The sequence below is a fragment of the Lithobates pipiens genome, unplaced genomic scaffold, assembly GCF_037356315.1.
Source record: "Lithobates pipiens isolate NorthernLeopardFrog02 unplaced genomic scaffold, aLitPip1_a1.2 Scaffold_1, whole genome shotgun sequence".
In the NCBI taxonomy this organism is placed as follows: Eukaryota; Metazoa; Chordata; class Amphibia; order Anura; family Ranidae; genus Lithobates; species Lithobates pipiens.
The window spans coordinates 77,292,813-77,364,901 of NW_027507685.1; the positions used below are offsets into that span (position 1 = coordinate 77,292,813).

Below are 72,089 nucleotides of genomic sequence, written 5' to 3' on the forward strand. Positions count from 1 at the left end.
CTGTCCACCTGCCCCCCCCCAGTGCTGTCCACCTGCCCCCCCCCAGTGCTGTCCACCTGCCCCCCCCCAGTGCTGTCCACCTGCCCCCCCCCAGTGCTGTCCACCTGCCCCCCCCCCAGTGCTGTCCACCTGCCCCCCCCCCCAGTGCTGTCCACCTGCCCCCCCCCCCCAGTGCTGTCCACCTGCCCCCCCCCCCCCAGTGCTGTCCACCTGCCCCCCCCCCCCCAGTGCTGTCCACCTGCCCCCCCCCCCAGTGCTGTCCACCTGCCCCCCCCCCCCCAGTGCTGTCCACCCCCCCCCCAGTGCTGTCCACCCCCCCCCAGTGCTGTCCACCCCCCCCCCAGTGCTGTCCACCCCCCCCACAGTGCTGTCCACCCCCCCCACAGTGCTGTCCACCCCCCCCACAGTGCTGTCCACCCCCCCCACAGTGCTGTCCACCCCCCCCACAGTGCTGTCCACCCTCCCACAGTGCTGTCCACCCTCCCACAGTGCTGTCCACCCTCCCACAGTGCTGTCCACCCTCCCACAGTGCTGTCCACCCTCCCACAGTGCTGTCCACCCTCCCACAGTGCTCTCTAGCCCCCACAGTGCTCTCCAACCCCCCAGCCCCCCACAGTGCTCTCCACCCTGCCACAGTGCTCTCCACAGTGAGGCTGCATTTGATGGGCACAGTGAGGCTGCATTTGATGGGCACAGTGAGGCTGCATTTGATGGGCACAGTGAGGCTGCATTTGATGGGCACAGTGAGGCTGCATTTGATGGGCACAGTGAGGCTGCATTTGATGGGCACAGTGAGGCTGCATTTGATGGGCACTGGTGAGGCTGCGTTGAGCTCTTGTATCATGTCTGCAGTCTCTAACCATCTCCGGTATTATGTCTGCAGTCTCTGACCATCTCCTGTATCATGTCTGTAGTCTCTGAGGGAGTCTGGAGAGGAGTCAGGATGGGGGTCATGGGTAGGGTTGCCACCTTTTCTTCAAGTCAAACCCGAACACTTTAGCGGCATTTTTTTTTATAGTATAAACTATAAATATATTTTGCTATTAAATAACATTTCTAATCATATGAAGTTAAGAACAAGAGTCCCCCTTTACATCTGAACTTGCAGAGTTCCCTTTCACTGTAAGGCGGGACTCTGCAGACTCTGATGTAAGGGAGAACTCTGGGGACTCTGACCTAAGGGTACTCGGATGTACAGAAAAGACTCTGATGTAAGGGGAAACACTGTGGCCTCTAGTGTAAAGGGGAACTCTGATGTAAGGGGTGCTCTGAGAACACGGATTTACCTTAGTGTACTCACTCAGAGGCAGGAGAGAGAAGGGGGAGAGTTCAGTCACAGATAGGGATGGATGGTGAGCTCACTCACCCCTTGGCAGTCAGCACCTCTCATTCAGATGTAGCTGAGACTGCTGGATTTCACATTTCCGGCCCCAACTTACTTTCCTATTCTAAGGCACATCCCTGGCGATTGGAGTGTGGGCAGACACAGAGGGGTAGGGGTGGGAGGGAAGAGGAGCAGATCGAGCCCTCTCTTGTCTCCTGTCTGTGTGTGTTTGGGGGGGTTGTTAGTGCTGGCTTTGGGCAGTGTGAAAGAGAGTGTAGCAGACACTCTCAGCTTAGACAACTGCAGCCAGCAACTCTGCTGGAAAGCCATAGTCCAGTCTAAATAATGTGTCCGGGTTTCAGGTGGTCTGAAACCCGGACGCATGATTGCAAACCCGAACTATCCGGGTGAATCCCGGACAGGTGGCAACCCTCTTCATGGGAGAAGTCATACTCGCGTGGACTGTGAAGAGGAGACTATAGGATAAAACCAAAGCCAACCAAGCTGGAGCCGACTGACTGAGCCCTGCACGGTGCACCTGAGAGGTCGTCAGTGACAGCACCACCAGGCCAGTCTTAAGGGGGGGTCACTGATGTAAGGGGGGAGTGAATACGATAATGGCACTGATATAAAGGGTTTCCCCCTTATATCAGTAACCCACCCCCCCTTACCTTAGTGTATTTTTTTTGCGGAAGGTGGTCCCCCCCCCCCCCCACGTTCTGAGTGCCTGGGGCCCCCCTTGATGATTGACCACTCTTAACTGGAATTTGCTTTTATATATATATATATATATATATATATATATATATATATATATATATATATATATATATATATATATATATATATGACATATAAATCCCTATGTGATTTCATATCTGTCTTATCTATATATAATACACTCTTCAAATGTGCTTAAAAAATGTGTGGTTTTCCCTTTTATGAACAAGAAAATAATGACGTTATGCTGGTTTAATAATGCTGTGGGGCTAGTATGAAATTTTTTCCAAGGCTGGATTTTATTCCCAGTCCTGCCCTGCGTGCATGCCCTGTGTGAATGGAACGAGAGCCCCACTGTCATATGATGGTGGGCTGATGGCAACAGGTTAAATGGATGAAGGCTGCAGATAAACACAGACACAACTCATGTAGGAGGAATTGTTCAATCTCTGTGTATCACCTGAGAGTAGGGTTGCCACTTTTTCTTCAAGCCAAACCTGAACACTTTAGCGACGCACAGCAAAAATATATATTTTTTTAGCATACACTATAGTTATAGGATTGTAACAGACCCGGGACACCTTTGGGCGCTCCAAAGAGAATAGTAATGTGGCGTGCATAGTGCCCCCTCACCCTCCTATTGGGCCCTGTTCTGAGCCACATTCCTGTCTGAATATTGTGTCCGGGTCTCAGGTGGGCTGAAACCCGAACACATGATTCAAAACCCGAACTGTCCGTGTGCATCCCGGACAGGTGGCAACCCTACCTGAGAGCAATCACTTCACTGGGTATATGTAAGGGTTTACAGCCACTTTAATGTAAAAATGTCTTTCCATAGGCAGTGGTAACTGAATTCCTTAACAAACTAACCGCACAGGATTGTAATGATAATATTCATTAAGGATGAGCTCAGGCGTGTTCGCATGAGCCCGCCAAGAAGTCGGCACAGCGCTGTGCTAATCACAGGCAGTGAGACATTGCCCCGATGTGCGGCTGCAGAGATCGGGTATTGTCTCACTGCCTGTGATTAGCGCAGCGCTGCGTTGACTTCCTGGCACGCTTTGCACGTGGACCATGTGAACGCACCTGAGCTCATCCCTGATATTCATATGTGTCATTGGCAGGACACAATTTCACAGGAGACAAATCTTAACCTCACCCCTTCAAAGTATACTACAACCATCATCAATTAAAATGGAATTACGGTTTGACTGCTAAATAATCAGATAGCTAGATCACAGAAATGTATTTATTTTATTTCTAGGATAATATAAACAGCAAAACGTTCTAAATAAACAAGTAGAGCTTATTGATTATACGCAATCAAGTAATGTGTGATAATAAAAAAAGTAAAAAATCAGAGTCTGTCATATTAACCATAATTAAACCAAAGTGTAGGATGGGATACTTCTCAGGAATATAAAAGGCTGTGATAACCAGCAGATAAGAGGAGGCGCTATCATTTAAAAAAAAGTGTCTGAAGGAACCAGATCAGATTTTCAGTTTATTCTCCATACTGGGGGGATAGTTTTGGAAGTTTGGCTTCTGTGGATATAAAGAGTCTTCATTTAAACAGTCTGATATACAAGTAACAAATGCTGTTAGATGTCTTCCGGGTAAATATATATACAAAAAGAAAAAAAAAACACCCTTTAGATCACACATACATTGCTTTAAAAAACAAGTAATATTGTTTGTATTCAGCTACTGCTATTGTCAAATATCTGTGTTTATGATGAAAAGCTGAAAGCCGGCTTACAGTGGGAGGGCCTGCTCTGTGAGCTAGAGGGTAGAAGGGGGAAGGTATAGGTAGACTTAGAGAAGGGTGGGTGTCGCCTTAGTGGTGATGATCACTAGTAATCCAATGAGAAGGCAGTAGATGTAGAAGTCTACAGAACTGAATAGGATGATGTCATGAGATGATGTCATCAATGTGTTCCTTACTGCTCACTGTTCCCTCTTGGGGTGGGGAGGAAACCTGTAAGTGAAAGTGAAACTGCTTCAAGGACACATCAGTTCCCCTCTCCTGCTTGATGAGATTTTAAATGTTTCATACTTGAGAGGGAAGATGTAATGATGTGTAGGCTCTAAGTTATAGTTCAGGTTCCATTGTTATGCCTAGTTCCTTTTGCATGTTAGGAAACAGTTAACAGTTTTAGTCATGTGATCTGGGGGAGGGGTTAGTTGTAAGATGGATGCTGCTGAATAAACACCAGGCTCATTCTCATGCTCCTTGCTGTCTGCCTATCTTTGGTGTTAAAACATCACATGTGCAAATCTAAGTACTGAATGGACACACATGCATTTAGTAGGTAACATAGCACCTATCTAGTAATTATCTGTGAATTTAGCTGTTTATTTGGGGTCCAGGCTTTAAACATGCCTATTACCAGAATACAGAATTGTCTATCTGATTTACATCCGTGATGTCATGAAAGTCGCATGACTCCCATTGTTCCTGTAAACGTCTCCGTTCTCATTAAGGTTTAACCAACTGAGTTTTCATTCTGTTAATAATTACACTCAGTAATGACTAACTTAGCAAATGTTTACATGTTAGCTGAGATAAAGGCTAATTAACAAAAAAAAAAAAAAAAATTACATGAGATTGTCATTGTTGGCCTCCATCTGAAAATGCTAGCTTCCTGGCTGTAATGCTGATCCCAGAGGATTTCACCATCTTCTAAATCACGACCTTTAAACAATGCAGCATATGAAGATAGAACTCGTGATTTAAAGGCTTGTTCTGGGCCGAAGAACTTAAGACATGGCAGCCAGGAAACTATCATTTTCAGAAGTATTAAACAGCAATGACAGCCTCCATATTTCTCAGGGCATGTTTCATTTAGCCTCTATATTGCCAAAGCTGTAAAGGGTCTTGCTGCTGCATAGTGAAGCCCGCTAAAGGCAGGAGGCAAAGATGCCAGTAAATCATGTATTGTTCTGTGACACAGACACCCACAAAGACTTAAATTCCAATTTAAGTTTTACACCTTCTCATTATTATTTTTTTATTTTGTTTCTGTGTGAAAATGCTGCTTTATGCTTTCAACTGCAATGCTCAGAGCTGAGTAACAGCCACACCCTTCATCACAAGATTCCTCACGCATATCTGTATTGCAGAGGTAGAGAGGGGGTCGTGTCAGACTGCGTCTGCTATTGAGTGCATTGTAGGTCGACCGCCGATGCCTATAATACGCCATGCACACTGGAGCTCATAAACAGCCATTTTTTGGACTTTGAGTGTGTTTTTTTAACAGCCCATAAACTCCACTCTGTTATCCTTTGTGTCCATGCACACATGGAAGTTTTTTAGCTTTTATCAGCAGTGGAGTTTATGGGCTGTTCAGCTGAAGTAGAAAGCAAAGGGCTTATGGGACTTTAAATGAGGTGCATAATTATATGCACCTGCACCTCCATCCCTAAATCAGAAATAAGAAAGGGATTTTTGGTACTTTGAGTGAAGCACTAGACACATGGTAGGAGAAATTATAAAATTGTTTAATTGGCATAAAAACAAAGCATACCTCATAACATGTGATACATGGTTGAACATAAGTAGTTTTATCTGTATACAAGGCGATGGCAGTTCAGCTAAAGTGCACCCGTTCCCCAAATTATTTTCTGTGTTCTAGTGCAGTGTTTCTCAACTCCAGTCCTCAAGGTGCCCCAACAGGTCATGTTTTCAGGATTTCCCTCAGATAAAACAGCTGTGGTAAATATTAAGGCAGTGAAACTGATCAAATCACCTGTGAAAAATAATGGAAAGCCTAAAAACAGATCTGTTGGGGTGCCTTAAGTACAGCAGTTGAGAAACACTGATCTAGTGTAGCCCATTGGATTCCTGGCCAAGGCGTTATGCAAAGCTGGAAAGCCTAAGGGTCTTTTCACATGGATGATCCGTTCAGGTCTGCCTGTCAGTTTTTCAGGTGGACCTGAACGGATGCTCCATAGAGCTCTATGGATCGCTGGATGTCAGCGGTGACATGTCCGCTGACATCCGAGCCGCTCCGATCCGGAAAAGTGTGATGGAGCAAAAAGCTATTTTTCAATCCGTTATCGGATCGGGTGAGGATGGACACTGCGGTCCGTCGTCACCCGATCTCCCATAAGGGATAGCGGCGCTGTGACAGGTCTGTCCTCTGCTGTGCAAGCGGATATCCACGTGGTGGATCATCACTGATCCACCCTGTGTGAAAGGAGCCTTAGACCCCTTTCACACCAAGGGCGTTTTGCAGGCGCTATAGCGTTAGAAATAGCGCTGGCAATCCACCCTCAAACTGCTGCTCGTTTGTCTCCAGTGTGAAAGCTCCGAGGGCTTTCACACCGGCGCGGTGCTCTGGCAGGACGTCAGGAAACGTCTTGACAGCAGCTTCTTTGGAGCGGTGAAGGAGCACCACAGAGGCCTACATGTCAGCAGTATGTGTAGATTAAAATTACACTATATTCTTATTCTCCCAAAAAATCCAAACTGGGATAGTGGGACTATAATGGCTTGGACACTGCCTTTATTTTAAATATCTTTGGCTCTGAAAATACCCTCAAATATTTGTTTTATCCATAAATGCTAAAATTAAAATAAGAAAAACCTAAAAACCTATGAAAGCAAATGTATTTATTACCACCACTTAGCTATGGATGATAGAGCTTGGTGTTCTGTGCAAGATACTCACAGGTACACTGTAAACTGCACTAGTCACATCCACTAAAGGGCTAAACTATTAGTGAGCAATGACATCACTTAGGCTGTGTCAATTCTAAAAAAATAAATAAAAACCTATGAAAGCAAATTTATTTATTACCACCACTTAGCTATGGATGATGGAGCTAGGTGTTCTGTGCAAGATACTGACAGGTACACTGTAAACTGCACTAGTCACATCCACTAAAGGGCTAAACTATTAGGGAGCAATGACATCACTTAGGCTGTGTCAATTCCAAAAAAAACCCTATGGTTAGGTTTACACACTCTGCTGTCACTGAAGCACCTCGAAAAAGTTGGGTCATTTTTCAGAGGCTTTTTTTTTATTTTTTATAGGAGGTGACATGTTCGTTCTTTTCTGCCCGTTTTAACCCTTTAAATGCTGCTCCGCCACACCTCACCCGAGTACATTAAGTTGTGGGGTGCTTCAGCTCAGCTCCATTCAATTGAACGGGTTAAATTCGGTTGTGGCACTACCCACCAAAGGCGACGGAGGAAATAACATCTGTTGTAGCCACAGAATGTGTAAGCCCCTATCCATTGCTTTCTCAGGCTAATATGGGGTGGTTGGGGGTGGACGGTAAAGACATGGCTCAACTGTTAAGATTATAGTAAGGCTTCCCATTGAAATGCCAGGTTTCTTGGCAAAGCCAAAACAGTTATTATGCGCCATCTTGGGGCTGATTAGTTACTGTGGGCAACAAGATATATATATAAACCTCTATTGGGCAATTCAGTGGCATTACTGTATGTCTGAAAATAGGTATGTCATGTTTAATTCGGTTTGCAAAATGGTTCTCTTTAACGTATGTATCAGTTAAAAAAAAAATCAGCTTTGTAACAGATTTATGTGAGGTGAGAAGAGATGAGTAGGAGGGAGCTTAGAAGAGCCTTGTTGCCCACGAGGTCACAAGGACAGCAATGACAGTTGCAAAGGAGGCCGAGGTTGTAGCAGCTGAATTGCAAAGATCAGTAATGCAGCACTCAGCCTTGGTTTTCACTTTAACGGAATTCATATAGGTTTCTTCAGACTCTCCAGTACACTGTGTGAGCGATGAACAGGTCTTCTTCTTTAAATATAGGGCACCTGCATCAAAATACACAGGAGATCAACAAAGCGTATCATTGTACATATAAACTCATTAAGGTGTATGTATGGCCTTAAGTTTCAGATAATCTAATCAAGGATTAAATCAAAACCTCTATCAGTATTTTTTGTTTAGTTTTTTGGTCTGTATGTGTCCTTCCTTCCATGGAAGACACTACAGGAAATAAAAGATCTTTAGTGTGAGTGGAAATCCCCTGTTAGACAGTTGCAACGAAAACAAGCATCTTCAATTAAATATTTCCTTCTGTTCTGGTGACAAGCAAAACTTTTTGAATCTTCCATCACTTATTATCCCTCTGCCAAAGGTCCCCAAGACAAACGGAGAGGGTGATTCTCTCCAGAAAGCACATACAATTAAGCAATGAGGAAAAAACAGGGAAGGGGAGAACCTGAGTGTAGTGTTAAAATGGTGACTTTAATGAGATAAGATTAAAAACACAAGATGATAGAAAATGCATGCTGTGTGGAGCTGCTTGCTTCCTTTGCTCCTGGAGAAACACTGTGATCCATTCCAGCCAGCTTTTCAATCCTTTTCAGCTATCCAGAACAGCGGTGGGACCCACAGAGCCATGTGGAAGACCAGGACTGCACTTTACTTTGACAAGCATGCATCTTCTATCATCTTGTAAGTGTTTTTAATCTTATCCTATTAAAGTCACCATTTTAATACTACACTCAGGTCGGCGCCTCCCCCTCCCTGTTTTTTTCCTTACATGTCTTGTAGAGTTCTGGACACACTCTGAAGGATGGCTGCCTTCCTTTTTAACTCTTAATACCACTTTCTATGGATACATCACCGTCAAGCTATTATAGCACTGACTATACCCCTAAGGATTACTCCATCTGGAGTGCCAGATAAACACTCACTATACTGCTAATTAGGGGGAGCGAAGACGAGTATTAGTGCGGAAAAGGGTTGGGTTATCAAAAAAGTGTCACCTTTCCCATCCCTGAATGGGCAAAGGGAGAGATTTTCCATTAACCTGTTTACAACAACAATATGTATACATGTGTCAGAAGGATGGGTCAGCATTAACACGAAGCCTGTGTCACTGTCTTGCCCTGGGGTGTGTACCCCCCCCCCCCCCCGGCTGTGCCTGAACTGTCATGGACAGCCCAGAGTCAACCACCAACACCATGGGGAGCCCGCCTCTCAATGATGTCATCACGGTTCACCCATTAACAGTGCTGCACAACCTATTTATTGCAACTGCGCCCAGCATTATAAGGGGGTTAATGTATATGTAAAGCCAAAACTTTTTTTTTTGTTTATTTTGGATTAAAGCGGAGCTAAAATCTCTCGATTAATATTGAAGTAGAAATACAGGCAAGTATTATTTAAGCTTAAAGTGATTGTAAACCCACATGAAAAAACAAAACAAAAAAAGCATACTAGCGTAGCATACTAGCTCATTATGTAATACTCGCCTGAGATCGAAGACCCCAAAGCGGTGCCCGTACAGAGCACCAGGCGGAGACATTTCTCCCCGGAGTTACTTCTGCGCTGTGATTGGCCGGAGCCGCGATGACATCACTCCCGCGCAACGGCACTCTTGCACCATTGCTTCAGTGAACATGTGCCGATGACGTCGGTACATACAGATACAGGGGAGGTTTAGGAGCTATCAGGGATAGCTTCGGGTAAACCTTATTATTGGCTTACCTGTAGCAAAAAGTGGATTGTAAGGGTTTACAACCACTTTAAAGTGTTACAGTAAAATCAGTCTATATATGCAGTAAAGCATGCTTGTTATATTTATTGCGGAACCAACAGGTTAATCCTGCAGATTGTTTAAAAAGGCTGTTTGATCCTGTCTTCTCCAATACTTCCCCTTTTAGCATTAGGAATAGAGTAAGAGAGGGTTATAACCCATGTCAGATTGTTTTTTGACATCTGTGTTCCAGTGGAGAGATTTGCCAATATTTCCTGTCCATAGCCAAAACAGGAAGTGATAAAAATCTCTGCAAATTAAGGGACTTCTTTGGGGGCCCCCAGGCCACCAAAAATATTGTCCCCACTTGACAACTTACCCTCTATTACTTTTCTGGGGACAACCCAAACTTTGGGGTTTCTTTTCATTTCATTTTTGATGTTAATAGTAAACAGGACAAATGGAGAGGGGGAATCTCACTAACTGGAGGTGTTCTAATCCATCTCCACTCTATCCAAAACTAAAAAAAAAGTTTTGCCTTTAGTTATACTTTAAACCTACTCCCACCCCCATTCTAAGCTCTATACTAACTATCCTGTAAAGATAAGATAAGATGTGTATACTTACCTAATCTAAGGGCGCACTGGTCCTCTCTTCAGTGGAGAAGAGGGACAGTGGACAATGGAAACCCCATAGTAAGCCTATGGGTGGCATTACTGCCCAAGCACTGCAGCTGTTGTTGCTGCTCCCTCCTCTCCACTAAGGCCTCATGCACACGAGACGCAGTTAAACGCGCGTTCAGATGCAGTTGGACAGTTTTTTCAACTGCCCCTGAACTCATTCAATGTTATCCTATGTGTCCATGCACACAGTCTCGTTTTTTTCCGTTTTTATGCAGTTGCGTTTAGGCTAGGTTCACACTATTGCGATGCGGGAACGCCGCGAATCCGCGGCGTTTTCCCGCATCGCTCACCTCCCGCCGGCAGTTCACACTGCCCTATGCGGACGGCTGGGGGTGTCAATGTTATGTTAATGACACCCCCAGATCCGTCGGCATATCGCAGTGCGATCTGCCGACTCGCACAGGAATCGGATCGCATGGTGTGAACCCCCATGCGATCCGATTCCGTTGCGGACCCAAAAAAGGGTCCTGTGCGAGTTTGCTGCGGGACAGCTGCGAGTTCAGCCATACTATCTGTATGGCTGAACTCGCAGTGCTACGGAGATCGGATGTGATTTGCTGTGCGAATCACATCCGGTTCTCCCCCCGCAGCGGTGTGAACCCAGCCTTAATCTCGTTTTTCCAGAAGCAAAAAAATGCGTTCAGAAGCAAAAATTTCCACGCTTCAGACGCAAAACGCGGCAAAACGCGGTAAAACGCGGCAAAACGCCGCTACCGCGTTTAGCCGCGTTTGCGTTTATATGCGTTTTTAAAGGTGACCTTTTTTTTTACATTAAAAATCTCAAAAATGATTGCAAATGATGAAAAACCATTAGAAAAATATTTTAAACAATCCCAATTGCAAGTGGACAATCCACAACTTGTGGCAAGTGACGTGGCAAGTGGACAATCCACAACTTGTGGCAAGTGACATGGCAGGTGGCAAGTGATGTGGCAAGTGGACAATCCACAACTTGTGGCAAGTGACGTGGCAGGTGAAGTGGCAAGTGACGTGGAAAGTGGACAATCCACAACTTGTGGCAGGTGACGTGGCAAGTGACCTGGCAGGTGATGCGGCAAGTGACCTGGCAGGTGACGTGGCAAGTGGAAAATCAACAACTTGTGGCAGGTGACTGGCATGTGACGTGGCAAGTGGACAATCCATAACTTGTGGCAGGTGACGTGGCAGGTGACGTGGCAAGTGGACAATCCACTTGTGGCAGGGGACGTGGCAAGTGGACAATCCACTTGTGGCAGGGGATGTGGCAAGTGACGTGGCGAGTGGACAATCCACAACTTGTGTCAGGTGACGTGGCAAGTGGACAATCCACAACTTGTGGCAGGTGATGTGGCAAGTGATGTGGCAAGTGATGTGGCAAGTGGACAATCCACTTGTGGCAGGGCACGTGGCAAGGGACGTGGCAAGTGGACAATCCACAACTTGTGGCAGGTGACGTGGCAGGTGACGTGGGAAGTGATGTGGCAAGTGGACAATCCACAACTTGTGGCAGGTGATGTGGCTGGTGACGTGGCAAGTGGACAATCCACATCTTGTGGCAGGTGACGTGGAAAGTGGTGTGGCAAGTGGAAAATCCACAACTTGTGGCAGGTGATGTGGCAAGTGACGTGGCAAGTGGACAATCCACAACTTGTGGCAGGTGACGTGGCAGGTGATGTGACAAGTGGACAATCTACATCTTGTGGCAAGTGACGTGGCAGCTGACGTGGCAAGTGACGTGGCAAGTGGACAATCCAAAACTTGTGGCAGGTGACGTGGCAAGTGATGTGGCAGGTGACGTGGCAAGTGACGTGGCAAGTGGACAATCCACATCTCGTGGCAAGTGACGTGGCAAGTGATGTGGCAAGTGACGTGGCAAGTGGATAATCCACAACTTGTGGCAGGTGACGTGGCAGGTGATGTGGCAAGTGATGTGGCAGGTGATGTGACAAGTGGACAATCCACATCTTGTGGCAAGTGACGTGGCAAGTGACGTGGCAAGTGGACAATCCAAAACTTGTGGCAGGTGACGTGGCAAGTGACGTGGCAGGTGACGTGGCAAGTGACGTGGCAAGTGGACAATCCACATCTCGTGGCAAGTGACGTGGCAGGTGATGTGGCAAGTGACGTGGCAAGTGGACAATCCACAACTTGTGGCAGGTGACGTGGCAGGTGATGTGGCAAGTGATGTGGCAGGTGATGTGACAAGTGGACAATCCACATCTTGTGGCAAGTGACGTGGCAGCTGACGTGGCAAGTGACGTGGCAAGTGGACAATCCAAAACTTGTGGCAGGTGACGTGGCAAGTGACGTGGCAGGTGACGTGGCAAGTGACGTGGCAAGTGGACAATCCACATCTCGTGGCAAGTGACGTGGCAGGTGATGTGGCAAGTGACGTGGCAAGTGGACAATCCACAACTTGTGGCAGGTGATGTGGCAGGTGATGTGGCAAGTGATGTGGCAGGTGATGTGACAAGTGGACAATCCACATCTTGTGGCAAGTGACGTGGCAGCTGACGTGGCAAGTGATGTGGCAAGTGGACAATCCAAAACTTGTGGCAGGTGACGTGGCAGGTGACGTGGCAAGTGACGTGGCAAGTGGACAATCCACAGCTTGTGGCAAGTGACATGGCAGGTGGCAAGTGATGTGGCAAGTGGACAATCCACAACTTGTGGCAGGTGATGTGGCAAGTGATGTGGCAGGTGATGTGACAAGTGGACAATCCACATCTTGTGGCAAGTGACGTGGCAAGTGGACAATCCAAAACTTGTGGCAGGTGACGTGGCAAGTGACGTGGCAAGTGGACAATCCACATCTCGTGGCAGGTGATGTGGCAAGTGACGTGGCAAGTGACGTGGCAAGTGGACAATCCACAACTTGTGGCAGGTGATGTGGCAGGTGATGTGGCAAGTGATGTGGCAGGTGATGTGACAAGTGGACAATCCACATCTTGTGGCAAGTGACATGGCAGCTGACGTGGCAAGTGATGTGGCAAGTGGACAATCCAAAACTTGTGGCAGGTGACGTGGCAAGTGACGTGGCAGGTGACGTGGCAAGTGACGTGGCAAGTGGACAATCCACAGCTTGTGGCAAGTGACATGGCAGGTGGCAAGTGATGTGGCAAGTGGACAATCCACAACTTGTGACAGGTGACGTGGCAGGTGATGTGGCAAGTGGACAATCCCCAACTTGTGGCAAGTGACGTGGCAAGTGACGTGGCAAGTGGACAATCCAAAACTTGTGGCAGGTGACGTGGCAAGTGACGTGGCAGGTGATGTGGCAAGTCACGTGGCAAGTGGACAATCCACAACTTGTGGCAGGTGACGTGGCAGTTGGACAATCCACAACTTGTGGCAGATGACATGGCAAGTGACGTGGCAGGTGATGTGGCAAGTGACGTGGCAAGTGGACAATCCACAACTTGTGGCAGGTGACGTGGCAGGTGATGTGGCAAGTGATGTGGCAGGTGATGTGACAAGTGGACAATCCACATCTTGTGGCAAGTGACGTGGCAGCTGACGTGGCAAGTGACGTGGCAAGTGGACAATCCAAAACTTGTGGCAGGTGACGTGGCAAGTGATGTGGCAGGTGACGTGGCAAGTGACGTGGCAAGTGGACAATCCACATCTCGTGGCAAGTGACGTGGCAGGTGATGTGGCAAGTGACGTGGCAAGTGGACAATCCACAACTTGTGGCAGGTGACGTGGCAAGTGATGTGGCAGGTGATGTGACAAGTGGACAATCCACATCTTGTGGCAAGTGACGTGGCAGCTGACGTGGCAAGTGATGTGGCAAGTGGACAATCCAAAACTTGTGGCAGGTGACGTGGCAAGTGACGTGGCAAGTGGACAATCCACAGCTTGTGGCAAGTGATGTGGCAAGTGGACAATCCACAACTTGTGACAGGTGATGTGGCAGGTTATGTGGCAAGTGGACAATCCCCAACTTGTGGCAAGTGACGTGGCAAGTGACGTGGCAAGTGGACAATCCAAAACTTGTGGCAGGTGACGTGGCAAGTGACGTGGCAGGTGATGTGGCAAGTCACGTGGCAAGTGGACAATCCACAACTTGTGGCAGGTGACGTGGCAGTTGGACAATCCACAACTTGTGGCAGATGACATGGCAAGTGACGTGGCAGGTGATGTGGCAAGTCACGTGGCAAGTGGACAATCCACAACTTGTGGCAGGTGCTGTGGCAAGTGACACGCTAAATACAAGTACACTGCAGCTCTCACAGCTGCTGCTACTCACTCTGGTCTCACAAAATTGCTGAAATAGTTAATTTTTGAGCTGGGGAGGGTCTATAATGTTAGCTTAACTAAACGCTTCTAGACGCAAACGCGGTAAAACGCGGTAAAACGCCGCTAAATCGCGGTAAAAATCGCGGCAAAACGCGCGTTTCTAAACGCCGGTTTCAACATGTGTCCAGCAGCGTTTGCATCTGCGTCTCGTGTGCATGAAGCCTAAAGCCTAAAGCCAGCCACAGGGGAGATCACGTGACTTTACTGGAGCATCCTTAGTATAGACATCTTGTCTTTACAGGATAGTTAGTATAGGGCTTAGAATGGGACTATGAGTAGGTTTAAGCTGTGATAGTATTAGCCCAGATTTCTAAATTAACTCTTTTTAATCCTAATGCTGCTAGCATTAGTAAACAGATAGGAAGGTATATTATATTTAACCTTTTTTTTTTTACATTTCTTTAGTTGCTTCCAGGTTTATGGCCTAAGCAAATAATGTCATACATCCCAGCCATCTTCTTGGGAATTTTATTTTTCATCTGGAGGAAAGGTTTTCTCTAAGCAAAACGCTAAGCAAACTCTCCTGTCTGTACGAGTGAGCTAAGGGCAGATGGATTCCAGGTAGTAACTTTTACATGAATCATCTGCCCTTACTGAAGATAGCTACAGCTAGAGATGCTAGTGGGATGTTTTTCAAAATGTTTTCTTGACACAATTAAAAAAGAAGACACGGATAGATGAGATGGCTTTATATATTCATAAGGGGTTTCAGTTGGTGGTGCTTGGATACTATTGAATTCAACTTTAAGTATAAAACTACTGTCAGGTTTTTTTATTAGAATATATGTCCCATTCCAATCATTTCATTTTGTCTTCTGTAGACACCACAGGAAGTATAGGGGGAAATCTCTCCACAATGATGTAAATCCTCCAAATCCACAGACGCTATGTGAGCTTGAACATGACTGGTGTTTGCTATCGCTGAATCTAAAGTAACATACCTAAACTTGCTGTCTCCGTCTTGCACACTTGAAGTAGGTCACAGGTTGATTTTGAAGGCACTGAGCAGAGGCCAAATGGGCAAGTGTAACAATCCAGCGCGCCGCCTGTTGAAATAAACAAAATACCATGTTGAGAAGACAAAATGGGTACAAAACACTATGCCAGAGTCAGTCCCCTATCTGACACATATACAGGTGCAAATAGAAGAATATATATTTTTATCTCTCTATGATGGTGGCAGCGTTTATGTCCTTGAGTCAGAAATCATCGGTGCTAGCTGATCTTGCATAGTGACTCTTCCCAGACTTGATTGAGTACATACCCATACACTAGGAGTGCAGCCTCATTCAAGTCAATGGGGACTTGCTGTGGCGGCACTGCCAGCTTTGTAGAAGGTTTCCGGCTAGAGGATGGAAACAATGTAAGAGAATTCCTCCTTCAAAAAGATTTAATGCGTTTTGTTACCCCAACATTTCATATTACTGATATGTGCCTGCTGTACCATGTATTTATATGAGAAAGCATCCCAATATCTTTATGTTGCTTCCTTTATATGAAATCCCAGGTATTCCTGCTAGTCCCCTTGATTTCCTATTTAAAACTGACCACACTAAGCAGAAAAACACACCATGGCCAGTTCTTTAGCTGTGCATCACATACTAGCCCATTATGTGCCACTTCCCTGCAAACAAAGCCCACGCTGTCCCCGCTGGTGGCCACATCCATCTTCGCTCCTCTTCCTTTCAGGGCAGCCAACTTCAGCTCTGTGACTGGCCAGAGTCACGTGATGTCACTCGACCAGTCACGGCACTTGCTAGTGAGGGCCGTTTCTTAACAGTGCATGTGCCAATGACATCATCAGCACACTATAAGGTAAATGTCACCTAAACGGCGCATGTTTAGGAGATATTTACAGTGCCTATAGGTAAGCCTTATTACAGGCTTACATATAGGTACAACTTCTGCATTGGGGGTATACAACCACTATAATACCTAACTAAATTGTACCTAAAGGCAAACTTTTTTTTTTTTTTTTTTCATTTGACAGACTGGAGGGGGTTTAGAGCACCAGTCAGGTTTTTATTACCAAATTAACTTTAGTATGTTTTTTTTACAGACATATTGCATTTTCCAAATCGTTGCTGACAAAAAAAATTAGAGCTACCACTATTTTATTGTCTAGGGTGCCTGCTTTCAGAAAATGCATAATGTTCCATGTTTTATGGACTCCTCCGGCTTAAAAAATTTTTTTTAACATGTAAAAAGGCTCAGGCAGAGAGGGGGTTAAATTGAATAATCTTACGTTGAGAAGCCAGGAAGCATCCTGCTGTTTGCCAGAGAATGAAATCAAATAATACCTCCTGTCTCATGCGGAAGTTCGTCCCCTCTCCTCTTTCCCCCGCTGCCAGGCCATTCTCAAATGCGCAGTAGGGAACCGACTTTGAAGCCGCAAGGCTTCACTGCCAGTTTCCATCACCCCAGATGGCAGCGGCAGCACCCGAGAGCCGATTGAAAATATTAGGACACCTACACCACTGGATTTGTGGACAGGTAGGTGTCCTAATATTAAAAGCCAGCACCTACAGTATTTGTAGCTGTTGACGTAATTTTTTTTCTGAAGGAGCCTAGAGCTCTGCTTTAACTTTGTAACAAATCACAAGGTTGGAGGTTGCAGCAGGGGCTGATCTGTCACACATTTGTGAAAACAGTCAAAAACTGCTCACACACCAGGATTTTTATAACTATGTCATCTCTGAGATGGCATGTTAATCCAAGGTGAAGAAAGAAAAGAAAGCTCCATTCCTCAGCAGATAAAGACATTCTTGGGGGAGTATTGTTAATAGCTGATAACAGAAGCTAAACATATCTGTAGATGCCCATTTACATGAGCCCTATGCATCTGTGATCTGTATAGGGTCATGCAGATACATGGTAGACTAGAGGATGTATGGGTCTCCATGTCTGAACACACAAAAAGCACAGTAGTGCATTCTTAAAACAGAAAGTACTTAGCCATCTCACTTCCATCAGAAACCTCAATATGAAGGGATTTATTCCTCGTTTTTCAGCAATAGAATCGTAGAAGCCATGGTTTCTATGCACTGCACTGATGATGGCCAACAAGCCAGAACCAGCTGTACAGAGTTTGGTATAAATGGCTCTATAATATCAGACTGTATTTGTGCTACAAACCAGCAGATCTGGGTGCACTGTTGGCCCTGGGGCATAATGGAATGATTTTCAAGGCTCCACCAACTATCCTAAAATAAGCAATGAAACCTCCTATTTTTGTATCCTAGAAACTGGAGAAGTTTCTGGGTAGTAGGTGTGCAGCTATGCAGATGGCAGCATTAATATGGATGCAGCCCTGGCCTATGCCAGAGAGGTAGGCTCTGAAGGCGGGCTGGGCGACCATATTTTTTTTTTATACTGGGTTCTGGGTCTTGTCCCAGAGTGGAGGAGTCCAGTCTGGGGTAGGCGCACTGCCTCCCTAGGCAGAAGATGCTACAGAAGACCTCAGGTGGGTAACCTGAGGGGAGGAATGCAGAGACCCGGGTGCTTAGAAGAATCTGACTGAGGGGAGCTGTCTACCATAGATCTGTCTGTCACTAGAGGGCATCGCTTGGAAGATTTGGCCTTGTGAGTACAGACATTACTGGATCTTGGAGATCTTGTGCTTTAGCTACACCTCTAATTAGCCAATTATTGTGTAAGTATTGTGGCTGATTTCTGTCTGCTTAATACGAGGAGCTCCAAGTGAAAAGTACAGTCTATCAGATTGGGGACTGCAGAGAAGATGGCCTCAAAGGATTAGTTCACCTTTTCACAATGAAAATGTGAAATAGAAATACAATCCCCATCTTCCAACACCCTCTCAAATGCCCCGTACACACGATCGGACTATCCGGCGGACTTGGTGGTCCACCAGACAATCCGCCAGTGTATGGGCTTCGGCTGACTTTTTTTTCCCCAAAAGTCCAGCTTAGAAAGAGGTTTTGACTCAAAATTGTCCGGCGGACAATCCGGCTGTCTGTGTTCTTGCCCGTCGGACTTTTGAAATGAACGGACTTTCCCACACACGGAGAAAAGTCCATTCATTTTGAACGTGACTCCAGGTAGAAAGGGACTAGCAAAGGAGGTCAATGTCACCGCCTCCATTGGCAAGATTGACACCTCGCTGTCCCTGTCACCTGGTAAGGACTTAAAGGGGAAGCCCTACGCTAAAAAACAGCATGGGGGTCCCCCCAAGTCCATATCAGACCCTTATCCGAGCACGCAGCCCGGCCGGTCAGGAAAGGGGGTGGGGAAGAGCGAGCACAGCCTTCACTTCTCTTCTTCTTCGTTGAGATATTGACTCGACGCTGTCTCTGGGCCGAAATGACAGGGACGCGTTGTGCGGTGACTTATATAGGGACAAGGGGCGGGGTCACCTGGTGAGGTCACATTGTGACCCCTCCCCCTTATGATGTCAGTCCCAGCATCCTCCAGAACTGTGACATCATAAAGGGCGGGGACATCACCCAGTGACCCCGCCCCTTGTCCCTATATAAGTCACCGCACAACGTGCCCCTTTCATTGCGGCCAGAGACAGCGTTGAGTCAACATCTCAAGGAAGAAGAAGAGAAGAAGAAGAGAAGCGGCCGTGATGACAGAAGACCGGGCCATCGCTAGTAAAAGAGCTGGAAGAAGGAAGCAGAGGCCTGGCAAGAAGAACCGAAGAGGGGGACAAGACCCCGAAGTCAGAAAAAGACCCCTGGACGGCGGCGACAAAGAAGAAAGCTCCTCCTCTAGTAAAAGAGCTAGCAAAAGAGCAGAAGATAGCGGAGGAATCTGGCGAGAAGACCCCCCCCCCCAAGACGGAAGACCGCCGGCGCTGTGCAATAAATTATTTTAAAACATTGTGTTGTGTTTTATTTACACTTTTTTCACCAGATGAATGGGTAGGGGTACATTGTACCCCATACTCATTCACATAGGGTGGGGGGCCGGGATGTGAGGGCCCCCTTATTAAAGGGGGCTCCCGGATTTCCAATAACCCACCCGCCCGCAGACCCCTGACAACCAACGGCCAGGGTTGTCGGGAAGAGGCCCTTGTCCTCATCAACAAAGCACCCCCCCATGTTGAGGGCACGCGGCCTGGTAAGGCTCAGGAGGGGGGGTGCTCGCTCATCCCCACCCCCTTTCCTGACTGGTCGGGCTGCATGCTCGGATAAGGGTCTGATATGGACCTTGGGGGGGACCCCCACACATTTTTTTTTTGGCGTAGGGCTTCCCCTTTAAGTCCATACCAGGTGACGGGACCAGGGACGTGTCAATCTCGCCGATGGAAGCGGCGACATTGACCTCCTTCGCTAGTCCCGTCTACCTGGAGCCTCATTCAAAATGAATGGACTTTTCTCCGTGTGTGGGCAAGTCCGTTCATTTCAAAAGTCCGCCGGACCTCCGCTGCAAAGACTAAGTCCGCCGGATAGTCCGATCATGTGTACGCGGCATAACTAACATAGTAGTTCTACGTGTCGCCTCGACTGAGTCAGACCTAGAACTCTCCAATCTGCAAAGCCCATGCTCCCTACTGAATGGAAAGTTCTAGCGTTGGACTTCTACTGAGAGACTACTGCTTCCAAACAGAGAGCAAGGGTCCTTTTTTGTGGTAAGCCGCTGGTTACAGGCATTTTGATTTATGTCTGCTGTGTCTTTCCAAAGAGAATAAACTGTAAGACTTTGCACACCTTTTGTTTTGAGGCACCTGAAATGTATTTAATTTTAAAGTGACACTAAAAAAGCCTTTCTCAACCTTTTTACCTCAGAGGGAACCCTAAAATAGTTTTCAGGTCTTGGGGAATCCCTGCTAAAACCAATTTGCGGGAAAACATCCCTTACATTGGGTGGTCGATAAGAAGAATGTCCCTCTTACAGAATACCAACCTTATGGACTGCTAGAAAGATCATTGGTGTCATGCAGCTGACTCTACCAAGAGGCACTGACCCCGGAGCTATGCAGACACCTTTAAATGGGAGCCGCAGCTCATGGAAGCCATACCAACCTCTGGAGGAAAACTAGGATTCCATGAAACCCTGGTTGAGAATAGCTAAATTTAAAATATATTCTTGTTCTCCAAACCTAATTCATAATAATTGTAGCGATGGTGGACTATTGGGCACCAGTGACTGTCATCATACCTGTGAGCCCAACCAAAAGGATTGTGGGACTAGTAGTCCTGCAGACTGGTGATTCTGTTGTGTGATATTACACCTGGACTACACATCCTAGGGATCCTTGGTTCTACACGAGGTGATCTCTGGGAGCAACTATAAAAAGGGCCATGAGATCCGCCCGAGCTCTCTTCTTCCTGGGCCTTGCTGAGTGCACACCTCTCTGTGGCTGAGAGAGGAGGCTGTGGTCTAACACGCGGCAATCAAGTGATTCCAACCTGGCCCCGGAGGGGCTAACTCTGCTGGCTGTTCGTCAGACATCTACGCGGCACCAAGCCATCAGATCAACACTACAAACATCTGCTCCCAAGCAGCTGTGAATCATCGCTGGCCGCTTTCCTGAGGGATGTCTCTTCCAGGGTCGCTGTATGCCAGACGTCTGTCTGGTCCCATAGTTGGTGAGAGTGCAGTCGCCCATCATTTACAATCCTTCCCTGGTTACTTTATTTGAACACTGTGCTGAACTGTTTCTAAGCTGTCTTGTTTGGGGAATTCCTCTCCAGAGTTTGGGCTGTTATCCGGAACTCAGTTGCGCAATTACTCTTTTTGTATATAAATACCCCTCTGCTTACTCCAGTAAAAGGTTAGATAATATGAAAATATGTGAAGTGTCATTAAAAGGTGCTTGCAAAAGATGTCGGAACCCAGAGTGCCAGGTGGGTTGGAATGTTCACAGGATCAGGGCGGTGCAGAAGAACAGGTAAATCCAAGCAGCCTTCAAGGGGGCTGTGCTACATAAATAAGTACTTCTTAAAGCGGAGTTCCACCCTAAAGTGGAACTTCCGCTCATCTGAACCCTCCCCCCCCTCCGATGTCACAGCTTGCACCTTTCAGGGGGGAGGGGGTGCAGATACCTGTCTAAGACAGGTATTTGCACCCACTTCTGGGCATAGACTCCCACGGGAGACTATGCCTCTTCATGTCCCAGTGTGCTGTCTGCTGGGACACACACGGGTCCCAGAGACAGCCCGGACCATTCCTATTGTGCTGCGCGACTCCACATGCGCAGTAGGGAACCGGGAAGTGAAGCCACAACGCTTCACTTCCTGATTCCCTCACATAGAATGGCGGCGGCAGCAGCCGAGAGCCGAGCGATCGATTGGCCTCGGCTGCCGACATCGCTGGATCCTGGGACAGGTGAGTGTCCATTTATTAAAAGTCAGCAGCTGCAGTATTTGTAGCTGCTGGCTTTTAAAATATTTTTTTACAGTGAAATTACTCTTTAATAGCCCTGTAATCTATTTTTCATGAGATTGCTTTCCTGTCTCCTTATAATGTTTTTAAAGCTCCTGGACCTCTCCCTCATTTGCATTTGTTTGGAATGAGCAGTGCACATAACTTTCAGTCATGTGCACTGCTCTATGTACTCTACATATCCCATAGTCTGTAGTTCATATTCCATCTCAGGAACAAGAAAGAGAGGGTGGCTATGTTGCTACATACAGTGGGACCATGAAGAATGTAGCCATGCACAGGAGGTTGGTTTACAACAACTACAAAAAAAAAGATATTTGGAGATATGGAGGCTGAGAGCAATAGAAAATACTTTTTTAAGTTAAGAATATATACTTGAATATATATAATTTTTTAAACCAGAATTTGGGCTAAATGTTCAGTTGTGCTTCACATTTACAAAAGCTCAACTGAAATTAAATGAGAGGTTTAATTTCTTTGTAATTGTGAATGTTTTGTCCCTTGATCTCAGTTGAAAATAACTACCATAAAACCTCACAATCATTTGGACAGGTAATGTTTTGCTCAGATCTTTTTTTTTTTTTTTTTAAATGTGTTTATTTAAGTTTTCAACAAAACAGCTTATACATCAATCAGGATACATATCGAATAGCAGCACTCCAGATGTACAGACAGAGGTATAAACCCATAGGATACAGCATAAAGTGATGTATGTAGTGGCCCGAGCACCGCCCATGTAGGTAACCCTCCAGCCAGCGAGCTGACACATAGTCCACTGTCTACACCCTTATTTGTGCAAAAACTATGGTGGTAATCAGAGCACCACAAAAATAAAATATACGGTGAGGGCACACCACAGGAGTAAGCAAAACAGTTAAACACAAAAACACAGAAAACCCCAACAAAACATAGACACAAAAAGACAAGCAGGCATCCCAACACACACACAACACATCCACACAAGTCACCGTCCCACTGAGCAGCACCATTTTTTAACGTAGGTAGCAGCTTCGGTTTTGCTCAGATCTTGACGTTATTTTACCCCCTCCTCTATCCTCCGAGCCTCCTTTGGTTGGGTCATTTTGGAAGCCTCTGTAATTCTGGAATTATCCAGATTTCCATGGGAATTCGTCTGCTGGGATTATTCTAATCGCAATTCTAAACTCAACAACAAAATGTAATTTATTGCAGCTTACCAGTCCTTAGATGTGGTTGCCTTTTTTTTTTGCTTTATTATCAAATGATCATCCTGTCAGTAATACACTTTCTGTCCTAGGGTGACAACGTTCACTCACCGTGTTGTATCCATGGAGGAGCAGTGTTGCCACCCTAGGAATAAACTAATAGATATGTAATGGAAAATTTTCTGTAGTTCACAGAAGTGAACTGGGCATGGCTGATAATATTGTTAACAATGCCATGTGCCCAGGACAGCACTGGATTTCTGATAGGATCAACAAGTATTTTTTTTTTTTTCACTCATAGAACAGATATAACAAAATGGAGCGAATAAAAGTAGTTAATTGTTAGGTTTAAGTATATTGTAATACACTGATTAATGTGGTATTGTCTTTTTTTTGTGAAAGTCATGATCATTTGTAGCAAAACACTGTATAGATAGAATTGTAAACATAATTTCCTTTATTTTGTTTAAAGCTGAGGAATAAAAATGTAATTTTTCTTGTCCAGTAATTATTGCATATGGATATTTCAGATTTACTTTTAGCAGCTAGTAGATAAAGCTTCATGCTTTAGTATTACTAGGTTAACTTTACTGCTTTTGCTGAGAAAAGCCTGTGCTGTTTAGAGAGCTATATAGCTAAAGCTCACATTACATACACAGCTGAATAACCAGAGGAGAAGCCCACTCCTTACTACTAGCTCTACTCATACAACTCTCTCTATTTGAAGGCTAGGTTATGTAGCAACAGATTCTTAAAAACAAAAAGTCTAGGTGGGATCCTCAGGTAGGCTGAAGCTTGTGCTCAATGTGACATAGGTCAGGTAGGTGACATCATTAAACATATATTACAACAATTATAGGAAAGAAAATTGTGGAATAGCGACCACCTACTTTCACAGCAATATTAGCAATATTTTTATTAGAAAAAGCATATCAAAAAGGCAATATCTACTCCCATAACCTACCCCCATAAATAAAAAAAAGGTCAAAGTTGTTCCTTACTACAACCCTAGAGCACACACAAATCCATCCAGACAGGGAGGCCTGCAGTGAATGGACTGCAAGGGAAGTAATGGAGGGCCAGGCATGACGGGGATGGATAAGGGAACTGGAGGGTTAAGATAGGAGAGGTATAGGCTGAGGGGAGGAGCTGGAGAGCGTCTATGGGACGGGGGGCGGAGCCATATAAAGGGTGGAGTGGGCGGAGCGGAGCTCAGTTCGGCGGAGGCGACAGAGAGAGGAGGCAGTTTTTCGCCGCTGCTCCTCTGAAAATGGCGGAAGTGGATCAACTGTTGGCGGAGCTGCGGCATCAAGCTGAGGAGCGGGGACCGGACTGGCTTCGGGAGCACCTCGGAGGACTGGCGGGGGCGTCTGGAGCGGACTTGCGGAGGAGTGAGCAGTTGCCAGGTGCGCGGAGGTCTCGGCCTCCGGCGTGCTTTTCGCCTGGGCCTGACCCTCGGCCGCCTCGTGTTGCGCGCACCCCGGGGGCGGGCGGGTCACACGGCCGGCGTGCGGCCATCTTGACTGTGGGGGGGGGACGGAGGGGATGAGGCTACAGGACGCTCTGCTGTGGGGGGGATGGCTGCTCAGGCTGGCCTTGCCATGGATCCGGCGGCTCGGAGCAGGGGTGATGTCATTCGGCCTGGGCAGGTTCGTAAATCGCCTGCAGGCTGCTCAACACAGCATGGATCCGGGAGCGCCCGGGGGTCCGCCGTTTCAGGGGCTGGCAGGGCTGGCTCTCGTCGCCAGGCTGCTGAGGGGGGATCAGCCGGGAGCGTGGCTGCACCTCTGCGGGCTGCAGCGTCGGCCTCCGGGGTCTCTTCCCCGGGGGGGCTTACACCCCCGCCTACTTGGGGCCCGGAGGATCGGTCCGAAGGGGAGATTTCAGATGATGAGGAGCTGCCTGGTCCGAGTGGGGATGTCGCCGGTCCGGCCGAGAGGAGCGTCCCTGGGCTGCCAGGTGAGTCCCCTGATGCGTTGTTGTTGTCAAATGCATTGCAGGGTTTGTTGGGGGTGGTGCAGGCGGCCACGGGGCGGCCAGTGTCGCCTGTGGGGGGTGACCCGGGGGTGGCGGGGGTCTCGGCGGCGGTGGTGCCGGGGGGGAACCGGCTGGCGCATTGCGGGACCTGTTGGAGGGTTTGCGGGGCTTGGTTGGATGCTTCGACCGGGGGCAGGCCGCGCCGCCTGTGGCCCCGTGGGTTGCTCCCCCGGCAGGGGAGATGGGGGCGGCCCTGGGGGCCACCGGGGTTGCTTCACCGGTGGCTCCTGTGGTGCCTGCGCCGAAGGTGGGGGGGGTGGGGCTACGGTGGCTGATGCGGGTAAGAAGGATTCGGTCGTGCAGTCTGACATCGTGCGGTTGGCCCGACGCGGCGCGGTGTGAGGTTTACGTGTGTTTTGAGGGCCCGCTGGGGGCCCATTTGAAACAGGAGGTCCGGGACAAGATCTCGAAGGGGGAATTTGTGGAGATTTTCTCGCTTCTCCCGTTGGAGAAGTTCAACTTGGACAGGGTTAAGCCCGATGATTCCAAGAAGGAGGACGAGGAAAAGCGGCGGTATCGGATGATCCCGCGCACTTTCTCGAATTGGCTGCAGGCGTTTGCCATTTTGGCGAGCGTCATAGGGGAGAAGGGCCCTGAGCATTGCTCAGCGCTTTTCTGTTACATGGATGCGATTGGCGAGGCCCATCGGGTGTATGGGGGGGTGGCGTGGCTCCGGTACGATGAGCAGTTCCGGCAGCGCAAGGCGGTGCGGCCGGAATTGCGCTGGGACCACAAGGACATCAGCCTCTGGATGAGGCTTATGTCTTCGGCGAGGGCTCCGCCTCAGTTTCTTCAGGGGGGGGCCGGGAGTGCGCCTACCTCAGGACTGTCGGCCAGAAAGAAGTGGGGGGTTTGCTGGCAATACAACGAGGGAGCCTGCAAGTTCGGGGGCACGTGCAAGTTTAAGCACGAGTGTTCCGGTTGCGGCGGGGCTCACATGTTGTCCCGCTGCTTCCGGAAAGGGGAAGCGGGCCGGGGATGCCGCTCAGAAGAGGGAGGACGCCGGTGATGCTGGCAAGGATGCTCCCTTTTCTAAGTAGGTATCCGGATAGGGCGGCGGCTCGGTTGCTGGAGGCGGGGTTTCGGGATGGCTTTCCGATTCCATGTTCGTTGCCTGGGGTGCCGCGGGTCGCTAAAAATTTGAAGTCTGCGTTGGAACGTCCGGGGGTGGTGGACGAGAAGCTGCGGAAGGAGGTGGCGCTGGGGCGCATGGGGGGGGCGTTTGCGGAAAGGCCGTGGCCAGACTTGGTGGTTTCCCCGTTGGGGGTGGTCCCCAAGAAGGAGCCTGGAAAGTTTCGGCTCATTCATCACCTGTCCTTTCCTAAGGGGGGCTCGGTGAATCGTTTGACGCTGCGGTTCGGTGGGTACGGCGGTATGGGCGTGGGGCACTGATGGCCAAAGCCGATGTGGAGTCGGCATTTCGGCTGCTTCCGGTTCATCCTGATAGCTTTCGGCTGTTGGGGTGCTGCTGGCGCGATGAGTATTTTGTTGACATGTGCCTGCCGATGGGTTGCTCGATCTCATGTGCGTACTTCGAGACGTTTAGCTCCTTTTTGGAATGGGTGGTGAGGGATACTGCGGGTCTGGAGTCGGTCATTCATTATTTGGATGACTTCCTCTGTGTGGGCCCGCCTGCCTCCGCTGTGTGTGCAATTTTATTGTCCACGTTGCAGCACATCGCGGGCAGGTTTGGGGTTCCCCTGGTGGCCGATAAGACGGAGGGTCCGACGTCTGAGCTGAGTTTCCTGGGGATCGTGATTGATTCCCAGGCTATGGAGTGCCGGCTGCCAGAGGCCAAGCTGTTGGATTTGCAGCGGGAGATTCGGGAGATTCAGGGTCGACGTAAGGTTCAGTTGCGGACGTTACAGTCGCTTTTGGGGAAACTGAATTTCGCTTCCAGGATCATCCCCATGGGGCGGATTTTCTGCAGGCGGCTGTCGGCGGCTACGGCAGGTATCAGCGTTCCCACTCACTTTGTGAGGCTGGGGAGTGAGCATCGGGCGGATTTGCGGGTTTGGCACGAGTTTTTGGTTTCTTACAATGGCAGGGCCATGTGGATGGCGGGCCCTGTCAGTAATTTTGATTTGGATTTGGTTACGGACGCTGCGGGTTCTTCGGGTTGCGGGGCATTTTTCAAGGGCAGGTGGAGCGCGGAGCCTTGCCCGGAGGCGTGGCGTGCGGCGGGGTTCCTGGGCAACCTGGTCCTGTTGGAACTCTTTCCGATTGTGTTGGCAATGGAGCTGTGGGGGGAGGAGTGTCGGAATCTGAAGTTGCGCATTAATTGCGACAACATGGGGTGGTGCAGGTGGTGAACCAGGTGTCGGCTTCCTCCCCTCCTGTTATACGGTTGATGCGTCAGTTAGTCCTGCATTGTTTGCAGCTGAATGTTTTTGTTTACGCTGTCCACATACCGGGCGTGGAAAACGAGTTGGCTGACTCCCTGTCTCGTTTTCAGTGGGACAGGTTCCGGGAGCTGGCGCCGGGCGCGGAAGCGGACGGGGCACCTTGCCCGGAGTGGATCTAGAGGCTGCCCTTGGAGTCGCCGCCGGATGGATTCGGCTGTCAGTGAGTGGGCCCACCTGGCTGGCCTATTCCAAGGTTTGGTCTGAATGGTCGGGACTGGTTCGGGAAGTGGGGGTAGTTGATCGGGGCTCCAATTGGCGGTTGTTGGTGATCTATTTTGTGGCTAGGAATATGGAACGTGGGGTGTCGGTGTCCGCGATCGGACGGAAGCTGGCGGGTTTGGTGTTTTTGTTTAAGCTGTTGCAGGTGGAAGATTGGACTAAGGATTTTTGGGTGCGTCAGGCGCTGAAGGGTTATCGCAGGCGCTGAAGGGCGAAGGATACGCGGAGGCCGGTTACGTTCGCTACCTTGCAGGCGATCTGTGCTCAGTTGGGGGTTGTGTGTTCTTCAGAATATGAGGTGCGGCTGTTTACGGCGGCTTTTTCTTTTGCCTTCTATGGGGCTTTTCGGATTGGGGAGTTGGTTAGCCCGTCCAAGAGAGTGGCTGGGGGATTGTTGGATGGGGAGGTTCGCTTGGGTGCGGATAGAGTTGGGCTCTGGCTGCGAAGGTCCAAAACGGATCAGCTGGGCAAGGGGGTCCTGGTGTCGCTGTTTGCTTTGCCGGGATCCGGGGTGTGCCCGGTGGCGGCGGTGCGGGATTTTCGCGCTGTCAGGTCTGGGGGTGAGGGTCCTTTCCTGTGTCACATGGAGGGGTCCTTTTTGACGAAATACCAGTTTGTTTCGGTGTTCCGTAAGTGTTTGCGGGCGGTGGGTTTGGATGGAAAAGAATTCGCGTCCCATTCGTTCCGGATCGGGGCGGCCACGGAGGCAGCCCGGTGCGGTCTGGATGAGGCGGCGGTTCGCAGGATTGGGAGGTGGGAGTCGCGGCGTTTTCGTTCGTATGTTAGGCCGCATTTGGTGTTGCTTTAATTGTAAAAAACAAAACAAAAAAAAAAAGTAAAACATAGCTGCTAACTGTGGGGTGTGTTCTGCGTGTTGCATTCGTGTACCTCACTTTGGGTTTCCTGTGTGGGTTTTGGGGGTGGTCGAGGTTGTTGTCCTCTCGCTGGGGCTGCACTGTTCCTGGGGGGAAGCTTTTTTACGCTGTTGGTTTTTTCTTTCAGATGGAGGTCTGGCTCGCCTCGTCTGGATCGTGGGCCACTCCTACGTGTGTTGGGGGGCCAGGAGAGGAGATCAGCGACCAGAGGGCAGGCAACTTGGGATCTCTAGGAGGGAGGCGTGTTTATGTTGGTTGGGTGTCCCTGGGATGCGGTGGGGTAGTTTGGTGGAGGAGGTTGAGAGACATGTGTCTCGGGGAGGTCCCCCGGCGGTGCTGGTGATTCACGCGGGGGGGAATGACCTGGGGGTCCGGAAGGTTAGGGACTTGATTGTGGACATCAAGTCTGATTTCCTGCGGCTGCGCTTCCATTTTTCGGGTACGGTTCTGGTGTGGTCGGAAATAGTGGCGCGGACGGCCTGGCGTTGGGCTCGTTCGGTGGCGAGCATTCAGAGGACCCGTATTAGGGTTAACAAGGTAGTGGGGCGGTTCGTGGCCCAACAGGGTGGGATTGTGGTTCGCCACCGGGAATTAGAATGTAATGTGGGCATGTACCTTAGGCGGGATGGGGTGCACTTGTCCGATGTGGGGATTGATTTGTGGTCCTTGGGTTTGCAGGAGGGTATCCGAAGGGCTTTGTGGGTGTGGGGTGGCCCGCAAGGGTAAGGGAGTCACCCTTTTGGGCTGTGGCGGTGTGTGTCTGGTGGTCTTTGACGGTTGGCAGTAAATCAGAAGTCATCTGATATGGGGTGGGGGTCCCATTGCTAAGATGGGTCCCTCCGGTGTATTCCTGAACGTTGGAGGGAATACCGTTATGGTTGTCACTGCGGAGGTTGTCTCCGAGCGGTCACAGCTGGAGGCCTGGAAAAGTGGGAAGTGGGTACCGCAGTGACTTGTTGGGTTGGTAAAAGTTATGGGTCACCGTCAGAGATCACCAGACCGGGCATGTTAGCTATATGCTATTCGTTACCAGATGTGTGTTATTGGTTATATGTATATGGTTATAGTTATATTTATATTGTACATTGTTTTGGTTATTTATATATGGAGATATATATATATATTTTGGTTGGAGTATTTGAGTATTGTAATAAAGGCTGTTATGGCCATTTTACTCCAAAGCAAGGTGTGGTCTCTTACTTATGGGTGGAACATGGGGTGGCGGTTGGAGTGGAATGGGTAACAGGTAATAGTGGGACCTTTAGACTACCCTGGTCAAGGGAGGCCCGCAGTGAATGGACTGCAAGGGAAGTAATGGAGGGCCGGGCATGACGGGGATGGATAAGGGAACTGGAGGGTTAAGATAGGAGAGGTATAGGCTGAGGGGAGGAGCTGGAGAGCGTCTATGGGACGGGGGGCGGAGCCATATAAAGGGTGGAGTGGGCGGAGAGGAGCTCAGTTCGGTGGAGGCGACAGAGAGAGGAGGCAGTTTTTCCCACCCTCCCTCCCTAATTTTAGGTGTTTGAGGTGTCTGGTGTTGTTGTTTTTGTTTTTTCTTTCAGGTGGTGTTGCTCGGATGTCATGACAGCGGTGCGGCAGGAGTTGGACGTTGGTGGTGTGTGTCTGGTGGTCTTTGACGGTTGGCGGTAAATCAGAAGTCATCTGATATGGGGTGGGGGGCCCATTGCTAAGATGGGTCCCTCCGGTGTATTCCTGAACGTTGGAGGGAATACCGTTATGGTTGTCACTGCGGAGGTTGTCTCCGAGCGGTCACAGCTGGAGGCCTGGAAAAGTGGGAAGTGGGTACCGCAGTGACTTGTTGGGTTGGTAAAAGTTATGGGTTACCGTCAGAGATCACCAGACCGGGCATGTTAGCTATATGCTATTCGTTACCAGATGTGTGTTATTGGTTATATGTATATGGTTATAGTTATATTTATATTGTACATTGTTTTGGTTATTTATATATGGCGATATATATATATATTTTGGTTGGAGTATTTGAGTATTGTAATAAAGGCTGTTATGGCCATTTTACTCCAAAGCAAGGCGTGGTCTCTTACTTATGGGTGGAACATGGGGTGGCGGTTGGAGTGGAATGGGTAACAGGTAATAGTGGGACCTTTAGACTACCCTGGTCATGTAGCCACTGGATGAAGTTTCATTCTCCTCTTTACAGTCTTGCTAGGTTAACTCTACTGCTTTTGCTGAGAAATGCATGTGCTATTTATAGAGCTATACAACTAAAGCTCACTTTACATACACGGCTGAATAAGCCGAGGAGGGATCCACAACCCCTCACTAGTAGCTCTACTCATACAACTCTTTATTTTTGAAGGGACAGTCTGGGTAAATCTGACAATGAAACCTTTGTAACTGAACCTTTTTTTTTTAAACTAAAATAACAAACATGGTATATGTACCTGCTCTGTGCAATGGCTTTGCACAGAGCAGCCCCAATCCTCCTTTTCTGGGGTTCCCTGATGCTCCAGGCCCCTCCTCTTCGTCTAGTGTCCCCAGGAAGAGCCACTTCCCCTGGGGGGTGCCCATGCATGCTCGCTCCTGAGTCGCCCAGTCTGCGTCTTTTTACACCGACCGAGTGGCTTGGCCCCGCCCTTGCTCTCTCATCACAGCATTTGAGCCAATGGCTGCTGCTGCTATCAATATGCCCAGAGAGGAGGGAGACAATGGCAAGAACTGCTGCTCTCATACACATCGCTGAATCAGATCAGGCTGAGGTAAGTATAGGGGGGAGGGATACTGCAACACAGAAGGATGAAAAATTGTGTTTTTGTGCTAGCTTGTAGTAGCGGTTTAGTAGCTTTTAAAAGCTTTTAGGAGCATTAACATTTTTACAGTACATGAAGAAAAAAAAGCTAAAAAAATGCTGTTAGTAGTGTTTTTTAATAGCATTTAGAAGCTTTAAGGAGCATTTGGCGTAATTTTTTCTGCTCCAAAAAATTCTACAAACACGATTTTCTTTTCTGCTCCTAGATGCTGAAGCTCAGAAAATGTTAATAGCCTAATGTAGTATGCATGGACACACAGGATAACACTATTTAGCTTCTAAGAGCAGAAAAAAATGCTAGTAACAGCTTCTAGGAGCTGAAAGGATATTGAATTTGATTGACAGCAGCGGGAGCCAACGGCTGCTATCAATCTATCCAATCAGGACCCGATTCAGCGGCTGGAGCTGGTGTGCTCATCCCCGTCACTGGAACGATCAGGTTCATGTAAGTAAAAGGAGGGCTCTGGGGGGCTACTGCATCACAGGAGGTTGTGCACCATAATGGATAGAATCCATTAAGGTGAAAAACCTCAAGGGTTTACAACCCCTTTAAAAAAATCGCCAGTGTGCATGGAGCCTAAGCCTTGTCTAGCTGCCTTTAGACACTAAAGAGCTAATCTCTGAAAGGTGTAAAGATAATTTATCAGAGACATCACAAGACTCTCTGTATCTTTAAGTGACACTAAACAATATCCTTATTCACCAAAAATAATTCATACAAATCCACGACTTAATGGCACCATCATTTATTTTGTTGGTGGGGTGTGCAGCATATTGCATTGGGATGTGCACCCCAGAGCACAAACACACATGCATGTATATCAGTAGAGCAGTGGACAGTGTCAGTAGAGCAAAGTTGTTGTCAGTAGGGCAGTGGAAGATGTCCATTCGTTTTTTTATATGTATTTATTTATTTATTTCAATTTTTTTATAAATTATTTTCTACAATACTTTTTTTTTACAATTTTTTTTTATTTTTTATTTTTTATTTAGAAGTTCCATTATAAGGCTTTGGTGAAATATCAAGGGGGATAAACCTCTGATATCTCACTTTTGAGATAAAGAAAGAAACTGAGGACAGTGTTTCACCAGTTCCTTTCTCTGCAGCCTACAGTAAACATAGTTTACTATGCTTCAGTTAAAAATGAAGACAAGAGCAATTGGTACAGTTCACTCACTGTGTTCATTCAGAAAAGGAAGGGGCCAGTTAATGAAATATTTACCAGCCCCTTCCCCACTCCTGAGGAGAGGAGGCAAGCTGACAGCACTGCAGGGGAAAGATGGGAAGCAGGGAGAATCAGCACAGCACTGCATGATTAGGGTGTGCCCAGTCACACCCAATGCACCCTGTGCTCATGATCTATTTTTTTTTAGGATTTTTTCCAGTGTTTTTCTGTCTCTCATCCTCTTTTCCCCTCTCAGTTACATTTGTTTGGGGCGAGCAAAGTATATTAGTAGTGGTCTGTACAAACTACATATCCCATAGTCCATAATACCTAGTCCATCTCTGGAGTGAGAAAGAGAGGACGGTTACATTCCTATATACAGTGGAGAATAAATGTAGTCATCCTCTAATAGAAAGTCTGATCAAAGCAGCGAACAAAAAATAAATTTGGGGATTTGGAGGAGGCTGCGAGCAGTAGAAGAGATTTTTTGGAGTTAAGAATATACACTTAAATAGACTTATTTCTTTAAAAAACAGGTCAGCGTCACTTTATGTAAAAAAATGTTTTCTTAAACATGTTTGTCACTTTGGATTCAATATTTTAGGAGATTAAAACAATCATAAAACCCTTCTCATATAATGAACCAATAATGACATTTTTGTAAAGGTATTAAAAACATCAAATTTACCCTAACTAATAGTAAAGACAGACATAGTCTTAACAATGTAAAAACTAAAATAAATGTTTTTTTTTTAGACAACCTTACCAAACCATCTTTTTTCCAAAAGCTTAACGTGTAAAGAAATAATTCTCATTACCAAAACACACAAAACATAATAAATACTTATAATCTACTAATACTAAAAGCCTAAAAAACCATACATTCTATGCAGACTTACCCAGTTGACAGGCCAGGAGTGCAAAAAAGCTAATTACAATCCACTTGTTCATCTTTCTTATTGAAGAAAACCTCCAATGTAACTGCAGTTGAGAGTGTGTGTGTCTTTCTCTACTCCCTCACGTTCTCTGGTCCCTGGCTCCCAGATTCCCAACCGTCTTTATAATGAGGGCTTGTCTCAGAAAGACTCCACCTAGTGATGTTCAAAGAAAGTTTTATAACAAATATAAAAGTTTCCATGCTTAGAGCGATTAATTTGTACTATCTTGTTCAATGCAGAATCAACATGCTGTTGGGAAACAAATGTGACTCAGGAACACGAAAATTGCATTGATAAGTAAATAAAATTCTGTATCAGCCTGTTGCAGCTGGTATGTATATGTACAACACCCAGCTAACTAGTGCACCTAGAGATAATAACAGTGGGGTTGATTTACTAAAGACAAATCCACTTTACACTACAAGTGCACTTGGAAGTGCAGTCAATTTGGATCAGAGGGGAAGCTCTGCTTATTTTATCATCCAATCATGTACAAGCAAAAATGCTGTTTTTTTATTTTCCTTGCATGTCCCCCGGAAATTTACAGCGACTGCACTTCCCAGTGCACTTGTAGTGTAAAGTGGATTCTAATTTGTCATTAGTAAATAACCCCCAATGTTCCTGGGAACACGCCGCCACTGACATGACGGAGCTGCGCGCTCCCAATCGCGTACATGCGCCGTCTTAAGAAGAGAGTACCATTTGTGATTGGCCGTGATGTAATCACGGCCGATCACGTTGTAAACAGCCATGCCCAATGGCTGTTTACCCCTGTCGGTGATGTGCTGTGTCTCGGGGACACGCCGCCACTGACAGTGTAGGGCTGCGCACACATGATCGCGCGCATGCCCTGTTTGAATGCACCAACGTCATATGATGTCGGCCCAGAACGAGAGCCGGACCGTCCTGCCGTCATATGACGGTGGACGGGCAGCAACTGGTTAAGAGACAATAAATCTTTTTCTTGCATCCATGTTTCCAACTTCCTTTACACCCCCATGCCTAATAACCCACACTTCAAGGGAGGATGATCTGGAGGTCACCATTAGGCCTTTGGAGGTCGGGGTGCCGCTACATTTAGACCCCTTTCCCACTGGGGCGTTTTTCAGGCGCTTTAGCATTAAAAAAGAAGCCTCATCTGCAATCCCAATGTGAAAGCTTGAGTGCTTTCACAATGAGGAGCTGCGTTGGCAGGGTGTCAAAAAAAGTCCTGCAAGCAGCTTCTTTGCAGCGCTTTTGGAGCTGTGAATACACCACTTATAAAGTGCCCCTTCCCATTGAAATCAATGGGAAGCGCCTGCAAAATGCCTGAAAAGCACCTGCAAAGCGCTTTTGGCAGCAGCACTTTGTGGGCGCTTTTAACCCTTTATTTGGCCACTAGCAGGGTTTAAAAGCACCCCACTAGCGCTCCAAAAATGCTGGTAAATCGCCGCTAGTTTAAGCGGCACTTTATGAGCATTTTTTGGGTGTTGGCAGTGAGAAAAAGCTCTTAAAGCACTTGGGCTTTCAAATTGGGATTGCAGGTGAGGCTTCTTTCAATCGCTTTACAGGCGCTTTTTTTAACGCAAAGCGACTGAAAAACGCCTAAAAAATGCCCCAGTGTGAAAGGGGTCTTATCTTCCCCCTCTATTTGTGGTTTCGCCCATTATATTTAAGTTAGGCAAGTTTAAACTTGATTGGCAGCTAGGAGATACTTTAATATATGAGGAATCCTATATGTGAGAGGCAGCAACACCTGCAGTGGGCATGTTTTAGAATATATATCCAGAACTTAAAATGGATAAATTAAAGAGATCCCCATTACAGAAAATTATTTTCCAAAGTGTCGCAGGACGACATGTCCTCTTTTGTGCCCCCCACCTGTGTGTGTCCCAGAAGACAAGCGGCCCATTCACAAAGCACCTCACGACTCGCGCATGTTTAGTAGAAAACCGGCTGTGAAGCCTCAAGGCTCCACTGACAGTTTCCCTTACAATAGCAGTGCCTGCACCCGATCTGATGGATCGGCCTGGGGGGGGGGGGCCTCCCTGGACAGGTTAGTGTCCTTAATAAAAGTCAGCAGCTACAGTGTTTGTTCCCCTTCCCCTGTCGTGTAAGTGTAAACACTGACGGGGAAGTGATGTCATCTCTCCTCGTGATGGTTTTTTCGTTCCAGGCCGAGAGGAGAGAGCATCAAACAGTGAGTTGCACCAACACTACACTGCCACCAGGTCACGTAGGCACACAATTCACCCCGTGATCACCCCCCCCGTTAACCCCTTCACCACCTGTCACTGTGTCACCCAATGCAGCATTCAGATGTTTTTTTTTATCGCTGCACTGGTGTCATTAGTGACACTAATCAGTGTTAGGGTAATTAGTATTAGGCTCAGATAGGTCTAGGGACCCCCCCACCCCTCCAATAAAGGTTTAACGCCTTGATTACCCCCTGTCACCTGTGATCACAGTATAATGCCACGTACACACGATCGGATTTCCCGTCTTAGCCCTCATAATAAGCATAATGAGTCGTCGATGCGATGAACACTGATCCGAAATTCGTAAACAAAAGTTCGTATTGTGTACAAAATTCAGACGCATGGCAATTCGTATTTCGGATTCTCCCGAACGTACGAATTTAGGAAAATTCGTTCGAATTTGAGATTCATACGAAACTAATCACACATGTCTACTAATCACCGGGGCTTACCCAAGTGGCTTGTAGATTCCCGTCTTAGGCTGGGAAGAGAGCCTGCCTGAGATGTAATAATTTGCTTGCTGTGAAATGGAGGGATAAGAAGAATGTTTTCATTCTGTCCTCCCTTCACGCAGACACGACTGTCCGAATTCCTACGGCGACTGGTGTTGTGGAGAAACCCCTCTGTGTCCACAAATATAACCTTAATATGGGAGGGGTGGACCTCAATAACCAGTTGTTGGCACTGTACCTAATTGCCCTTAAGGCCAGACGCTGGTACAAAAATGTGTCTGTTTATTTATTTCAATTGGTTTTGCTGAATGCTTTTGTGCTATACAAAGCTTCAGGATGATCCTTCCTTAAATTCCAGGAAGAGACTATCAGAGCCTTTCTGTTTCCAGACGGTGCTCTGGCTCAACTTTCCAACGCAAATGCAATAAGCCGGCTGCATGAGGGGCATTTTACGCATGTCCTCTCTGGTACCCCTACCCAAAGAAACCCCCAAAGAAGATGTTGTGTCTGTAGAAAGTGCGGATTTAGGTGTTACACCCAGGGCCGGATTAACATAGGGGCTATTGGAGCTGCAGCTCCAGGCCCCTTTCTCAAGATAGGCCCATTTGCCCCAAAAAAAAAAAAAAAGATCGACTTCGAGGATTGTAGCTCGGCGATCAGGAGATCGCAGAGACCCCATATTTGGTGGGTAGGTAGCTAAAGACCCACCCCAGCACTGGTTAAAATATGGGGCTGCTATCATATATGGTTCCGGAGATACGGGGCTCCTTGCGTAGCCTGTCAGAAGCTACATACATATAGATACAAGCTGGAACGCTCTGCAGCAGACAGAGGATGAACTCGCAGTGCTTATAATAATTATTTGTAGATAACTTATGATAATTAACCCCTTGGAAACCAGGCCCATTCTGAGACTTCTCTCCTACATGTAAAAATCATCATTTTTTTATGCTAGAAAATTACTCAGAACCCTCAAGCATTATATATTGTTTTAGCAGACACCCTATGGAATAAAATGGTGGTATTTGCAACTTTTTATGTTGGAAAGAAACTGTTTCATTCATAAAAAAAACACTAAAGTTATCACGATTTTTTGTTGTGTATTAAGCCATGCTTTACATTTTTTTACAGGTTACATGTTTAGAGTTACAGAGGAGGTCTAGTGCTAGAATTATTGCTCTTGCTCTAATGATCTTGGCGTATGTAACCTGTGTGTATCTGGCTCTGATACTAACCAGTGCCTACCCAGGGACTGACTAGTATCTCTCCCCAGCCTGTCCCTACACACCCTCTCACCTGCTGCCCTGTGAATGGGGCAATCACTCCCCCAGTGTTATTGTGTTCTGCCAGTGAATACAATGATTAGTGTTGCTAACTATAGCTGGCATTGTTTTGGGGAAAACCTGACAGGCTGGTTGCACTCAAGTCGGTTAATAGGTTGACTTGTGTAAAACCAGCTAGCCCATACATAGATCGACTATGGCTGGTCTCTGCTTATTTGGTGTAATTGCAATCCATGTCTGGCCCGCTTAACCACGCAAGTCCCTAAACATCCTTCCACAAACCTTTACATTTTTCCTTCCCAGATTACTTCATCCTCCTCTCCTATATATAGTGCACACTGTCATACTCTCCACACTTCTCTCCTATACATAGTGCCCACTGTCATACTCTGCACACTTCTCTCCTATACATAGTGCTCACTGTCATACCCTCCACACTTCTCTCCTATATATAACGCCCGCTGTCATATCCTACACACTCCTCACCTGTACATAGTGCCCGCTGTCATACACTTCTCTCCTGTACATAGTGTCCACTGTCGTACCCTTCACACTCCTCTCCTATACAGTGCCCACCGACATACCCTCTATACTCCTCTCCTATACATAGTGCCCACCGCCATACCCTCCATACTCCTCTTCTATACATAGTGCCCACCGCTATACCCTCCATACTCCTCTCCTGTACATACTACTCACTGTCATACCCTCCACACTCCTCTCCTATACATAGTGCCCACTGTCATACCTCCAACACTTCTCTCCTATATATAGTGCCCACTGCCATACCTCCAACACTTCTCTCCTATACATAGTGCTCACTGTCATACCCTCCAAACTCCTCTCCTGTACATACTACTCACTATCATACCCTCCATACTCCTCTCCTATACATAGTGCCCACTGTCATACTCTCCACACTTCTCTCCTATACATAGTGCCCACTGTCATACTCTCCACACTTCTCTCCTATACATAGTGCCCACTGTCATACTCTCCACACTTCTATCCTGTACATACTGCTCACTGTCATACCCTCCACACTTCTCTCCTATACATAACGCCCGCTGTCATGTCCTACACACTCCTCACCTGTACATAGTGCCCGCTGTCATACACTTCTCTCCTGTACATAGTGTCCACTGTCGTACCCTTCACACTCCTCTCCTATACAGTGCCCACCGACATACCCTCCATACTCCTCTCCTATACATAGTGCCCACCGCCATACTCTCCATACTCCTCTCCTATACATAGTGCCCACCGCTATACCCTCCATACTCCTCTCCTGTACATACTACTCACTGTCATACCCTCCACACTCCTCTCCTATACATAGTGCCCACTGTCATACCTCCAACACTTCTCTCCTATACATAGTGCCCACTGCCATACCTCCAACACTTCTTTCCTATACATAGTGCCCACTGTCATACCCTCCACACTCCTCTCCTGTACATACTACTCACTATCATACCCTCCATACTCCTCTCATATACATAGTGCCCACTGTCATACCTCCAACACTTCTCTCCTATACATAGTGCCCACTGTCATACACTCCACTCCTGTACATACTACTAACTTTCATACCCTCTATACTCCTCTCCTATACATAGTGCCCACCGTCATACCCTCCCTCCACACTCCTCTCCTGTAATTACTGCTTACTGTCCTACTCTCCACTACATAGTGCCCACTGTCATACCCTCCACACTCTTCTCTTATACATAGTGCCCAATTTCATACCCTCTACACTCCTCTGCTGTGCATACTGCCCACTGTCTTACCCTTCACACTCCTCTCCTGTACATAGTGCCTTCTGCCATACCCTCTGCACTCCTCTCATGTACATAGGGCCCACTGTTAGACCCTCCACATTCCTCTCCCTCACCTGCACATACTTTCCACTTTTATACCATCCACACTCCTCCCCCTTACCCACAAAAACTGTTCTTTAAAATTATATGTTAAAATGATATGTTAAAATTATATGTTCCTCAATGTTACCAGCTCTAGAATGGGCACTTTTGGCAGTTCAACTAAAGGAAATCTCACAGTCCTCATATTTGTTCTGCCCCATTATTAGTACTTATTTTATTTTGTAATTACTATTGTGATGTATAGAGGAACATAGGGGATGTCAGCTACTCTAAATATAGCACTTGTAAAAAAAAGCGTCCCTGAAAATATTTTTGAAATGTTGACAACCATGTACTTAGGCACTGCCCAAGGGCCACAGGGTCAGTAGGGGCCTCATGAGAGGCTCCGGTGATAGTAAAGCGGTAGTAAACTTTTCTAACATTACTACTTTTTACCACCACAGTTAAAAAAAAAGAGCATATATGCCGAAGCATGGGGCAGGGGTGGAGGAGGTGGAGGAGCGATTGCTCCTAGTATATGCTTTGGCATATATTTTTTTAGGCACAGATTGTGTTAAAAAATGTTTTATTGTATTTGCTGTATGGTAAGTCTTACCGTTATACAGGCATACCCCACTTTTAAGTACACAATTGGACCAGAGCGTGTATGTAAAATGAAAATGTACTTAAAGGGAAGCAAAGAAATGGCCCGGACATTAGCATAAGGGGAGGGCCGACATGACGAGCGTGGGGGCGGTGAGGCTCGGCTGGGCGGAAAGGAAGTGTAGAGGAGGCGGGCCCTTGAGCGGGGGGGATGACGAGGAAAGGGGGCGGACTCTGCGCGCTGGGGAATAGGAAGCAGGAGGAGAGTTTTTTCCCACCCTCCCTCCCTACTTGTGATTTTTAGTGGGTCACGGTGTAGTGGTATGCGGGTGTGTTTTTTCCATGTTTCAGGGTGGCGGTTTGCTTCAGTTTTTGTTATTTGGGTAGGTTAGGCCCTTGAGCGGGGGGGATGACGAGGAAAGGGGGCGGAGTCAGCGAGCAGAGTTCAGTGCGTGCTGGGGAATAGGAAGCAGGAGGAGAGTTTTTTCAGCTCTCCCCTGCGTTGGCATATAGAGCCCGGCGGACCGGCGGTGTTCACAGGTATATATGATGGACGTGGATGCGGTACTGTTGAGGCTGCGGGAGGAGGCGGTGGCCCGGGGTGCTGGCTGGTTGGAGGCCTCTGTGGCAGGCTTGCTGTGGGGCCCCGGCCAGGCCTCGTGCGTGGTGCTCGGCGGCCCCCCTCCCCCTCTCTCCCCTCCTCATCCTCCCAGCCGCCTCAGGGCCCGCAGATCCCGGCCTCCGGAGCGGTACAGCCCCGAGCTGGCCGCTGACAGGGCTGGGGGGAACCCGGATAGGGACACCGCTACCCCGCCGGCTAAGCGTAGGCCGGTGGCGGTTGGGGGGAGTGCCAGTTCGCGGCGTGCGCGGGAGGGTGGCGATCCAGGGGGCCGAGTTGCTCTGGCGCGGGAGGGGGGTCAGATGGCGGCTACCTCGGCGGGCCTCTTGCCTGCAGCGAGGGGGGCTCGGCGTGGGAGAGAGGCCTTGGCGGGTGCTGGCCAGTCGCCTGGAACGGCCGGGGCCTGTAATCCTGATGGACGGGGGCGGAGCAGGACGGCCGGGACATCGCGGCTCCATCGGGGGGACCGGTCCGCATTGCGGTCTGGATCTGTGGCTAGGCGGGCTTCCCCGGCCCGGCCCAGGGCTCGTCGTGGTGAGAACTCTGAGCGGGGGTTGCGGACCTCCACGGCGCGCAGTGCGGACGGCGCTGCAGGGCGCTCTACGCCGGCGAGGAATCCTGACCCACGGCCTGGTGTGAGGGCACGATCGGAGGCTGGGAGTTCCCAAGACAGCTTGTCGGAGGGGGAGCTGGTCGAGCCGGAGGAGGATGAGGTACCGAGGACGGCACGAGGCACAGGACCTACGGTTGGATGTCCCCTTGGGCAGCGGCAGCCAGGTAAGAGACCTTCTACTCTGTCTTCTTCTTCTTTTCCTGTCCTTCCTGAGGGGGGTCCTTCGGGAGGGGTGGGGGGCGCTGGGGCGTCTGGCGTCTTAGGGGTCGGCCCTGGGGCGGGTTCTCCAGATGTGGGGGTAGTTCACACCTTGTTGGCGGGTTTGCGGGAGGTTCTGGCGCGCTGTGAAGCTGGTTCACGGCCGGCGGCTGAGGCATCTCCGGTGGCTGCGTGGGCCTTGGGTGCGCAGTCTGGGGTTCGGGGTTTGCCGTCAGGGGTTCCCCCTGTAGTGGTGGCTGCTGCGGATGGGCCGGCGATCGGCCCGCTGGCAGCTGCTCCTGGGCCGGCCGTTGAGGGGGTTGTTCCTGCGGCTGCGACGGCGGTGGTTGCTGCGCCGGCAGCGGTTGGTGAGGCGGTGGTAGCCGCTAAGGGAGTAGCGGGAGGGGATGGCCTGCGTCTAGCTGACGCGGCGAAATGTGAGGTCTACGTCTGTTTTGAGGGGCCTTTGGGCGCTCACTTGAAGACTGAGGTGAGAGACCGCATTTGGAAGGGGGACTATGTAGAGAGTTTTTCCTTGCTACCTCTGGAGAAGTTTAATTTGGACAAAGTTAAGCCGGATGAGAGCAAAAAGGAGGAGGAAGAGAAGCGGCGGTACAGGCTTATCCCGCGCACGTTTGCAAACTGGTTGCAGGCGTTTGCGATTCTGGCTAGTGTTATTGGGGAGAAGGCGCTGGAAAACTGCTCGCCGTTTTTTTGCTACCTCGATTCCATCGGGGAGGAGCAGAGGGTCTACGGGGGGACTGCTTGGTTGCGCTATGATGAGCAATTTAGGCAGAAGAAGGCGGTCCGCCCGTCCTTGCGGTGGGATCACAAGGACATTAGTCTTTGGATGAAGCTGATGTCCTCCCCGAGAGGCTCCTTGCCTCCCTTTCAGGGAGGGGCCGGGAGCCCGGCAGCCGTCGGACAACCGGCCGGAAACCGCATGGGTTTCTGTTGGCAATTCAATGCTGGCACTTGCAAATTCGGGGCCAAGTGTCGATTCCGGCACGATTGTTCCGCGTGTGGAGGTTCCCATTCCCAGTCCCGGTGCTTCAAGCAGGGACGGGGGAAAGGGGGGGACACTGGAAAAGGGGGTGACGCCGGTGAGGGTAGGAAGGATGGTGCCTTTTCTAAGGCGCTATCCTGATCAGGTTGCAGCCAAGTTGCTGGAGTTGGGGTTTGCGGAAGGGTTTTCGGTTGAATAGTCAGCTTCAGGTGGTTCCGCCGGTTGCGAACAACTTGAAGTCGGCTAGGGAGCATGCGGTTGTTGTCACAGACAAGTTGCTCAAGGCAGTTGCTTTGGGGCGCATGGCTGGTCCGTTTGGGGATCCGCCATGTCTAATTTAGTGGTCTCCCCGTTGGGCCTGGTTCCGAAAAAGGAGCCGAACAAATTTCGGCTCATTCATCATTTGTCCCATCCGCGGGGGGGATCGGTTAATGACTCCATTGATCCCAGCCTCTGCACTGTGTCTTACACTTCTTTTGATACGGCGGTTGACTGGGTGCAGCGTTTCGGCAAGGGGGCATTGTTGGCAAAAACGGATATAGAGGCGGCCTTCCGCCTCTTGCCGGTTCACCCGGATTGCTGCCACTTGTTGGGTTGCCAGTGGCAGGGCATGTTTTACGTTGATCGGTGTTTGCCCATGGGGTGCGCAATTTCTTGTTCGTTGTTTGAGCAGTTTAGTTCTTTTTTGGAATGGGCGGTGCGGGATGTTTCTGGTTTATCTTCCGTCATCCATTATTTGGATGACTTTCTGTGTATTGGGCCTGCTGATAGCCGCATTTGTGCGTCTCTCTTGGCTACTATTCAGCAGTTGTTTGAGGTTTTTGGGGTCCCGTTGGCCCCGGATAAAACGGAAGGTCAGACCACAGAGCTGCGTTTTTTGGGGATTGTCATAGACACCATGGCGATGGAGTGCCGTTTGCCGATGGACAAGTTGGAGGATCTGCAGCGGGAGGTGGCCGGGGCGTTGCGGGTGAAGAAGATTCAGCTTCGGGCCCTGCAATCGCTCTTGGGCAAGTTGAATTTCGCCTGCCGCATTATGCCGATGGGGCGTGTTTTCTGCCTGCGCTTGGCGGCGGCCACAGCTGGCGTGCGGGCTCCTCATCATTTCATCCGCTTGGGCCAGGAACTCAAGGCTGATTTGTTGGTGTGGGATTCTTTCTTGGCCAGTTATAACGGCCGCTCGCTTTGGTTGGATAGGGTGGTTTCTAACTTTGACATAGAATTGTTCACGGACGCGGCTGGTTCAGGTGGTTTTGGGGCTTTCTTTCAGGGTAGGTGGAGCGCTGGGGAATGGCCGGTGTCTTGGAGGGAAGCAGGTTTGGTTCGCAATCTGGCAGCACTGGAATTGTTCCCCATTGTACTGGCCGTCGAGCTGTGGGAGGGGGATTTCCGGAATCGGCGCGTTCGCTTTCATTGTGATAATCTGGGGGTGGTGCACGCCATTAATAATAACACTGCATCTTCTCCTGTGGTGCGTTTGCTGCGCTATCTGGTTCTTAAGTGTTTGTGTCTTAATTGTTTTGTGACTGCTGTGCATGTTCCTGGAGTAAAAAATTCAGTGGCTGATGCGTTGTCTCGTTTCCAGTGGGACAGATTCCGTCAGTTGGCACCGGCAGCAGAGGCGCACGGGCTTCAGTGCCCCGAGAGGTTATGGAGCATCGCATTACCACAGCACAGCTGTTGATTCGTAAGTCCGTATCGGCAGCTACCTGGTCAGCGTACAGTAAGGTCTGGAGTGAATGGGGCGCTTTGGTGCAGGAGGTGGGGGATTGCAGTAGCGAGGAGGGTAGGGTTCATTTGCTGCTTTATTTTATTGGTCGGAATTTTGAAAGTGGAGTGTCAGCGTCTTATATGTCGCAAAAGCTGGCCGGGCTGGCTTTTATGTTTCAGTTGGCGGGCCAGAGGGATGCTACTAAGGTTTTTATGGTTCGGCGCGCTATGCGTGGTTACCGCGCTGGTCGCTGGGCAGCTGATACCAGGCGACCGGTTTCGTTCCAGCTTGTGGGCGAGGTGGTAAAACAGTTGCAACGTGTTTGCGTTTCACGTTTTGAGAGGGTGTTGTTCCGGGCGGTTTTTGTTTTGGCCTTTTTTGGGGCGTTTCGGGTTGGGGAGATTGTGAGTAGGAATAAGAGAGGTGATGGGGGTTTAGACGTTAGCGAAGTGTTTGTGCAGGGTGGAGCGTTGGGTGTGTTCTTGCGCAGGTCCAAGACAGATAGGTTGGGCAAGGGTGTGTGGGTGGAATTGCGGTCGATTCCGGGTTCCCCTGTGTGTCCGGTGGCATCGGTGGGGGAATTTTACTGTATCGGGCCCCAGGGGGAGGGGGTTTTCTTCCGACATGAGGATGGCACGGCCTTGTCTAGATTTCAATTTCAGGCGGTATTTAAAAGGTGTTTGGTGGCCGCGGGGTTGTCGGTTAACAACTATTCTTCTCACTCTTTCTTGCATTGGGGCTGCCACTGAGGCGGTCCGGTGGGGATTGGATGACAAAGCGGTTCAGAGCATTGGGCGTTGGGAATCGGCGCGATTTAGGTTGTACGTCCTCCCTCATTTATTGTAGGTACGGGGTGATGCTGGGGCTCGGTCGCATTGGGGGGGTGAAGTTTTTTCTTTCAGGGGCGGGCCGGGTGGTACGTTCTTTTCTTTAAGAAAGCGTTGTGCAACCTTGCTCTCCTCTCATCCCACCCTGCCACTCTATTCCTTTGTGTTTTTCTTTTCTTTCAGACTCGGAGGCCTGTCTGGTGTGGATCCTTGGACACTCATATGTTTATTGGGGTGCGAGGAGGGCTGAGGTCCGGTGGGATGGGAGGTTGTTGGGTTTGTCTAGGGAGGAAGGCACGGTTCGCTGGTTGGGTATCCCGGGGATGCTGTGGATCGTCCCCCTAATGTGGTTTTGTTACATGTGGGTGGTAATGATCTGGGTTTGCGGTGTACCCGGGAATTAATCAGGGATATAAAATTTGATCTGCTACGGTTACAAGCCTCTTTCCCTGATACAATTTTTTTTTTTGTCCGATATTGTGGCCAGGACAGCTTGGCGTTTGGCGCGCTCTGTAGCGGGCTTGAATAGGGCCAGGGTGAAGGTAAACAAGGCGGTGGCCAAGTTTTTTGTCCGGAATGGAGGGCTGGCGGTGCGTCATCGGGATTTGGAGGAGGAGACTTGGCGTTTTTTGCGCTCTGATGGCGTGCATTTGAATGCTATCGGACTTGACCTTTGGCAACTGGGGGTGCAGGACGGTGTGCAACGGGCAGTTAGGATGTGGTGGGCGTTACGCATGTAAGGTGTCACATGCGCTTGCTGTGGCGTTAGGTCTATGGGGTCTTTGAAGGTGGTGCTGGAAAAAATAATGGAGGTTTAACCGCTTCCCACCCGCCCTATAGCCGAATGACGGCCTTAGAGCGGGCGGCTTCCTTCGCCTGGCCGTCCCTGGACGGCCTGGTGTTTACTTCCGCAATGCGCGCCGCCGCGGGCGCACATCGCGGAAGTTCTGTGTTTGCCGTGTCCCCCGGGGACAGGCAAACACGGGTCGCTGTAAACGGCCAATCACAGCGGCCGTTTACAGCGTGATCGGCGTGTCCAATGGGAGATGATCTCATATGTAAACATATGAGATCATCTCTCAGCGCCGCTCTCCCTCCTCACACAGACAGCGTGTGAGAGGGGAGAGAAGAACAGCTGCAGCAGCCGTCAGTGTACAGAAGCAAAAAAAAAAAAAAGTGCCATCCTCCCCCAGAGCCATCCTCCCCCAGAGCCATCCTCCCCCAGTGCCATCCCCCCAGTGCCATGCCCCCCCCAGTGCCATCCTGCCCCAGTGCCATCCGCCCCAGTGCCATCCTCCCCAGTGCCATCCGCCCCAGTGCCATCCTGCCCCAGTGCCATCCACCCCAGTGCCATCCACCCCAGTGCAATCCACCCCGCCCCAGTGCCACCTGCCCGCAGTGCTATCTGTCCCCAGTGCCACCTGTTGTCAGTGCCATTTGTCCCCAGTGCCATCTGTCATCAGTGCCACGTGTTATTAGTGCCACATAGTGCCATCTGTCATCAGTGCCACGTATTAGTGCCATCTGTCATCAGTGCCACGTATCAGTGCCATTTGTCATCAGTGCCACCTGTCAGTGTCACGTGCCATCTGTTGTCAGTGTCACGTGTCATCAATGCCACTTATCAGTGCCATCTGTCATCAGTGTCACGCGTCATTGGTGCCACGTAGTAGTGCCATCTGTCACCGGTGGCACGTATTAGTGCCACGTGTCATCAGTGCCACGTATTAGTGCCACGTGTCATCAGTGCCACGTATTAGTGCCAAGTGTCATCAGTGCCACGTATTAGTGCCACGTGTCATCAGTGCCACATATTAGTGTCATCTGTCATCAGTGCCACATATTAGTGCCATCTGTCATCAGTGCCACGTGTCATCAGTGCCACGTATAAGTGTCATCATTGCCACGTATCAGTGCCATCTGTCATCAGTGTCACGTGTCATTGTCCTGGTATTTCAAAAGTGTAATAAGTAGTCAACAAGTTAGATGTGTAATTTATGCTTCTAGAACACGTGATGGCGCTCCCTGCATGTTGGGCCTCTCTATGTGGCCAGGCTGTGAAAAAGTCCCACACATGTGGTATTGTAATACTCAGGAGGAGTAGCAGAATTTTTTGGGGGGTGTCATTTGTGGTATACACGTGCCACGTTATTAGAAATAACCTATTACAATGACAATTTTGTGGAGAAAAATAAAAAAAATGAAAAATCTTCATTTTGCAAAGAATTGTGGGAAAAAAATTACAACATCAAAAAGCTCACTATGCCTCTTACTAAATACCTTGGAATGTCTACTTTCCAAAAAGGGGTCATTTGGGGGGTATTTGTACTTTCCTGACTTGTTCGGGTCACAAGAAGCGAGATAGGCCACCAGTACATCAGATGTGATCAATTTTGTGCGATTCGCACCACAGCTTGTAGACTCTATAACTTTCACAAAGACCAAATAATATCCACTAATTTGGGTTATTTTTACCAAAGATATGTAGCAGTATAAATTGTGGCCAAAATTTATGAAGAAAAATTAATAATTTGCATAATTCTGTCACAGAAACAAAGAAATATGCGTTTTTTTTCAAAATTTTCGGTCTTTTTTCATTTATAGCGCAAAAAATAAAAACCCCAGAGGTGATCAAATACCACCAAAAGAAAGCTCTATTTGTGGGAAAAAAAGGACACAAAATTCATTTGGGTACAGTGTTGCATGACTGAGTAATTGTCATTCAAAGTGTGAGAGCACCGAAAGCTGAAAATTGGTCTGGTCAGGAAGGGTGTTTAAGTGCCCAGTAAGCAAGTGGTTAAGGGGGTTGGGCACAGATGGAGGTATGGGTGTCCTTTTTTCTCCCTTAAAAGGTTAATAATGGAATGGAGGAGGTTGTATCTGGAAGGAAGTTGCTGGTTTGTCCCTGAACTTGCGTAATTACACGGCGGGGGGCCTGTTTATGGTTTACCGATACAACTGGTGGGTTAAAATTCTAATTTACCTTCAAAGACCTCTAGATCAAAAAATGGGTTAATGCTGGATGTACTGTATATATATTTGGTTTATAATGTTTTTTGTTGAAAATGTTTTTATATGCATTTAAGTTATGTTTCAGAGTATTTTTGTATTTTTTCATATGTTTGTAATAAAGAAAAATGGGCTGCTATGGCCATTCGACTCCAAAGAGGATAATGTGTCGTCTGGTCATTTGTTATATAAGTAATTTAGAGTATAAGTGGTTATAGAAGAGCCTCACAAATGAGCACATCCCCTAGTCAAGAAATGGCCCGGACATTAGCATAAGGGGAGGGCCGACATGACGAGGGTGGGGGCGGTGAGGCTCGGCTGGGCGGAAAGGAAGTGTAGAGGAGGCGGGCCCTTGAGCGGGGGGGGTGACGAGGAAAGGGGGCGGAGTCGGCGCGCAGAGTTCAGTGCGCGCTGGGGAATAGGAAGCAGGAGGAGAGTTTTTTCCCACCCTCCCTCCCTACTTGTGATTTTTAGTGGGTCACGGTGTAGTGGTATGCGGGGTGTGTTTTTTCCATGTTTCAGGGTGGCGGTTTGCTTCAGTTTTTGTTATTTGGGTAGGTTAGGGGGAATTAGTTGTCGTAGCAGCGTTAGGTCTATGGGGTCTTTGAAGGTGGTGCTGGAAAAAATAATGGAGGTTTAAGGGGGTTGGGCACAGATGGAGGTATGGGTGTCCTTTTTTCTCCCTTAAAAGGTTAATAATGGAATGGAGGAGGTTGTATCTGGAAGGAAGTTGCTGGTTTGTCCCTGAGCTTGCGTAATTACACGGCGGGAGGCCTGTTTATGGTTCACCGATACAACTGGTGGGTTAAAATTCTAATTTACCTTCAAAGACCTCTAGATCAAAAAATGGGTTAATGCTGGATGTATATATATTTGGTTTATAATGTTTTTTGTTGAAAATTTATTTATATGCATTTAAGTTATGTTTCAGTGTATTTTTGTATTTTTTCATATGTTTGTAATAAAGAAAAATGGGCTGCTATGGCCATTCGACTCCAAAGAGGATAATGTGTCGTCTGGTCATTTGTTAGATAAGTAATTTAGAGTATAAGTGGTTATAGAAGAGCCTCACAAATGAGCACATCCCCTGGTCATGTATTTTTTCACTTCTGAGGTGTCAGGGGCTGTAGAGGGGGGTCGGGGGTGTAGTGGGGAGTCAGGGACTGTAGTGGGGGGGGGTCAGGGAGTGTGTTTCTAAGTAGCGGGGAATCTGAACTATCCGTGCACTGATTACTCAGCTGCAGCTTTAGCTTGAGAGCCACTTTACATACACTCAGGGGTATGTCCTTACTCGCGAGTGTATGTAAAGTGAGTGTACTTAAAGTGGGGTATGCCTGCACTGTAATGTTACTTTGCTTTATTGTTAACCATCATTTGCTTAGCAAGTACGCCATTCGGCTGCAGCACTGTTTTATTAATCTTGACAGCAACATCGTTTGCTCCCACGATACGTAAATCAGTGCCTCCATCGCTATAGGAGGTGATTTCACCACCACAGTTAAAAGAAAATGGTGCATGTATGCCCATAATTAGATCAGTCTCTTTTTTTGTGCAGCCCACAGGCTGCATGAAAAAAAGAACATTACAAATATGCCCAACAAGGACCAGCAACGTACTGGTATGTTGCTGGACTTTGAGTGGTTATACCAGAATGATGCCTGCAGGTTTAGGTATAATCTTGGTATCATTCTTTTCAGACAGCGGTCGGCTTTCTTGTAAAAGCAATCCTAGCATCTAATTAGCCTCTAGACTGCTTTTATAAACAATGGCAGGGAATGTCCCCCCCCCCCCCCCCCCCATGGGCAGAGCTGCATTTTTTTTTACTGGCACTGAAAAAAAGCACCTAAAATTACCGTTTTCACTGCTAAACAGTGCAAATATCAATATTTAAACTATAAACATATAGCTAGTGCTATTAGCAATGTGTTTAAAGAGGAAGTAAACCCTGATGGGTTTACTTCCTCTTTGTCTCCCTGCAAAGGTAAAGCATAATGAGCTACTATGTATCACATAGTAGCCCATTATGTGCCGCTTACCTGACACAGGAGCCAGCGATGTCACCGCTGTCCCTTGTAGAACGAAGCATCCATCTTCTTCCAGGTATCGCTGCTCCGGCAACTCACAGCGCCGGAGCAGCGATGACGTCACTCTTACGCATGCGCCACTGGAGCCGCAGCAGCATGCTCAGTGCCTATCTTTATGCAAATATCTCCTAAACCGTGTAGGTTTAGGAGATATTTCATGGACCTACAGGTAAGCCTTAATCTAGGCTTACCTGTAGGTCAAAGTGATCAGTAAGAGTTTACAATCACTTTAAGTTAAGCAAAAGTCAAAAACCAACTTTCTCCATTTACATGAAGGTAAGGTTACTGTAACCAAGCCAACACAGAGATCCCCCTTACATCAGAGTCTGCAGGATTCCCCCCTACAGTGAAACTGAACTCTTATGTAAAGGAGAATGCTGCAAATCATGATCTAAGCTGAAACTCTGATGTAAGGGCAGGACTCTAGTGACCAGAGAGCAACTTCTGCAGCATGAATACACTAAGGTAAGGGGGTGTTACTAATATAAAGGAGGACCTTTGTATCAGTGCCCTCTTACATTATTGTATTCACTCCCATCTTGCATAAGCAACACCCCTCAGACTGGCCTGGCGGCACTGCCACTGACCTCTGCTCAGGTGCACCGTGTAGGGCTCAGTCAGATGGCTCCAGCTTGGCGGTTCTGGTTTTATCCTATAGTCTCCTCTCCCCAGTCCACACATCTGATTTCTCTGGTGACCCCCATCCCGATGGTGTTCCCACTCTTGACTCCTCTCCAAACTCCCCCTCAGAGACTGCAGACATAATACAAGAGATGGTCAGATGCTGCAGAGATGATACAGGAGGTGGAGGACAGAAGCCGCGGATATGGTACAGGAGGTGGGGGACAGAGGCTGAGGACATGCTACAGGAGGTGGGAGACAGAGGCTGTGGATGTGGCACAGGTGGTGGAGGGCAGAGGCTGCGGACATGGTACAGGAGGTGGGGGACAGAGTCTGCGGACATGGTACAGGAGGTGGATGCCAAAGGCTGCGGACATGGTACAGGAGGTGGACAGAGGCTACGGATATTTTACATGACGTGGGAGATAGAGGCTGCGGATATGATACAGGAGGTGGGGGACAGAGGCTGGGGACATGGTACAGGAGGTGGGGGACAGACTCTGCGAACATGGTACAGGAGGTGGAAGACAGAGGCTGCAGACATGGTAGGTTCCTCCTCTGTCCCCCTTTAATATCCTTCTGTGTCCCTCCAGTTCACAAGTTGTGACAGTGACCTCCTCCTCCTCCTGTGCCCCTTTCACCTCTCCACAGGGCACGGCACATCAGTGTCCTCCTCTGCTCCCTTCACAGCTTCATCCCCAGTCTTCCTCGAGTTCTCTGCCATCTTTGTATCATCCTCTCTCTCACTGACTATCCTGTCCTGTCCTCTGCGGCTGCTGTGGCGGCTAGTCGTGGCTCGCGAGGCAGTGGCACCGCCGTGCTGAGAACAAATACCGTTCTGCTACAGGCTTCCATTTAAAAATGGAGCCAGGTGACGCCATTACGTTACTGTGCATGCGCCACCTGGCCGGGCGTGTACGAGCTTTCCCGAGCTCAGAGGGCTTCAGAACTGCGCATGAATTAACGGGTGGTTGGCAACACTTTTAACAGTATATGTGCAGCGCTAATAGATAGAGCCCCTTTGTACCTATCTAAAGGAAACCTCCATTAACCACTTCAGCCCCGGACCAATTACCAGCCTAAGGACCAGAGGTCTTTTTACAATTTCGCACTGCACTGCTTTAACTGGAAATTGCGCGGTCATGCAATGTTGTACCCAAACGAAATTTGTGTCCTTTTCTTCCCACAAATAGAGCTTTCTTTTGATGGTATTTTTGATTGCCTCTGCGATTTTTATTTTTTGCGATATAAATGGAAAAAGACCGAAAATTTTGAGAAAAGTCTAGCCGCGTACGGCACTCCGAAAACCAATCACTGCCTTCAGGATTTCTAAGGGTGCAAATTTTTGATTTCACTCCTCACTACCTATCACAGTTTCGAAGACCATAAAATGCCAAAATAACACAAAACCCCCCCAAATTACCCCATTTTGGAAAGTAGACACCCCAAGGAAGTTGTGGAGAGGCATGTTGAGCCCATTGAATATTTTTTTTTTGTCCCAAGTGATTGAATAATGACACAAAAAAAAAAGTTTACAAAAAGTTGTCACTAAATGATATATTGCTCACACATGCCATAGTTATATGTGGAATTGCACCCCAAAATATATTCTGCTGCTTATCCTGAGTACGAGGATACCACATATGTGGGACTTTTTGGGAGTCTAGCTGCATACGGCACCCCGAAAACCAATCACTGCCTTCAGGGTTTCTAAGGGTGCAAATTTTTGATTTCACTCCTCACTACCTATCACAGTTTTGAAGGCCATAAAATGCCAAAATAGCACAAAACCCCCCAAATGACCCAATTTTGGAAAGTAGACAACCCAAGCTATTTACTGAGAGGCATGTTGAGTCCATAAAATATTTTATATTTTGCCACAAGTTGCAGGAATATTAAAAATTTTTTTTTTTTGCACAAAGTTGTCACTAAATGATATATTGCTCACAATGCTATGGGCATAAGTCAAATTACACCCCAAAATAAATTTTGCTGCTTCCCCCGAGTACAGGGATACCACATGTGGGGGACTTTTTGGGAGCCTAGCCACGTACGGGACCCCCAAAACCAAGCACTGCCTTCCGGATTTAAATATAAAACACTACCAAAAAAAACTGTTAGCGATCGCAGGGATCAGGCCTGACTCTGCGATCGCTGTAGTTATGTGTTTAGTGTTTTGTAAGTGATAGTGATCGATCGATACTGCACTTGGGTGGGCTGGGCAGAGGGGCAAAACGCAGGTGCCAGCAGGTATCTGGGCTGATCCCGCTAACAATGCGTTTTTTTGGAACCCTAAACTGCTGGGGATGCTAGTATAGATGTGATCAGATCAGATATTGATCTGTTCAGATTCTATACCACTACGGGAGGTTTATGTTTTGCACGTGGGTGTTAGCGGTACTGGCACTAACCTAGCGCTGCCTGGGGCGACGCAGACCCTGACCCTAAAACCTAATTGATATCACCCTCAGGGTGATCAGGGGGTTAAACCTTTATTGGGTAATAAATGGTGGGTGCCCTGATGCTATAAAAAGCAAACTAACCAGAGTCACCCGTAACACTTATACGGTGATCAGTGGTGAAAGGGTTAACTAGGGGCAATCAGGGGGTTCAAATTTTTATTAGGTAGTATATGGGGGTCCCTGGCGCTATATAAAAACCTGACGGGGAACCTAAATAACTAACTGGCTAACCAGCGTCACCAGTGACACTTATACTGTGATCGCTGGTGAAAGGGTTAACTAGGGGCAATCAGGGGGTTAAAACCATTATTGGGTAGTATATGGGGGTACCTAGCGCTATAAAAACCTGGCGGTGAACCTAAAAAAATAACTAGCTACCTAGCGACACTAATGCAGCGATCAGAAAAATGATCGCTTAGTGACACTGACAAAAGGGGGTGAAAGGGTTAACTAGGGGCAATCAAGGGGTTAAAACCATTATTGGGTAGTATATCGGGGTACCTAGCGCTATAAAAACCTGGCGGTGAACCTAAAAAAATAACTAGCTACCTAGCGACATCAGTGACACTAATGCAGCGATCAGAAAAACGATCGCTTAGTGATACTGGCAAAAGGGGGTGAAAGGGTTAACTAGGGGCAATCAGGGGGTTAAAACCATTATTGGGTAGTATATTGGGGTACCTAGCGCTATAAAAACCTGGTGGTGAACCTAAAAAAATAACTAGCTACCTAGCGACACTAGCGACACTAATGCAGCGATCAGAAAAATGATCGCTTAGTGACACTGGCAAAAGGGGGTGAAAGGGTTAACTAGGGGCAATCAGGGGGTTAAAACCATTATTGGGTAGTATATCGGGGTACCTAGCGCTATAAAAACCTGGCGGTGAACCTAAAAAAATAACTAGCTACCTAGCGCCACTAGTGACACTAATGCAGCGATCAGAAAAATGATCGCTTAGTGACACTGGCAAAAGGGGGTGAAAGGGTTAACTAGGGGCAATCAGGGGGTTAAAACCATTATTGGGTAGTATATCGGGGTACCTAGCGCTATAAAAACCTGGCAGTGAACCTAAAAAAATAACTAGCTACCTATGGGGGGGTGGTAAGGGGCCACCCTGGACCTAACACTAACTGCCCTGACAGTTTTTACTTTTACAACTGACACTGAATGCAGTGATCAGTAAATAAATGATCACTGCAATCAGTGACACTGTGACTGGGGGGGGGGGGGGGGGATCGGGGGGCAATCGAGGGGGTGATCGGGGGGGTTTTGTGTACCTATGGGTACCTATGTGTTAGAGTAGTGTTTGGTGCACTTACTTTTAGTCTTCTCTTCGTAGTCCGGTCAAAAAGACCGCCCCGAGGAGAATGACATCATTTCCTCCCTGCCTGTGTATACAATACACAGTGGGAGGAAGCTTCTCATTCGCCAGGAGCGATCGAGAGGGGATGGCCAGAAACCAACGGCCATCCCCTCATCCCGGATCGCTCCTGAAGCGAAACGGACCACCGTATCCAGCGGGAGGGGGTCCGATCGGACCCCCCCACCCGCTGGAAGACAAGCACGTACATGTACGTGCTTGTGCCTGTACGTACCATTGCAATGACGTACATTGGCAATACAGCGGTCCTTAAGTGGTTAATCATATAATGAAATGATAAATGGTGCTCAGTGTTACTCGATGCAAACTTATGTCATGTACACTAAATGCACCTAGTACAAATGAATGTTTATTTAGTGAATGCTCACAATATTCATATATGAATATCAAATTAAGTGCTTATAAACATCATAAAAATTGCAAATAAAACAAAGTGACACGCTATTACAGTGATATGATTGAAACATATTGGGGATTATTTACTTAAGGCAACTCCACTTTGCACTACAAGTGCACTTGGAAGTAAAGCCGCTGTAGATCTGAGGGGGACATGCAAGGAAAATAAAAAACAGCATTTTTGCTTGCACATGATTGGATGACAAAATCAGCAGCGCTTCCCCTCATTTCAGAGCTTTCCCTCAGATCTGCAGCAACTACACTGCAAAGTGGTGTTGTCTTTAGTAAATAAACCTCATTGTCTATTACATAAGTACCCTCAGCACATATAGAAATGTCCCATAGCCACAATAGGTTTCAGTGAGGGGAAAAAAGTATTTGATCCCCTGCTGATTTTGTACATTTGCCCACTGACAAAGAAATGCTCAGTCTAAATTTTAAAAGGTAGGCTTATTTTAAATGTATAAATTGATTTGCATTTTCATGAGTGAAATAAGTATTTTGACCCCTTTGCAAAACATGACTTAGTACTTGGTAGCAAAACCCTTTTTTGGCAAACGCAGAGGTCAGACGTTTCTTGTAGTTGACCACCAGGTTTGCACACATCTCAGGAGGGATTTTGTCCCACTCCTCTTTGCAGATCCCCTCGCCAAGTCATTAAGGTTTCAAGGCTGATGTTTGGTATCTCGAACCTACAGCTCCCTCCACATATTTTCATGGGATTAAGGTCTGGAAATTGGCTAGGCCACTCCAGGACCTTAATGTGCTTCTTCTTGAGCCATTCCTTTGTTGCCTTGGACATATGTTTTGGGTCATTGTCATGCTAGAACACCCATCCATGACCCATTTTCAATGCCCTGGAGTCTTACTAAAAATTTGATGATACATGGCCCTGTCCATCCTCTCTTTGATGCGGTGAAGTTGTCCTGTCCCCTTGGAAAAATATCCTTAAAGCATAATGTTTTCACCTCCATGTTTGACGGTGGAGATGGTTACATAGTTAGTCAGGTTGAAAAAAGACACAAGTCCATCCAGTTCAACCACAAAAAAATAAATAATAATATCATACAATCCCATATACCCAATTCTATACCCACAGTTGATCCAGAGGAAGGCGAAAAACCCCATCAGAGCATGATCCAATTTACTAAAACAGGGGAAAAAATTCCTTCCTGATCCCCCGAGAGGCAATCGGATTTTCCCCGGATCAACTTTACCTATAAATGTTAGTACCCAGTTATATTATACACATTTAGGAAATAATCGAGGCCTTTCTTAACCACTTGACCACTGGGCACTTAAACACCCTTAAACACTTAAAGGGGTTGTAAAGTAAAATTTTTTATTTTTTTAAAATAACAAACATGTCATACTTACCTCCACTGTGCAGCTCGTTTTGCACAGAGTGGCCCCGAACCTGCTCTTCTGGGGTCCCTCGGCGGCTGTCTCTGCTTCCTCCCGCAGGTGCTTCTCACGTTAATGCAAGCTCCCTCGCATTGGTGAGAAGCACTGCGGGCGCGCTCCCGTGATACAGCCGGCGGCTATAGCCGCTCGCTGTATCACAAGGCCCCGCCCCCGGCGCGCTGCGTCATTGGATGTGATTGACAGCAGCGCGAGCCAATGGCTGCTTAAAAAACAAAAAAAAAAAAAAAAAAAACAACAACAGTAAAGTTACTCCAAGTTTACGCCAAGTAAATAGATACCTAACATGTCACCCTTCAAAATTGCACGCGCCCGTGGAATGGCGCCAAACGTCGCTACTTCAAAATCCCCATAGGCGACACTTCTACTGGTTACATGTTTTGAGTTACAGAGGAGGTCTAGGGCCAAAATGATTGCTCTCGCTCTAACGTTCACAGCGATACCTCACATGTGTGGTTTGAACACCGTTTTCATATGTGGGCGGGACTTACGTATGCGTTCACTTCTGCATGTGAGCACATGGGGACAGGGTCGCTTTAAAAAAAAAATTTTTTATTTTTATTGTTAATTTTACTTTATTTTAGTTTGACATTTTTTTCCCCAAAAATACATTTTTGATCACTTTTATTCCTATTACAAGGAATGTAAACATCCCTTGTATTAGGAATATGACATGACAGGTCCTCTTTACAGTGAGATATGGGGTCATTAAGACCCCACATCTCACCACTAGGCTGGGAAGCCATAAAAAAATAAAAAAAGATTCTGGCTTTGATCGTATTGGCGAGACATTAAAAGCACGGGAGGGAGGGGGGGGCGTCCCCTCTTGCCTCCTGTAAGAACGATCAAGCAGCAGAACAGCTGCTGTGATTGTTCTTATGGTGTAGGGAATCGCTGCTTGAAAAAGCTGATATCTGAATGATGCCTGTAGCTACAGGCATCATTCAGATATCCTGGCACAAATTCAAGGACATCATATGATGGCCGGCGGGCGGGAAGTGGTTAAAATGCTTTTTTTTTAACACAAAGTTGTCCATTTAGACAATATTTGTAACACATAGCATGTACATACCAAAAATGACAAACCAAATTAGATTCTCCTACTCCTCCTGAGTACGGCGATATCACATGTGTGAGACTTCCACAGCCTGGCAACATGCAGAGGCTGAGTACAGCCAAGCATGGCTGGGTATCACCGAGTATTGCAGGGTATCACTGAGTATTGCTGGGTATTGCAGGGTATCACCGAGTTTGACTGAGCATGGCCGAGTATGGCTGGGTATTGCAGAGTATCACCGGGTATGGCTGGGTATTGCAGGGTATCACCGACTATGGCTGGGTATTGCAGGGTATCACCGACTATGGATGGGTATTGCAGGGTATCACCGACTCTGGCTGGGTATTGCAGGGTATCACCGAGTATGGCTGGGTATTACAGAGTATGGCTGGGTATGGCAATTTATGGCAGAGTATTGGCAGGGTATTGCAGATTATTGCTGGGTATTGCAGAGTATTGGCAGGGCATTGCTGGCTATTGCAGAGTATTGGCAGGGCATTGCAGAGTTTAGGCAGGGCATCGCAGGGAATTGCAGAGTATCGGCAGGGCATTGCTGGGTATTGCAGAGTATTGGCAGGTAATTAAGGGGTTAATTGTCGGTGAGCAGCACTGTGGGCACTGCAGATCCAGCCCACAGCGCTGCTGACACCGATCTCTCCCCTCTCACTGTACCGATCGGTACAGAGAGGGGAGGGAGGAACGAGCGTCATAACATGACGCCGGTTTGTTTACAAGTGATCGCTCCGTAATTTGACAGAGCTATCACGTGGTAAACGGCCATGATGAGCGACCGTTTACCGTGATCCGTGATGCACCAGATCCAGTGGACCCGGCGGTCACGGTTTCTCTTGAATGCGCGCCCCAGGGGGTGCGCGAGAGCGGAATTCTGGGAGGACATCATATGACGGCCGCCCAGAGTTAAGCAACCGCCCTGTAGCCGTCATTCGGCTATGGGCCGGTTGTTAAGTGGTTAAAGCATTCTACTGAGCTGGCCAGAACCGCCTCTGCAGGGAATCTATTCCACATTTTCACAGCTCTTACTGTGAAGAAACCTTTCCGTATTTGGAGTATGGTGTTCTTGGGGTCATAGGCAGCATTCCTTCTCCTCCTCCAAACACGGTACTGAATTGGTCAACAGTAAGTGGATTCAAAACATGTTTTTTAAATCCTTGGAGCCCATACTACGTCATATGACGTTGTGGGCTTTGTGGTGTAATATCTGAATGATGCTTGAGGCCACAGACATCATTCAGATATCAGCATTTTGAGCCGGCGATTCCCTGCACCATGAGAATGATCTTAGCGGCTGTTCCACCGGTTGATCGTTCTTACGGGCGGCGGGAGCGGACGCCCCCCCTCCCGCCGCACTCCGTTGCTTTTACCGACTCACCGCCTCTACCGGTGAGTCAGTCACAGAATCCGCTGGCCCCCGGATGATACATAGAGATTTCCGGTGGACGAGATCGTCCCCGGAGCCTCTAAGATCGTTCAAATGTTCAAATTGATCAAATTCAAATTAACGGACCGTTTTGGCTGGGAAGCCAGGATCGTTGTTTTTTTTTTTTTTTTGATTTTAGGCTTTCCAGCCTAGAGGTGAGATGTGGGGTCTTATTGACTAGTGATGGACGAACTTCCGACGGGACTTTTTGCGAACGAGGCCGATAGTTCGCGAACCGGAACGTTCGCGGCGGGCCCCATTGACTTCAATGGGAGGCGAACTTCTCAAACCTACAGGTCAAATTTGCAGCCACAAAATAATTAATAGCTGTGCAAACATAATCCCACCACATGGCCAATGACATAACACATGTATGAGGTGAATCTGGGATCGACAACTACAAGCATTCTTTTTTTATATGGGAAATTGTTGTGACAATTCAGGACTGTGGAGCGCATGAAGTCAATGGAGGAGAGGGAAGGTCAGGGACCAGGGTAGGCAAAGAAGAGGGTGCAGGAGATGATCACCAACAGCGTGACATACAGCAATGACACCTGCACCGTGATAGAGTCATCTGACAGCAGCACCGTGATAGAGAGCACTGACATCAGCAGCGTGACATACAGCAATGACACCTTCACCGTGATAGAGTGATCTGACAAAAGCACCGTGATAGAGAGCACTGACATCAGCAGCGTGACATAAAACACTCACACCAGCACCGTGATATACAGCACTGACAGCAGCACCGTGATAGAGAACACTGACATCAGCAGGGTGACATAAAGCACTCACACCAGCACCGTGATATACAGCACTGACAGCAGCACCGTGATAGAGAGCACTGACATCAGCAGCGTGACATAAATCACTCACACCAGCACCGTGATATACAGCACTGACAGCAGCACCGTGACAGAGAGCACTGACATCAGCAGCGTGACATAAAGCACTCACACCAGCACCGTGATATACAGCACTGACAGCAGCACCGTGATAGAGAGCACTGAAATCAGCAGCTTGACATAAAGCACTCACACCAGCACCGTGATATACAGCACTGACAGCAGCACCGTGATAGAGAGCACTGACATCAGCAGCGTGACATAAAGCACTCACACCAGCACCGTGATATACAGCACTGACAGCAGCACCATGACAGAGAGCACTGACATCAGCAGCGTGACATAAAACACTCACACCAGCACCGTGATATACAGCACTGACAGCAGCACCGTGATAGAGAGCACTGACATCAGCACCGTGATATACTGCACTGACACCTACACCGTAAGCAGCCCCAGGAGGAAGTCAGCATAGCACAGGGATGGTGGGAGCCCCTCATAATGAGCATAGCACAGGGATGGTGGGAGCACCTCAAAATATGCACAGCAGAGGCACAGCCCCAGGAGGAAGTCAGCACAGCACAGGGATGGTGGGAGCCCCTCATAATAAGCAGCTCCAGTAGAAATATGACACTGCTCAACCTCGTCAAAGAGGAGGGTACGGGCATATAGTACGGTGTGCTTTTTTTGGACAAGGAAGTGAGCCAAATGAAGAAAGAAGGTCTCTGTGCTCGATTAAAAAAATTGTTTATAGACATATACATGGTCTACTGGTCACATGTGTTGAATTCCTCCGAGATCCATGCCTCATTCATTTTTAGAAATGTGAGGTAGTTAACACTGTCGTGAGCTGGGGAGCGAGTACGCTTATCGGTCACGATCCCCCCTGCTGCGCTGAACGTCCTTTCAGACAGGACACTGGATGAGGGGCAAGCCAACAGTTCGATTGCAAATTGGGCAAGCTCTGGCCAGAGGTCAAGCCTGCCCACCCAGTAGTCCAGGGGTTCATCACTCCTCAGAGCGTCCACATCGGCCGTTAACCCGATGTAGTCGGACACCTGACGGTCTAGGCGTTCCCTGATGCTGGATCCGGATAACACCTGTCGATGGGTTGGCTGAAAGAATGACCTCATATCCGAAGTCACCAACACATCTTCAAACCGGCCTCTTCTTGCAGGCGCTGTTGGATTGGTACCCGCAACTCCTTCTCTGGGAGTGGGAATTGCTCCTCTGCCAGCGCACGCAAAAGCAGAATGCAGCATTTCTCGAAGCAAGGCCTGGAAGTGCTGCATTCTGCCAGCCCTTTGTGACGGCGGTAACATTTCCGCCATTTTGTGTTTGTACCGGGGTCTAAGTACGTTGCCACCCAGTACTGGTCCTTGACCCTTATGCTTTTTATACGGGGGTCCCTATTAAAACACTGGAGCATGAAGGCCCCCATTTGCACTAAAGTGGAAGCGGTGTAGTGGCCTGGCTCCTGCTCATCATCCAGGATAATGTCGTCCTCTTCATTCTCCTCTCCCCATCCACGCACAACAGGGATCCCAGAAAGGTTTAAAGCATGCTCTTCTTGCTCCTCCTCATCCGCCCCGGCACCATCCTCCTCTGACTCCTCTTCAGACTCCTGTTGTTGACTTGTCTCTGATAGAGTAGCCCCCCCTGGGAATTCATCCAGCATTGCGACTTCCTCATCTTCCCGCTCCTGCTCCTCCACAGCTTGATCAATGACACGACGCAATGCACGCTCCATAAAGAAGGCATAAGGTACCATGTCACTGATGGCGCCATGGCTGCTACTGACCAGTTTGGTGATCTTCTCAAATGGACGCAGAAGTCTGCATGCGTCGCGCATGAGCAGCCACTGGCGCAATGAAAAAAACCCCAGCTCCCCAGAACCGGTTCTGCCGCTGAGTTCATACAGGTAGACGTTAACTGCACGTTTCTGCTGGAGCAGCCTATCAAGCATATAGAAGGTTGAGTTCCATCGCATCGGGCAATCGTAAATAAGACGTCTGACCGGCAGATTGTGTCGCCGCTGAATGTCAGCAAGGCGAGCCATGGCCGTGTAAGATCTTCTGAAATGGGCCGAGATTTTCCTTGCCTGGACCCCATGGTATTTGACAACGAATCGCTGCACAACCAAGTTTAAGACGTGTGCCATGCATGGCACGTGTGTGATTTTGCCCTGTTTCAATGCGCTAAGCAGATTGGCACCGTTGTCACACACCACTTTACCAACTGTCAAATTGAGCGGTGTTAGCCATTGATCTGCCTGTGAACGCAAAGCTGAAAGGAGTGCCGGGCCAGTGTGGCTCTTGGCTTCCAGGCACAACAGACGCAGCACGGCATGGCAACGTCTCACCTGGTATGTCGAATAGGTTCTGGGGAGCTTGGGCGGCGCAGCGGAAGTGACGCTAGCAGCGGAAAAGGAGGAGTCAGCTGACGAGGAGAGGGAGGAGGATGGAGTAGGAGGAGGAGGAGAAGAAGAGTCAGCCCCGCATGCAATCCGTGGCGGTAAAACCAATTCTACACGGGTGCCACGGGTTACATGCTTGACGGCCATCAGAAGGTTCACCCAGTGGGCAGTAAAAGTGATATACCTTCCCTGCCCGTGTTTGCTAGACCACGTGTCTGTGGTCAGATGTATCTTGGCACCGACACTGTGTGCCAGAGATACATTCACTTTCCGCTGAACATGGCCATATAGCTCTGGGATGCCCTTCTCTGAGAAATACTTCCTTCCTGGGACCTTCCATTGTGGTGTTCCAATGACCACAAATTTGCGAAAGGCCTCCGAGTCCACCAGTTTATATGGCAGTAGTTTGTGGGCTATGAGTTCTGACAAGCCAGCCGTCAACCGTTGGGCAAGAGGGTTATCCGGCGTCATCATTTTTTTACGCTCGCACATTAGGCCCACGGAAGCCTGCCTTTTTGCAGAAAAACGTGAGCTTGGCGTGATGGAAGGTGGAGTGGAGGACAATTGTGAGGAGAGAGGAGAAGGAGAAGTAGAAGACGAGGCTGGACGGTGAGAGCCTGGAGTGTGGCTTTGTGTGTTCCGTTGCTCCCACTCGGCTCGGTGATGGCTGCTCATGTGCCTTCTTAAGGCGGTCGTCCCTAGGTGAGTGTTGGGCTTACCGCAACTAATGCGTTGACTGCAAAGATTGCAGATGGCAACTGCTGCAGACCTGTAGAGGATTACGTGACGGACTTTAGGCGGTGGAGTTCTGACACTCAATGGAACGACGCCGCCCTACGTTACCAATTCCGCATTGGACTGTCCAAACCATTAAAGGACGAATTAGCCCGCATTGAAGTTCCCAGTTCTTTGGAAGACCTCATACAGGTATCAATCCAAATTGACCGCCGTCTTAGGGAACGGAGAGCTGAAAGAATTGGTCAGTTTCGCCCCACTTGGATGTTACCCAAGGTTCCTAATTATCCTCCTACCTCCACACCTGCTCCCATCTCCGAAGCTCCAGAGCCAATGCAACTAGGATTACTTCGCTCACCATTGTCTTCTGAGGAGAAGCTACGCCGGCGCCAGAACAACCTTTGCCTCTACTGTGGGGAAGCTGGTCACTATGCGAATACATGTCCAAATAAAATTCGTAAGTTCAAAGACTCACCTCTTGTATCCAATGCATTACCTCTGACGAAATCAATTCATATAGCTGTTCCCTTTTCCTTACAGCTTCCAGGAGGAACACTCCAGGTCCAAGCTATAATTGATTCGGGCGCCTGTAGTTGCTTCATTGACCATACTCTCGTTCTGCAACACAACATTCCATTGGCACTCAAGCAACGCCAACTTTGTATACGGTTAGCAGATGGATCCAACATCAGATCAGGTCCCATTACCCATGAGACTCAACCACTGCTCGCCAACATTCTATCCGGTCACCAAGAATTAATCTGCTTGGATGTCATTTCTTCACCACTCTTCCCAATCATTTTGGGAATGCCATGGTTACAAGCCCATAATCCCCAAATAAACTGGATAACCGGTGAGGTAGTGTTTCGGTCCACTTACTGCCTCCAAAACTGTGTCAGGACCTCAAACCACCTGGTTCCGGTCATTGCCTGTTCGGGTCCTACATCTGAGCTCCAGGGGTTGGTCCCAACCACGTACCACAAATTCCTGGACGTGTTTGACAAAAGAAAGGCGGACACACTACCTCCTCATCGGGTCTACGATTGCCCAATCGAGTTATTGCCTGGAGCCGAAATTCCATTCGGGAGGATATTCCCTCTATCAGAACCTGAACTCCTGGTCCTCAAAGAATATATCGATGAGAACCTCAAGAAAGGATTTATCCGACATTCATCTTCTCCAGCCGGTGCTGGAATATTTTTCGTTGAAAAAAAGGACCATTCGCTCCGCCCATGTGTGGATTACAGGGATTTAAATAAAGTGACGATTAAAAATCGCTACCCCCTTCCATTAATTCCAGAATTATTCCAGAGACTTCGATCAGCCAAAATATTTACAAAGCTGGATTTACGAGGGGCCTATAACCTAATCAGAATCCGTAAGGGGGACGAATGGAAAACGGCTTTTCGGACACGTTTTGGCCACTTTGAGTATCTGGTCATGCCATTTGGACTCTTCCATGCCCCAGCCACTTTTCAACATTTTGTTAATGACATTTTCAGGGACTTTTTGGATTTATTTGTAATTGTTTATTTGGATGATATTTTGGTATTTTCAGACTCTCTAGAAACCCATCGTGACCATGTGAAACAAGTTCTCCTGAGATTAAGGCAACATGGGCTCTACGCCAAGGCCGAGAAGTGCGAATTCGAACGGCAGACCATTCACTTCCTGGGTCTGGTAATATCAACAGAGGGAATAGAGATGGATCCTCAAAAGGTTTCAGCCATTTTATCCTGGCCACCTCCAACTGATAAAAAAGGGGTACAGCGCTTCATTGGATTCTCTAATTTTTACAGGAAGTTTATCAAAAACTTTTCCAGTGTTATAGCCCCCATCACACAACTCACCAGCAAACAAAACCGTTTTCGATGGTCCATCGAGGCCCAAGCTGCGTTTGATAAATTAAAAGGATTATTCACATCGGCCCCAATACTCAAACACCCTGATCCTGCTCTACCTTACACTCTGGAAGTGGACGCTTCAGAGAGCGCTGTAGGCGCCATTCTGTCCCAACGCCAAGGGCCTAAATCATTAATGCATCCTGTAGCGTTCTTTTCCAAAAAACTAAATACATCAGAAAGGAACTACGATGTGGGAGATCGGGAACTTCTAGCAATCAAACTGGCTTTAGAAGAATGGCGGTACCTTCTTGAGGGGGCAACACATCCAGTATTGATTTTTACAGATCATAAAAATTTGGAATATCTCAGAACAGCTAAGTGTCTCAGGCCCCGGCAGGCAAGATGGGCTCTTTTCTTCTCCCGTTTTAATTTTCACATAACCTACAGACCAGGATCCAAGAACAGTAAACCCGACGCATTGTCCCGCATGTTCTCTGAAACTGAATCCTCATCCCCTCCAGACACTATTTTGCGAGCTGGAAACTTCCTATTAACACAAACCAGTTTTCTATCACAGGTTCGGCAGTCATCTCGAGGTGCATCAGTCCCTCCAGATATGAACCTCCAAGAAAAAGATGGTCTTTTCTGGCGAGGAAGCAAATTATTCATCCCTCAAAACCTTCGCACCTCCGTTCTACAGGTTTGTCATGACTATCCCCTGGCGGGTCACTTCGGGGGTCACAAAACGACAAATTTAGTTCAAAGGCATTTCTGGTGGCCAAACCTCGCGAAAGACTGCAGGAACTATGTTAGCTCTTGTTCAACCTGCCTCCGGAATAAAAACAGCAAAAATAAAGCCTCGGGATTATTGAGGCCATTACCTATCCCTGAAAGACCATGGGATAAGATCGCAATGGACTTTATTGTTGAGCTTCCCCCCTCTGAAGGATTTTCCTCTATCTTCGTGGTGGTGGATCGCTTTTCCAAAATGGCACACTTTATTCCCATGAAGGGAACTCCATCTGCAACCGAGACAGCCAGAGTATTCATTAGAGAAATTGTCAGACTCCATGGAATTCCCGGTGATATTGTCTCTGATCGTGGAGTCCAATTCACGTCAAAATTTTGGAAATCATTGTGTGAAACTCTGGGTATCAAGTTAAATTTCTCTTCAGCTTACCATCCCCAAACAAACGGGCAGACCGAACGCACTAATCAAACCTTGGAACAATATTTACGTTGTTTCACTTCTTTTTCTCAGGAGGATTGGGCTTCGTTACTACCCTTAGCAGAATTTGCATTTAATAACTCTACTCATTCTGCCACAAACCAGTCACCATTTTATTCTAACTATGGTTTTCATCCCTCCTTCCTGCCAACATCCTTACCAGATTCTCCTGTACCAGCTGTCCAGGATAGGCTGAATTTCTTTGTTATCAACAATCAGGTACTTAAAGAAACCCTCTCTAAGGCTCAGGAGGACGATAAAAAATTTTTTGACAGGAAGAGAAGGGGAGAATTGGATTTAAAAATCGGTGATCGTGTATGGCTGTCAACCGCAAACCTGAAACTGGCGTGCCCCTCTAAAAAATTGGGACCCAGATATTTGGGGCCTTTTCCAATTAAGAAGAAAATTAATTCGGTAGCCTATGAACTTGAACTTCCCGGCTCATTTAAAATCCATCCTGTATTTCACACTTCTCTACTTAAACCTGATGTACCCAATTCCTTTCCAGATCGGGAGTTATGCTCTCCAGAAGCTATATTGATAGATGGGGAGGAGGAGTTTGAGATCGAAGCCATTCTGGATTACAGGAAGCGCCAAGGACAAAACCAATACTTGATTAAGTGGAAAGGCTTTGGCCCCGAAGAAAATTCCTGGGAACCCGAAGCGAATCTTCATGCACAGAGGCTTATACGGGCTTTTCATCGCTCTCAAAGGTCGGTTCAAAGGGGCACCCGGAGGCTGCCCTTAAGGGGGGGGCACTGTCAGGGAACTCACCGTACGTATGCCCGTCCCCGTATAGCAGCAGTTCCCGTTCGTTCCAGGCGCCATGCGCGGTGTCTCCGTCAGAGGCGTACGAGTTCCAGGACGAACGGACGTATGCTAATCCGAACACGTGGATGTACGCCAATCCGAACACGCGAAAACACCCGCGCAAACTGAACGGATGTACGTCTTCACGCACGGACGGCCACTTCCACCAATCCTGGCTCACTTCCCTCTATATAAACAGGGTCCTGGCCTGACACCAGTGCTGGATCGTCTTCAGCTGTTCCTGTAAGACCTGATCGTTGCTCCTGTGACCTTGCTCCTGAGACCTCGCTCCTGTGACCTTGCTCCTGTGATCTTGCTCCTGTGATCCTTGTTCCTGTGACCCGTTCCTGATACCCACTCTTGGATTCCCCGTGTTATTATCTCCTGGACTACCTCTGACCCCGGCTTGGACTTTCGACTTTGGCTTGTCTCCTGATTCTGTACCTCGTTTGCTTGCACGTTACCAGACCCCTTGCTTGTTCCTGATTACGCACCTGTCTCTTGTTATTGTACCGCATTGCCTGCCAGTTGCCGATCCTGCCTGTTTCAGACACGTAGTGCTCCCTGCACACCTGCTGATCTTCCGGTGCCTACCTACGTAACCAGTCTACACCTCTTCTACCGTGAGGACCCAGCATCTCCAAGGCCTTCTAATTCCATCTGCAGGCACCTGCACCCTTTCGTGTCCTCACGCTCCCTGTTCCCATCTCCAGGGGCGTGGTGACCGGAACCGTGCGAGAGGCCACCCTCAGCAGTCTGACTCCTTATAAGGACTTTTGTGGACCAAGTAGGTTGTGTGTGAGTGATTAGCAGACTGTACGTCAGTCCCTATACCGATGAAGGACTGCTGCAGTATAGGGCAGCGGTCAGCAGTAGTGCACCTCAACCCTATGTATTGTGGATCGATACCAGTCCTTATAGAATGGCAGACTGTACCTCACTCAACCCTATGTACTGTAGTACCCTATACCTTACCAGTCCTTATAAGGACTTTTGTGGACCAAGTAGGTTGTGTGTGAGTGATTAGAAGACTGTACGTCAGTCCCTATACCGATGAAGGACTGCTGCAGTATAGGGCAGCGGTCAGCAGTAGTGCACCTCAACCCTATGTACTGTGGACCTATACCAGTCCTTATAGAATAGCAGACTGTACCTCACTCAACCCTATGTACTGTAGCACCCTAGACAGACCAAGTTACCAGTCTTTATAAGGAGCTTTGTGGAACAAGTGGGTTGTGAATGATTAGCAGACTGCAGCAGAAGGGCAGCAGTCAAGTATAATATTCTTTCTATATTTGGAAGAAAGAATATTATACGTGTACAAGCCTATTACCATACCACTGATACCAGTCCTGAAAAGAACCTTTGTGGAACTAATAGTAAAACTACTGATTAAACTGACCCTCACTGCCTCACACACTGCTTCCTGCCTGTCCCTATATAAACCGACAAAACAGAGGCTACTGGAACAATAACTGGTTTCTGGAATAGCACTTTTGTGGACCTGAGCTAATGATGACTAAACTGACTGTCCCTACAGCAGACACAGCGTCCTGTCCCTTTCTCTAAACTGACAAAAGACACTCAGGCTGCTGCAACAATCAGTAGCACAGCAAACCTATATACATCTAACACCTATACCAGTCCTGAAAAGAACTTTTGTGTACCAAATAGCTAGCGATTTGGGTCACTGCAATCTCTCCCTGCTCCACACAGCAACCTCTCCCTATAGTGACAGAAGAAAGAATGTAAAATGGCCACCGGATCGGGTGTATTTATAAGTTAGGGGGAATGTCCAAGTGTCCATGTGCTGTAATGTCTCAATTGGCTGTCCTGTACCCCATGATGGATGTGTCATCATAGGTCAAAGTTCTTTTACACAGTAAACGCGGAAGTCCGCCGGGCGAACGGCGCCAATAGTCCGCCGAACGGGCGGACCGCGAACAACCGAAATTCGCCGCGAAACGACCGCTGGGCGAACCGTTCGGCCATCACTATTATTGACCCCATATCTCACTGTAAATAGGTCAGATCGTGCCATATTCCTATTACAAGGGATGTTTGCATTCCTTGTAATAGGAATAAAAGTAATCAAATTATTTTTTTTTTTTTAAAGTGTCAAACTAAAAAAATAAAAATAAAATTAACAATAATTTAAAAAAAAATTAAAGCGCCCCTGTCCCCGTGAGCCCGTTCGCAGAAGCGAACGCATACCTAAGAGCCCACATATGAAAACGGTGTTCAAACCACACATGTGAGGTATTGCTACGAACGTTGGAGCAAGAGCAATAATTCTAGCCCTAGACCTCCTCTGTAACCCAAAACATATAACCAATAAAAAAAATGTAAGCGTCGCCTATGGGGATTTTTAAATACCAACGCTTGGTGCCATTCCACGAGCGCGTGCAATTTTGAAGGGTGACATGTTGGGTATCTATTTACTCGGTGTATCTTCCTCTTTCACATTATGCAAAAAAATTTTGTTTTTTTTTAAAGCATGAAACTGTTTTTTTTCTGAAAAAAACATGTTCAAAAAATTGCTGCGCAAATACCGTGCGAGATAAAAAGTTGCAATGACCGCCATTATATTCTCTACGGTCTTTGCTGAAAAAACATATATAATGTTTGGGGGTTCTATGTAATTTTCTAGCAAAAAAATTAGGAATTTTACATGTAGGAGAGAAATGCCAGAATTGGCCTGGATGCGAAGTGGTTAAAACAAAAAAACTAACAAAACATATATTGTGGTATTGGGGAAATGATCCCTTTCATGACTATGCCTATTTCTGACATTTGTTGCGTGCAAAATTTTATATATATATATATATATATATATATATATATATATATACATATATATATACATATATATATATATATATATATATATATATATATACAGTGGTGTGAAAAAGTGTTTGCCCCCTTCCTCATTTCCTGTTCCTTTGCATGTTTGTCACACTTAAGTGTTTCGGAACATCAAACCAATTTAAACAATAGTCAAGGACAACACAAGTAAACACAAAATGCAATTTGTAAATGAAGGTGTTTATTATTAAAGGTGAAAAAAAATCCAAACCATCATGGCCCTGTGTGAAAAAGTGATTGCCCCCCTTGTTAAAACATACTATAACTGTGGTTGTCCACACCTGAGTTCAATTTCTCTAGCCACACCCAGGCCTGATTATTGCCACACCTGTTCACAATCAAGGCATCACTTAAATAGGAGCTGCTTGACACAGTAAGGTCCACCAGAAGATCCTTAAAAGCTACACATCATGCCGAGACCCAAAGAAATTCAGGAACAATTGAGAAAGAAAGTAATTGAGATCTATCAGTCTGGAAAGGGTTATAAAGCCATTTCCAAAGCTTTGGGAATCCAGCGAACCACAGTGAGAGCCATCATCCACAAATGGCGAAGACATGGAACAGTGGTGAACCTTCCCAGGAGTGGCCGGCCGCCCAAAATTACCCCAAGAGCGCAGCGACGACTCATCCAAGAGGTCACAAAAGACCCCACAACAACGTCCAAGGAACTGCAGGCCTCACTTGCCTCAGTTAAGGTCAGCGTTCATGCCTCCACCATCAGGAAAAGACTGGGCAAAAATGGTCTGCATGGCAGAGTTCCAAGGAGAAAACCACTGCTGAGCAAAAAGAACATCAAAGCTCGTCTCAATTTCTCCACAACACATCTTGATGATCCCCAAGACTTTTGGGACAACATTCTGTGGACCGATGAGACAAAAGTGGAACTCTTTGGAAGGTGTGTGTCCAAGTATATCTGGCGTAGAAGGAACACTGCATTTCATAAAAAGAACATTATACCAACAGTAAAATATGGTGGTGGTAGTGTGATGGTCTGGGGCTGTTTTTCTGCTTCAGGACCTGGAAGACTTGCCGTGATAAAAGGAACTATGAATTCTGCTGTCTACCAAGAGATCCTGAAGGAGAATGTCTGACCATCTGTTCGTGTACTCAAGCTGAAACGAACTTGGGTTCTGCAGCAGGACAATGATCCTAAACACACCAGCAAGTCCACCACCGAATGGCTGAAGAAAAACAAAATGAAGACTTTGGAGTGGCCTAGCCAAAGTCCTGACCTGAATCCTATTGAGATGTTGTGGTATGACCTTAAAAAGGCCGTTCATGCTCGAAAACCCTCTAATGTAACTGAATTAGGACAATTCTGCAAAGATGAGTGGGCCAAAATTCCTCCAGGACGCTGTAAAAGCCTCATTGCACGTTATCGCAAACGCTTGGTTGCAGTTGTTGCTGCTAAGGGTGGCCCAACCAGTTATTAGGTTTAGGGGGCAATCACTTTTTTACACAGGGCCATGATGGTTTGGATTTTTTTTCACCTTTAATAATAAACACCTTCATTTACATATTGCATTTTGTGTTTACTTGTGTTGTCCTTGACTATTGTTTAAATTGGTTTGACGTTCCGAAACACTTAAGTGTGACAAACATGCAAAGGAACAGGAAATGAGGAAGGGGGCAAACACTTTTTCACACCACTGTATATATATATATATATATATATATATATATATATATATATATATATATTAGCAGAGCGTCCCAGAGAGAGCCAGGAAAAGTCCTGTTCAGGGTTTATACATCTCCCAGGCTCCTCTCATACACATTCAGAAATCTCTGATCCAGGATCCAGTTCTGGTCTTGGTCCCCTTCCCCAGGCTAATTTAAACTCACCTGAGCAGACAGCCTTGTCTCTCTGTCTGGGACATACAGAAAAAGTTGGTCTGTGAAGAGAGAAAGGTTGGTAAAAGCAGTTAAGCAGCTTATGTAGAGACTGACAAGTGCTAGGCTTGTTCAGCCTGGTAGTGAGGGCCTGCATGTTGTAGTTAGAGCCATGGGTGTCCGCAGCAAGGGGGGGGTCAAGTGCCCCCCCCCCCCCGGAATCCCCAAGGTGTTGCAGCCGCCGCCAAGCTGCATTTTTTTTTTTACTGAGTCTGCTGGTGGCTGCATCCTCCGCTCTCTCCTCTGGATCACAGCGCTGGCTGGCTCTGTGTTTGGCGGCTGCTCTGTAACATGGCCCGCCCCCCCAGACCAGCTCATGTGATAGGTGTAACGTTGATTCTCTCTACTATCACACGAGCTGGTCTGGGGGCAGGGCCATATTACAGAGCAGCTGCCGAACATGGAGCCAGCCAGCGCTGTGATCCAGAGGAGTAGATGCCGCACGTACAGCCTGCCCTGTGTGCCATAGTGCCTGGATAGGAGGATTGGGGGGGCTTGCAGTGCTCTCCTCCACCACCACACTCTCCTGCCCCCCCCCCGTGCTCTCCTCCACCACCACACTCTCCTGCCCCCCCCCCCGTGCTCTCCTCCACCACCACACTCTCCTGCCCCCCCCCGTGCTCTCCTCCACCACCACACTCTCCTGCCCCCCCCCGTGCTCTCCTCCACCACCACACTCTCCTGCCCCCCCCCCGTGCTCTCCTCCACCACCACACTCTCCTGCCCCCCCCCCCGTGCT

General features: G+C 48.0%; 1 protein-coding gene across 1 annotated transcript; it reads right to left on the minus strand.

Annotated features, from left to right (window-relative positions):
• Positions 1-5,524: 5,524 nt before the first annotated feature.
• Positions 5,525-33,554, minus strand: LOC143935954 (lymphocyte antigen 6B-like). The gene is made up of 3 exons (XM_077460232.1): positions 33,391-33,554; positions 15,409-15,513; positions 5,525-7,833 (listed from the first exon to the last, which is right to left on the minus strand). Exons 1-3 carry the CDS (start codon positions 33,440-33,442, stop codon positions 7,628-7,630), a joined length of 363 nt encoding a protein of 120 aa, XP_077316358.1. The 5' UTR covers positions 33,443-33,554; the 3' UTR covers positions 5,525-7,627.
• Positions 33,555-72,089: the final 38,535 nt, after the last annotated feature.

Bases quoted from the DNA above. Each gene is read 5' to 3' on its own strand.
- LOC143935954 (XM_077460232.1), bottom strand. From the start codon at position 33,442: ATGAACAAGTGGATTGTAATTAGCTTTTTTGCACTCCTGGCCTGTCAA. The intron at 15,514-33,390 runs GTAAGTCTGCAT...TTATTTCAACAG, and splicing joins ACTCCTGGCCTGTCAACTGG to GCGGCGCGCTGGATTGTTAC. The intron at 7,834-15,408 runs GTATGTTACTTT...ATTTTGATGCAG, and splicing joins GACGGAGACAGCAAGTTTAG to GTGCCCTATATTTAAAGAAG.